The sequence below is a fragment of the Manis javanica genome, chromosome 4 (genome assembly GCF_040802235.1).
Source record: "Manis javanica isolate MJ-LG chromosome 4, MJ_LKY, whole genome shotgun sequence".
NCBI lineage: Eukaryota > Metazoa > Chordata > Mammalia > Pholidota > Manidae > Manis > Manis javanica.
This window is the reverse complement of record NC_133159.1, coordinates 166,110,116-166,181,693: the sequence shown is the minus strand read 5'-3', so window position 1 is coordinate 166,181,693 and position 71,578 is coordinate 166,110,116. Positions and strand designations below refer to the sequence as shown.

Sequence of the window (71,578 nt, the reverse complement as noted above, 5' to 3'; positions counted from 1 at the left end):
ATGTATTTTGGGAAGGGTCTCTACTGAAATCCCGAGGCTTCATACAATCCCAAACAAAGCCATACATACGATTTCAATTACCACCAAACATTTCAGATCCCCTCCCCCAACATAAACTAACACACGCAAACACTTTAAAGTAGGGGTTCTAACTTACTTTCTCCCTAGTTCCAAAGACTGCCAACAAAGGGTGATTAAGGTACCATTTTCCTGTCACCATGTAGCTCAGAAAGCAAGGTTTGGAGCAGACCTCATCTCCACTCCACCCCCAACCAGTAGGTCAGGGGGAGAGGGAAGGAGGAGTTGTGGTTTGGTTAACTAATAAAATGTTACAACCCTGTTAAATACAATTAAAGGGCTAGATCTCTAGAAGATAATTAAATGCACTTTATTATGATAATTAGCTTTTAATTTGCACTATTTTCAAGAGTCAAAATATGGTGAAAATTGAGTTATGTGGCATACTTGTTCCACCCCACCCCTTGGTTTTCAAATCAATCCTTTGGAATGAAGATTCTAAAATATTCCAAAGAGCTGAGAGAAATGATGTGTATTGGACGTTGCAATTCTCATACTAGCCTCAAATATACTTTAAGAAAAGTCTTGACTTTTATTTTTGGGGGGTGGGGGGAGGGTAGGGAGAAGATAAGAAGCATCTGTTATAAACATTCTATCAATCTTGTGATATATAATGTCAGGTAAACACTCAACCCACCCACCCCCAGTCACAAAGAGCCTGCCCAGAACCTTCTTCCAAAGCAAAGATACCCACCTTTTTTTTTTTTCTTTGAAAATAAACCAGTCTTTTGTCAAAGGAAAACTAAAAATTCCACCGGCCCATCTGTCCCCCCTCCCAACCCACAAACAAACCCCAAACAACAAAACCCACACATAACACACACACCACCCCGCAAACTGCTAACCTGAATGCCAGAGATGACACTGTAGGTGGGAAGCAGACATCAGGGGAGAAAGGCGAGATGCAAGGGCATCTCCAAACTCCATTTGCGAGTTAATGCTCCCCCTAAAAATGGAGGCGGTCAGGATCTTACTCAAGGTAGTGTGTGTGTCTGTGGGGCGGCAGTGGGGGTGTCTTTGTTTCAAAACACACTTCACAAAGCACTTTCTGCCCTGTCCAAGCTCTTGGGGCAGCGAATTGAAAGGTCAAAGAGGAGAAAGATCTTCCTGCCTGCTGGGGACTAGGCCAGGGAGGTGGAGGCCATTTCGCACCAGATCTGTACCCCCTCCCCATCTTCCCACCACCGCATTCGTTGGTTTGGGTTTTTCCTTACAGGTCTTCATCTCAGTTGGGAGGGCTCCAAAGATCCAGTGAGGGAGATAGGACAAGTGAGGAGAGAAAGGGGGAAAGGGAAATAAAACACAAAGAATCCAAGTCTTATTCACAAACATCCAACGGCTTCCACAGGCCCAGTGTCAATAGAAGGCTCACAAGTTTGGCTTTAGAAGTTAAATGTAACCAACTCCCAATTCCTCACACAGCCCACACCTCTTCCAGGAGGCCCTGCCAAATCACCAAAAACTCCGAACCAAAGTAGGGGATGGTGTTTGAAAGGGCATTGAAGAAAGGAGAACCCCCTCATCTCCTTCGCCCCCACCCCCAACCCCTCTCCTTAGCCCCGGTGCCCCTCGCTGCTTTTTTTTTTCTTTTTTCTTTTAAATAGAGAATATATAATTAAATTTACAAAGACTATTTACAGTTTTAATTACAAACCTGGTGGGGGTGTTGTCAGAGTTCTCTTTAAAAAGCGACCTAAAAAAGAAATGGTTTCATTGTTCTTTATTTAAAAAAATAAAATAAGGAGTCTGTAGGAGCCCCCAAGGGCGGAGGAAAGCAGGGTGAGACCCAGCCTGGGGACACGGCGCAGCGGCGCCCCCTCACACGGTGGTCTCGCCGTGCCGGCTGTTGGTGAGGCGGGTGTAGAACTTCCTCCACGAGTGCAGCGTCTTGCCGGACCAGATCCAGAAGCCCGACGTGATGCCTACGATGAGTGTCATGAGGTATTTGATCATATAGACGGTGAAGTCGGGCGACATGCGCGGCGTGTAGTGCGCCGGGCACGGGATGGCCAGGCTCTTGCAGTGCTGGCTCACCCACGAGCGCTCCCAGTGCTCTCGGAAGGCCTGCTCATAGAAGTAGCAGGCGATGACGATGGTGGCGGGCACCGTGTAGAGCACTGAGAAGACGCCGATGCGCACCATGAGCCGCTCCAGCTTCTCCGTCTTGGTGCCGTCGTGCTTCATGATGGTACGGATGCGGAAGAGTGACACGAAACCAGCCAGGAGGAAGGACGTGCCTATAAACAGGTACACGAAGAGCGGCGCCAAAACGAAGCCGCGCAGCGGGTCCAGGCTGTTGAGGCCCACGAAGCACACGCCGCTCAGCAGGTCGCCGTCAATCTGGCCCATGGCCAGGATAGTGATGGTCTTGACCGCCGGCACGGCCCACGCCGCCAAGTGGAAGTACTGCGAGTTGGCCTCGATGGCCTCGTGGCCCCATTTCATGCCCGCCGCCAGAAACCATGTGAGTGACAGGATGACCCACCAGATGGAACTGGCCATGCTAAAGAAGTACAGCATCATGAACAGGATGGTGCAGCCCTCCTTCTTGGTGCCCTGCACCACTGTGCGGTAGCCGTCCTCGGAAAAGCGCTCGTTGCACACCACGCGTTCCTGGAGCACGAAACCTGCGATGTAGGCCACCGAAACCATAGTGTAGCAGCCAGACAGAAAGATGATGGGCCGCTCGGGGTAGCGGAAGCGCTGCATGTCCACCAGGTACGTGGTGACGGTGAAGAAGGTGGAAGCGCAGCACAGCACCGACCAGGTGAGGATCCAAAGGCGTGCGAAGCGCGTCTCCTCCTGCGAGAAGAACATGGAGCCGTCGGGCCGCGCTGGCTCGCAAGGCGCCGCGCAGTCGCGCTCCCCCAGGAACTTGTAGCTGAGATAGGATGGTACCTTGAGGACACGCGGGCAGTGGAACGGGTGCTCCAGAGTGGCGTAACGCGGGGGCAAGCCGCCGCCGCCCGGGCCGCCCGGAGTGCCCGCACCCGGCTGGAGACCGGGCGGCGGCGCTGTGGTGAGCAGCGCGGGCGCGCCGTCCTCCGAGTGGTTCTGGCCCACGCAGATTTGCTCCGCGCCGTGGCGCGGAAAGTGCTCGCAGCGCAGGCGCTCGGGCCACTGGAAACCGAACTTGTTCATGAGCGCCTCGCAGCCCTGGCGCGCGCGCTCGCAGATGGAACGGCACGGCGGGATGGCCTGCTCCAGCACTGTGCACACGGGCGCGTACATGGAGCACAAGAAGAAGCGCAGTTCGGGCGAGCACTGCACCTTAACCAATGGGTAGAACTGGTGCACCTCCAGGCCCGCGTCTTCCTGGTTCGTGTGGCCCAGAAGGTTGGGCATGATGGTCTGGTTGTAGGCGATGTCGGTGCACAGCGGGATGGAGATAGGCTGGCAGAAGCCGTGGTCCGGGATGGAGATGCCCTTCTCCCCGTGAAACTGCGCGGGCGCGGCGGCGGGCAGCATCAGCAGCGGCAGCAGCAGGCGGGGCAGGGCGCTGCGGGGCCGCATGCTGGCCGCCGCCGCCGCCGCCCGGCTCCCGCGCGCCGCCCCCCCCCGCCCGCAGCCCGGGACAGCACGCCTTCCCCGCCGCCGCCTCCCGCGCCTCTTCGCAAACTTTGCTCGCGGCCGCGGAATTGGGGAGGCCGGGCGGGGGAGGGGGCGGCGCGTCTGCCAGCTCGCTCGCCGCAGTCCGACTGAGCCGCGGGGGACGCTGTGCGCGGCTGGCCCTCTCGTCCTCCTCCTCCCCCCGCCTCTCCCCTCCCTGCTCCACCCAGCGACTCCTTTGTGCCTCCCTCCAGCCTTCACCTCGGCCTCTCCGATCCCAATTAGTCGGTTTCAAGGGGGCCCCCGCCGGCAGCCCCGCCCTCTCCTCAGCCCCCCAAAAAAGGGATCCTTGAAACCGCCCCGTCGAGCCCTAAGCACCATCCCAAAATGTGCTCCCGGCCAATAAGATTTAAACCGGAGGACCAACCCCGAGGGCTGGATTGGTCTACCACAACATAATGAGATCAGAAACCAGATGCCAACAAAACTTTCCCTCCTCCTTTTGCTCTTTAAAGAGACAAGCTATTATTATATTCAGGATTGTTTGCCCAGCACGGGATTTCTCCGGAGTCGCTGCGGCGAGATCTGGAGACACACATTCCCCAGAACTGAGGCAGACGCAAGCCACTCAACCCTGGATCGCTCTTTTTCCGGGGGCCAAGGCGCTCTCCCGGCTAGGGCCTCTTTAAATCCCTGTCTCCGCCTCTGTTCTTCGAACCCACCTATTCCAGTCCAATTTTTCAAATCAAGTGAGAAATCTCAAGTTTAAAAATTATAAAAGAGAGGCTTTTAAAAAAACATGGAATATGAAGACTTATCTCTCAGCCTCTTCTAAAGGAGTCCAGACAAAGGTTTCACTACACCCTGTGTTTCTATTGTGGACCCCTAGGAGTTTGCCTCGCCCCTCCCCCTACACACACCCTTAAATAACTCTCTAAAAAATGGGAGCCGGTCTCTTTAAGGAGCTCTTAAAGGAGCCTCGACTCCGGGCGTAATTGCCCCGTAGCGAGCACAAAGGAGCCCATTATAGTTCTTTGTGTTCGGTGGCACCTCAAAGTGAGAAAACTCAAACTCTTGAGGCCCAGAACCGGAGGGTTGGGACCGGGGGTGGTGGAAGGGGGTGAGGTGAAGGAGAATGGCCCAGAGCTGTGGCTTCTCCTCCCCCTTCTCCCGAGGCAAATCTTAATTATGCAAAGTAAAGTTTAGTTGCCATAACGAGGAGGTCTTAATCGAAAGTTAATGGTTGGGGGGTGGGGGTGGCCGGCAGCTTTGAGTCAAGAGATGACTCTCTTAAGCCGTTTGGGGGAATTTTCCTCCTCTCTCCCCACCTTTGCCTCCGCCCTCTAACAGTTTCCAGATATCGTCTCTGGGGAGAGAAGGGAGTTTTACCCAAACCTTAAGTGATTCCACACCAGAAAGGGGTGGTGTCTGTGGCGAGAGAGGAGGCTGGGGGGTGGGAGGAATTATAACCCCCCACCCCCATCTCTCACCAGATTGGGATGGGTGGCAGTGGCCAGAAGGGTGCCTGCTAGCTTAGAAAGGTTCCCTCCCCACCCTTCTAGAATTTTAAATTTGAGGGGGACCGGGGAGGATAGGGGAAATTTGCATGTAAATTTACTGGGCCTGGTACTGGATGATGGATCAATTATTTCTATTGTCTCTCCCGAGGGAAAGAGGGGAGCACTTTAAAATACGAAAGAAAATTGAGTTTAGAAAACCCCTTTGCTTCTCAGTGCAGGTTCCTGCTCCCTGATAGAATAGGATTGGTTTAAGCAAAACAAAACAACAATGTAAATGTAAAAGAAAAAAAGAAGAAAGGAGTAGCCAGAAGGCAAGAAAATTCTAAACGGATACATAAAACGAATCCGTGTTTGAAGGACTTGGATTATTTTTTTTCTTGATTGAATGATGGGTAGATTTTCAGGTTCTTTACAAGGTGAAAATGTCCATTACCATATCCTGGAGATGTTGCCTTTTCACTACTTTAGGGAGAAAGTTTCCCTTCAAAATCAAGGGGTATGCCTCAGCTCTCCATTCCATTCCCATTGCACCCACAAGTCCACCTTATTCCCATAGCAGTGTCGGGAGGGAAAAGTTGGGCTGTCCTGCTCTGTGCAGCCCGAACTAAGCACGAGGTGCTGCTCCTTCAGACCTATCCCCTGATTCTACCTCCAGGGCATCTCTACACCTGGTACCAAGCCTCTGAGATGTGCAGTGAAGACAAAAACAAGGAAGACAAGCTCCTACACTCCACTCTGGGAGTTCACAGTCTGATAGGAAATGGAGAGAAAATCACCAATAGAAATTCAGCATCTTCAGTTTCTTTCTGTGACAAACCTGTTTCCCTGCCCTAAGGCCAGGTCTGAGGGACAAATTATCCTTTCTCCAGAGGAAAAGGGGAAGCTGGAGCTGGAAAAAAGGGATAAAAGACATTCTTTCATTCGCTCAGTTAACCTTTCATTCCTTCAGCTCACTTCCATTGAATCTTCTCCTGATTTCAAACCACGGTGGTAGGTGCTGTGGGCAATCTAGAGAAAAATTGCAGCATTCCTGCCCTTTAAGAGTTTATGGTATACGAGAAGAAAAATGATTCTATGAAGATTATATACTTACCTAGCATTTTTACATGAAATAAGAAATAATAATATTTCATGATTCTTCTTACCTTTCATGTGAGGGACCTGAATGTGAACAGGACCAGAACCTGCATCTTCAGACTGCGAGTCTCTCTACAGCACTTTTCACTCCATCAACCTACCTTCTGACTAACTTCCTTTAGTTGCCTCTAGACCTGTAACTAAAGGAAATAAACAGATTCTCTCAGTTTAAACGCTTCATGATGTCATTTGATATGTTCTGGGATTTTTTTACATTAGCTTGAGCATTGACCTGGACCTGGTCCTTAACTCAACCGCTAGCCAGGTGCCCTTGGCACAGTCATTTCACTTCTTTGAACTTCAGTTTCCCCATCTGTAAAGTGGAAATAAACTTTTAAAAATATGAAACTGCACATCCAAAATAATTTCCAAATGAGAAAAGTAAATTCCACAATCATAAAGAACTTTCAAAAGAGGAAGTTATATGAATTAAATACTCAGCAAAACCTTCGATACTTAAGGTGATTACTACCACTTACTGAGTGAGCTCTTACCAAGCATTGCACATATATTATATGTATACCTACAAGGTAAGTATTGCACTTTTTGTAGTTTGTAGACAAAGAATCTGACCTTAGGTGAGATTTTACAACTTTCTCAAGGTCAGATAGTAAATGCTAGACCTGAGACTCCTTGGCTCTTAAAACTGTGTTCTGTCTCCTACCCCACAAAACCCCTAATGTCTGTAAGATTTGGGTGCTTTTATGCACTTAACAAGTACATATTGACTACCAAACACAACCCATCTTCTATGGAGTTTACATTTTAGTAGGAGAGACTCCCGTTCATCACACAGTCACCTAAGTGGGTAGAAAACTGTCACAGGATTCACGCTATGAAGGATAAGTCTGTGGTGCTGTGAAATGGGGGAGGAAATCTGCATTGGGGAGAGCAGCCAAGGCGTGTGGTTGGAGTGAGGAATAAAATAGGATAAGGGAAAGAGAGGCCAGCAGGTATCAGAACTGCAGGGACTGGCAGACCATACATAAGGTGTTAAATGTAGATATATGAACCCACAATCTCAGGGCAGGGATAGACACTCCAAACAGAGGGAACAGCACATACAAGGATGTGGTGGGGTAAGACAGATGGAGTGGACAGGGAGTACAAGTAAGTATACAAGTATTTTGGCCCTGTTAGAGCCGCAGGTACATCTGGGAGAGTGACGGCAGAGGAGATTTTAAAAAAGCAGCGACCTTATATGCCACGTATACAATCTGGACTGCTGGAGACGTAGATACACTGGAGTATTCAGGGAAAGGAACGGGTCACACTTATGTCTTAGATAGTGTATGTGTCCACCTGTGAGGAGCATGATTTGGCTGAATCAGAGATACCATTTAGAAATAAATTGTAGATTAGGCAAGAGGTGGTGAGGGCATGAACTGAGCTGGGGCAGTGTAGATGGAGAGAGGAGAAGGGAAGGGAGCAGGTCAAGCAAGGTTTCCTGACCTAGATACCCCGGATGTCACAAATGAGGCAAGGAAATGCAGGGACAGGGTGGATAATGAGCACCGTCAAGCCTGTGGTATGTCTGAGGGAAGGTGTCCAGAAAACAGGTGGATGTTCTTACCTAGTGCTCAGGAGGGAACCCTGGGCTAGATTTAGATCAGTTGCCTTTAGCTTATGGTTGATGCTGTGAGAGTGGGTAAGATCAACTAGGGAAGGGGCATTGGGTGGGAAGACAGAAGCTTTGGGGATGCCAATGTTTAAGGATCACGGGCTGAGGAGGAAAGAGACCGAGGAGTGGTGGGGCCAGTAGAGATTCTAGCCAACATGACAATTTCACAGGTTTGTTTTCCCCGGGTTTGGGAGCCTCAAAGCACATTTTTTATTTACCTTGTTTCAGCTGTGAGAATTAAATGAGAAAGAGAATGGTACTCATTTGACTGAAGCTAGGCTAAAAGCATGGTAAATAACAGATAGTACTTTATCCAACAAATTATTGAGCACCTACTATATGCAAAGCATACAAAGTCTGCAGAGATCCAGGTTCCAGCTTCAGGGAGCTTACATTCTAGGGGGCAAGGCAATAATCTGCTGGAAGGCCCTGCTGCTGTTCCTCCCTAAAGAGCATTTCTAGGTGGTCCTGAGCTTCTGCTGTAGGCTGGGAGCCTAGGTATCCCCAGGACACAGTGCCAATACCACTTCTCCCCCAGATCCGGGGATGCTCCTGTCAGACATCCCGCAGCTTACAAATAGGGCATCAGGAGTAATTGTTGCATGCCTGCTATAAAGACACTGCCCACTCCATTCTCTAGGATGGTCAGCTGTAGCAGAAATCTCAGCCTGACAGGAGAACAGTCAATCGCTGGTGGAAAGGAAAGAAACCTGGTCTGGAGCTCTGAATGTCAGGGGCTGTAGGCTTGGCTCTGCCCTAGAATGAGTGGCTGTAGGCAAGTCATTTTCCTTCCTTACCTTCAGCTCCCTCATCTATTTTAAAGGGATCATAAAAACACTGATTTTACCTTTGGGCCAGATGTAGGGGACTGTGAGAATAATGTTTGGATCATGGAAACTGTCCTTGCTTGATGCCACCTGGACAAAGTGAAAGGCTTGTGTGTTATGGATAAATAAAATGACAGCCAGTCAGCAACATCCAATACACCACAGGCACGCCCAGAGAGAGATGCCTTCTCCCAGCTAAGGGAACCTGCGGGGCTCTGTGCAGGGTTTCCCACTCTTACACAAAAATCCTCTTGTCTCTGGCCTTTCATTTTGCCAACGGGAAGAGTCTGGGTAATTGCATGCGTCCTTGTGGGCTTCTTTCTTTCCCATTAGAAATCCTTCCTTCCAGATAAATCATGCTCCCTAGCAGAGTTATGGATCCCCTTTTTGTTTCCTCAATCAGGGTCAGCAGTCTTCCTTACTGAAGAATTGAGGTCCCTCCACCCTACAGGGAAAGGCGTGCATGTATCTGTTCAGCAGGGAGAGGGCTGAGGAAGAGAACATCATTTCAGATTCTTTGAATCCTCAAAGGTTGTATTCTCTAAGCAAAAATATGCTACTCAATGGGGTAGGCCTTACATACTTTTTAGAAACAGATTTGAGCCTTCAGAGAACCTACTTGGCTACCCTTCCTCAACACACAAGGTATTTTTCTGCTCTGTGAGAATCTTCTTTATCCTCCTCCCTCTCTGAGTATGGCCCTCAAGACCTGGACTCCACTGTCAGGTAAGGCGCAAATGCCCTCTCCCTGAACTGTCCTCCATTTAGCTCTCAGGGAACCTGCCCTTAGAAATCAGCCACAGAATAATCAGGAGGCCTAGGACTCCTGGATCCCCACTTCCTGCCCACTTGAAGTTCCCCTTAGGTGCACTTCATCCCACCTCTGCCAATTTCCAAAGCTGCCTCTGGCTCTAGTGACAGAAGGGTAAGGGGTCTTGGCAGGGTACAGCTGCTATCCCATTTATCTCCCCAGCACCCTTCCCCAAGGTCTCTGGCTGGCAAAATGGGCCATAAAAGGATTTAACATTTAAAACAGATGATCTATTAATTAAGAACTTTAATTAGCTCAGGCAAAGGCTGAGCAAAAGCAAGGTGCGGGCAGCTCAGAGCAGACTGGGGAAAACAAAGCTGGAAACCAGTGCTGAGTTGGGTTAGTGAGGTTCCTGGGGATGACTCTGCCTTCTTGGTCCAGGAAATAAGCATTCCTGGGAATGAATGAGTCAAATAGCTTGTCTCCCAAAATCTTCTAGAATCTAATGCCAAGAGAAGAGGAACGGGAGAGCATGAATCATGGATTTGTGGACGTGCAGGGGTCCTCAGAGAGGATGGGTGGGGCAGATGCTCACTGGGGAAGGAGGATCAAGATAGGCTTGCTTCCAGTTGGGCTTCCCTCCTGCTCCAGCAGAGCCTGCACTTCCAGTTCTGGTTGCACCCCATCTCTTAACTTGGTCTTTCTTCTCCTTTCTTTCCACTCTCCCTTGTCCCCTTTGCTTCTCCCAGAATTTGTCTCCTTTTCCTCCAGACTGGGCCACCTCACCCCCTCCTCTTTCTCTTTCCTGTAACTTAAGCTGTTGTTGGGAGTTGGAGGAGCTGGGCTGGTTTGAAAGGAGGCCCCACTGCTTTTCAGGGAGGAATTGAAACCATGGAGCTGGGGGTGTGGGGAGGCAGAGGGGGAGGGGGCGACTTGAGAAATCAAAGAGGCTGCAGCTCCATCTGGGAAACCAACTTTGATTTACTAGCAAGGACCTGGCTCTCCAACCGCCTCCCTGCCCACTCCCCCTCCTTCCCTGTACTTTGCTTTGTGGTGATAACTGGGGTGGGGTGGGAGACTGGCTCCCTCCCCTAGCCTAAAAGCATTTTTCTCATCCTGGGAGAACCAGCCTGGAGGAGCAAGGCCCAGAGAACCCTGGCTAAGTGGGGCTGTAGATGCTTCTAAAGGGGGCCCCAGGTGTTAGGAACTGGGTGTGGGAGGAGATCCCTGGGAATGAGGAAAGCCCCTCAGCCCAGACAGCCTGACTCTGCAAACTCAGCTTTGCTCTGACTTGATGGGACCTCCTCCCTGGAGATGTGGGGCTGCACTAGGGGCCCTGACCATAGCAGCCTAGAGCTTCTACTGCCTATGGCCTTTCTCTCAGAACTGGGGTGTGGGGACTGGAGGTGGGGGGGAGTAAGAGTCAGGAAAAGAAAATGACTGAGAAAGAAAAGGAAAGTCTATTTTAATAGGTTACTTTGTGTTGAAATTCAGTTGGACTATGAACCACACTGGGTTCCAGTGGGGACTCAAGGTTGTTCTGGATGGTAGTGTCACCTGTCTCCTTCCTTTTTCCTGTCCCCTGTTTCTGTTTCACCTTGCCCTTCTCTGTCAAATCCTTAAAGTTCTCAAAGTTTAAGATGCTCTCTAACTCAACCTCTGCAGTTATGAAATAGGGTCCCAAGAGTCCTGAATGCCAGTGTCAGGGTTTAAAAAGAGAACAAAATAAGTCACAATTCCAGGAAATGTTTGTGCATGTTGTTGACTGACCACCTAGTCTTCCTTGGTGGTGGGAGCTGGTCTGGAGGTTTAAAGCCCTAGATTCCTGGGTTCCAGGCAAAGCCCCCTTCCCCTGTGTCCCTACCTCACTGGTATTTTTCAGGATTTAAGCACCCAACCTTCAGGACTGGCTCTCATGAGGGAGAGCAAAAGGCTAATTTGGCATGTGCCTCCACAAATCAAACCTGTTTCGAGCTCATAGCACTGCCCCATCAGAGCCCCTGCCCCAGGACAACATTCCTGAGAGCCAAGGGTACACATGCATGAGATTCATGGAAAAAGGGGCACTGGGGCAGGATTCACCTATTAGAAATACAGATTCCTGAACCCCCACAATGATCAGAATTTAAAATCCACAAGTGATTCTTGTGCACACTCAAGAGCTCTCTGCTTTTCAGACCACTCATTAAGTTTCTGAGCCCTGTCTTACTCTGTCCCCTACTTCAACCGCATTCAACAACGTTGCAAAACCTTAACCTGATGTATCTTTCTAGCATTAACTTCTACTGCACTTGCCCCATTGTGGCAGACAAGATGTACTGGTCCTCACCATCCATCCCCACCTCCTTCTAAATACCTTCCTGTACTGCAGAGCTTGGAAAGCCAAAAACCTCAGCTCTCATTTTCCCTTGCAGCTAGCATTCTGTAAGCAAAATGCATTCATTCAAGACTTAGAAGGTAGAAGGGAGATAAGGTTATATTCTTGCTGTTCTGGCTATTTCTACTGGCAGGCAAGGCCCTGGAATTGAGCTTTTCCTGCAGCAGCACCCAGGATTCAGTCTCTGATGGCAACAACAGCCTGGCACTGCTTCCTATGGGGCTATGGGACTATGGCAGGTATGGTGCTGCATCTGTGATCTTAGTTCCAGGGTCAACCTCCTGATTCTCCTTACCCGATTGTGGCAGAGGTGGCAGCTCCCACTGCAGGATCATTTCTGTGGTTTCATTATAAAGTCTATTCCTCTAGTCCATCTAACAATTTTGCAAGCACCTATTTCCCTCTTGTCTTAGTCTGTTCTGACTACCATAACAATACCATAGACCAAGTGGGCTTAAACAACAGAAATTTATTATCTCAGTTCAGGAGGCTGGAAGCCCAAGATTAGGGCACCAGCATGGTTCGGTTCTGGTGAGGAGTCTCCTCCTGGTTTGCAGATGGCTGCCTTCCTGCTCTGTGCTCTCATGACCTTTCCTTGGAAAGTGCTTGTAAAGAGAGAAATCTTTATAGTTTAAAGCCACAAGTCCTATTGGATTAGGACTCTACCCTTATGACCTCATTCAACCTTAATTATCTCCTAAAAGGTCTATCTCCAAATATATTCTCACTGGGGGTTACAGCTTCAACGTATGAATTTGGGGGTTGGGGGCAGCACAATTCAGTCCATAGCACTTTATTAAATATCCTTCTGTATAAAGCACCTAGAATGGTTTCTGTTTCTTGCACTGAATCCTGACTTTACTCATGAACTAGTCAGAGCAGAATACATGGTACTTTTACACTCTATGTCCTTGTCCCAGCGAGCCTTTCCTAAAATGTGCTTCCATCATTATAAATCCTTTAAGGCCCATTTTCTGTGGTGCTTCCATGAGACTATTTCCACAACTCCTTTCTCTAGGTTTGTGCTTATCTTGTGGCATTTAGTATTCGGTATGTATTACTCATATATATCTAGCCGCCTCCACTCTCAACAAGAGAGTCTATTGAGGGCAAAGGCTGGGTCTTAGTTTTTGTGCATACCCTAGTGCTTATAATATGTGATTATATAATAGGTGCTCAGTAAACATTTGGTAAGTGAATCATTGCCCTCTATAAATAGGACAGAGCCTAAAGAACTCCCTAGGTTGGGTAGTCTGGAGATTCAAGCATCCTGGACACCCAGCCCAATCCCCTTACCCTGACTGCTTTGCCCACTTCTGGAACTCACACTTAGGGAGGGAAGAAGCTAAGCTATGAGAAGGAGAAATGTGCAAGCCAGGTTTCTAGGGTCCAAGTTTCCAGCCTCCAGTTATGACAAGGTTATCCAGTTCCTTGAAGCTACATTTCATTGCCAGTGTATTCTGGCCCCCAATTTTAGAAGAAATGAAGGGAAAATAAATTTGACATTATGGTGAAAACCTATGAAGTGGACCCATAAGACCTTAGTGCTTAGGTCCTGGCCATGGTACTTACTAGCTCTCTGATCTTCAGTGGATCATTTTGCTTCTCTGAGTACCAGTTTCTCTATCTGTAGAATGGGAATAATAAATCTATTTTGTTTTCTTTGATGTGACAATTGAATGAAAAAATGAATTTGCAGGTACAATTGCTTTGGGAAGGGAAGCTCAGGATGGTACACGCTGCTGTGTAACCTGGAAGCAGAATGTCAACCAGAGGTCACCTAGAGGCCTGAGCACAGGCACAGGAGGCAGATCTCCTAATGTGGTGGTGTGCTGGAGGAGAGCACTGGACCCCACAGGCCGAGGAGGTTTGAATCTCAGCTTTCTATTTCCTTATTACATTCCCCTGGACGGGTTGCTCAAGCTCCCTGAAGCTCAGACTCTTCACCTATGATTTGGGGATATTAATATTATCTTTCAAAGGGTTGGGAGGATCACATGAAGTGGCAAGTGAGTAGTAACTTCCTGTAATGGACACCCAACACAAGTCTTTGTTTTCCTCCTCTACCTGGATCAGGTAGAGGCAACTGGAGAGGAGATATCCCAGGGAAGTTGGGGCACGTGTCAGACTTCTGAGAACTGAGGGTTTTTAGGATGCTTTCCCCCATGGCTAGGTCATTCTTATGAACTCTTGAAGAATTCTGTTGACCTGAGATCTGCCAATATAGAGGGACGCATATACTAATGCTGGGTTAAAGTAAAAATCTACAAGGAGAATTCAGTTTTGGGGGCAGAATGACAAGGCCTCTTTGATGTTGGGGCTGACCCCGTCACTCTCCAAGCATCCCTCTTCCGCTACCCTCCCCATCTCTTCCGAACACCTCTAAGCATTCCAAAATGGAGGAACCAGACTCATTAGGAAGCAAAGAAAGAGATCAGGACCTCGCTGAGCCCTGGGAATTATCTCCTTTTGTTGGGAGGGGCCTTAATGTTAGAAGCAGCTTGTCGGGGTACCGTAAAGATGGGCTTGGGAGAGGTGCTCCCTACTTTGTGGAAGGGGGTCAATGGGAGGAGAAGAAAACACACTCCCCTCCTCTCTCCAGGAAGCTTTCCTTCCCTGCAGCTGGTGCCCCAGGATCCGCCCCCCTCCCGGTCCTCATCCCAGGCCCTTCCCTCTGAGAGAGCCTGCTGAGCCTGGAATGAGAAGAATCTGAACTACAAACAGACCTCCCAGAGGCACCCCCAACTCTCCTCTAACCACTCCAAGCCAGCAAAAGCCTGGCTTCCTGGAGCGGCAGGCTGACTAAGAGGCAGGGCTGGGGTTTGGGCTATAGAGAAGGGGCCTAGGTGGGGGGACTTCTTTCCTGGAGAAGGAGGGGAGGGGAGGATTGAGGGCAGGGTAAGGAGTAGGCCATACAAGGACCATCTTTTCCAAACCAGACATCAGAACCAGGAGGAGTATACCTGCAGTGGCCAGGGCCTGGGGGCTTAAAGTCAAGCCTGTCTTGGAATAGTGCAAGCTGTAAGATTTCCACCCCAGAAGGGAAAGGCAGTCATCCAAGTCTAATCCAGGAGGAGAGAAAGAATCCAGTCTGTCCCATTCCTCTACCCTCTTCCCCACTAGCTGGCATCTCTCTTGGCTTCTCTGAAACAGTTGGTTGTGGCGGTCCAGCGAGGGTCTTGTAGCCCCTCCAGGAACCAGGCTATCCTGGTCCTCAGACTGGGCTGCATACCTGAGTCTAAGATGGCTGTGAATGATCTTTGAGGAGTTGGGGTCAGAGGCTGAATCAGAGAAAAGAGAGACCAGCGGCACAGAGCCAGAGGGCCCCTCCTGCCTGCCACACTTCCCCAGATCCTGGCCTCCTGCCCACTGTCCCCTTAGCATCCCTACCCCCACCTGGACCCAGCCTGTGGCTTTGATGTGAGTTAGCCAGTGCCCAGGGATGCCTAAGCAGTGTATTAAGAGGGAAACCCTGGGGAGGTGACCAGGGAGGAGAGGCTGCTGGAGCTGGAAGCTGCCTTAGGCACCATGACCTCTTTGCGGGAGCCACTTTCTCCAGCTTGTACAACACAGTTCCTGCCAAGGGTGGTATAGAAAGGCACAGAGCCCACAGCGGGCTGGGGAAGGCCACTGAAAAGGCAGCTTAAGGGTTTCCTGCTGGGTGAGATGGATTAGAGGCCTGTGGGGACGGAGCCAGGCAGTGAGAAAGGCCCTGGCCCAAAGCCAGAGCCCCTTGGCCGAGGGCTTGCAGATTGAGGAGTCTCTGGGTGTCTGGCAATCAGGGGGGTCAGCACTCTCCACCTGGACCTCAGGGCTGTGAGAATAGGGGCCCAGCCAGGGTGACAGTCTAGGATGAGGAGATACCATGGGGGTCCCAAAAATATAGGGGGTAAGGAAAGGGAAGAGACATTCCTGGATGAACTAGCAAACTTCTAGTAGGAAGAGGGAGGCAGGAAACAACTGGCTTACTCAGCTATTTCAGCAGTATCTCCAGGTTGTCCCCCACAGGGAAGGTTTTATCTCAGAGATTCCCAGTATATGAGGGGAGCAGAAACCCTTCCTACCCTCCAGCCACTCCTTTGCTTCTCAGGGTCCCCAATGTGGAACAGAATGGAAGGGGCCCACATGGTCCCAAATATTCCGAAGTGTCGAGATTTAGAGCTCAGGTGGCCACCAAAACAAACTGTGCAATTGAGGAGCCCTGAGTGGCACCTGGACTGTGACAGCCACTGTGGGGTCTACTCTGGCCCTGAGCTTCATTGTCTGATTTGTGAGATGGGATTTCTGAGGCCACACTGTAGAATGGGATGAGCACTGGTGAGGAATCAGGAGCTCTGACTGCCCCTCTCTGAATTTTGGTTTCAGTACCAGTCAAATGTGGAGGAAAAATGTCTGTTCCACTTATTGTATGGTCAAGAGCCAACACATGCATTCTGGAAATTGTGAAGTGCTATACAAAGGTGAAGTACCAAGACATCATCATTTCTGGAGTGTGTGTGTGTTAAAGAAGGGATGCGTCCAGGAGGGGCAGGGAACACATTGAGAACCAGGGACTGCCGTGCCAAGTGCTTTGCATCTCTTTCCAGCTTCACAAGGACTTTAAGAACTTGGCACTGTAGCCCCCATTTTATAGATGAGAAAACTGAGGCTCAATAAGGCTATGTAATTTCTCTTCCAAGTTTATAGACGCTCATAAAATGAAGCATCCAATTAGAAGGTCCGACTCTCAGGTCTTTAGAAGGTTTTGTGGCCCCAGGATCTGGAAGCATTACTCCTTTGTTCCTCTGTTTAGACGATTTCTCCAGAGGTTTGCTCCCTTGTCCTCCCTGGTTGGGCTTAGGCAGGAAGCAAACTTAGATTTTCAAGACTCCTCCCAATTCTCATAGTACAAAAGGTTTGGAGGATTGGAGAAGTGGAAGGGGTAGTCTGAAACAGGGCCCGATGCGTGGCCACTGGGGCCATTCTCTGGAGAGACGGGGCTCCAGCGCCGGGTACTTCAAACTCAGGGCATCCCTGGATCAGAGCTGCCCTGTCTCCCAACTCAGCTGGGCCAGCCCCCTTCTTTGTGCTCAGTTTTTTCCCACAGCCCCGCAAGGGGGGTGCTGGGATCCCAGGTCTACCCCCTCCTGCTGGGCAGCACCCCATCAAGCCGTACTATAAAAAGCCTGAGAGTGGAGGAGGCCTCGGCACCCTTCTGCCTTTCTGAGGAACAAGAAGCTTGCTAATGGTTTGGGCCCCTTCCCCAGCACCCGGCCCCAGCCCAGGCTCCCCCAAACAAAAAGCTGCTTTACATGAGAAGAGCTGGCCGGCGTGGCCTTACCCGGGCACTCAAAGCGGCGGTAGCGCCGGACAGCCCCTTCCCCCACACCGAGGCCTCGTTTAGTTGCAATTAGCAATACTTTGCAACCCACGGGGCTCAGGGGGCCGAGCGCCCTCACCTCCCAAACCCGGCCCCCCGGCCGGGGCTCTCTGCCCGCCTTCTCCTCCCCGCGCCCCTCCCCTCCTCACTGCCCCGCCCCCAGCTCTCGGGCTAGTCTGTCGGCTTCCCTGGAGTTCCCGGAAGAACGAAGCGCCCAGAGGGACCAAGTCAACTTCGGCTTGGAGCGAGGGTGGGGGCGGGTGGTGAAACTGGGGCTGCCTAAGTTGGGGTCCTCCTCCGCAATCACACTGCCCCTTCCCTCCTTTCTTCCCACTTGCCGCCCCCTCTCCAGATAACTCTTAGCTTTTGAATCTGCAGGAGGAGAGAAGGGAAGAGACATCTTTAGAAAGAGACTTGTGGACTGGGAGAGGGTGAGCTGGTGGTGTAGGGCACGGGCTGGTGCGGGAGGGGAGGAGGCTCTGTCTCAAAGTCCGCTAGCTGGCCTGGCCCTTGATGCTAATGCGTGGGCTCCCCCTTCATTCGGGGGGCCTCAGTGTAGGCTGGGGGCGTAGAGTCCGGATTCAACTTCAGCAGCCAGGCAGTGGGAGGGTGAGGCAGCTTGGAAAATGAAAGAGGTGAAAGAATCCCAGGGTCCTTTTAGGTTCTCACAAATCCCCTCCTTGGTATCTGGTCCCCACGGTGGGTGGAGTAGGGGTACGAGGGAGGGAGAGGCGGCAGATGTCCCGCAGCCCTTTATGTCCGTTAGTAGTTTCTCCTCCAGAGCTCTTCCTGCCTTCTGTCCGAGCCTCACCCCAGTAGGACTTTTCTGTGGCCACCAGGAGCAACCCTAGGTACAGTAGGAGCTCCAGAGCCTGCGGGGAGTGGGGTATCTTGCCCCGTCTAGAACTCTAGCTCCTGTCCCTCTTTACACCCACGGGGCCTTCCTGTGCCCATGTTTGGATACTGAGCATCCGTGGAAGAGGAGATCCCGTCCTCTAGAGGAATTCTGCCGGGGCCTTAAAAGGTATGCGGGAAGTTGTACAAGATGTCCAACGCTGTGAGTCAACTGGCAATCAAGGGACAAGGCAAGGTAACGAGACTAAGCTCCCATCAGCAAGTCATCTCAGCCCTACTGTGCAGCTTTTCTGGAGTCAGGGGTGCCTGGCTGATACGGGGTGGGGGTGGGGGCACACATCACCTAAGGGGCTCCAGGATTTATGAAAAGAATGACATAGAGGCAGAGCAGGAGGTTCATGGTGAGCTGAGATGAGCTGCGTTGTTTTGTCTGGTCCTCTCCCCATTTTAAGGATTGATATTACACTACCCATGCAAAATATTGGGGGTGGGGATATAGTTGAGGCCTGGGAAGTAAAAAAAAGACCTGGCTCCTTTTACCAACCTTCAGTGGAGTCTCAAAACATACCCTTGAAGCCTAATGTCACATCACAACCAAGAAGGAAACTGCAGATGGAAGCCCCAGGTGGTCCTAGAGAAGGAATCATTTAGGATTATTTCCTGTGGAATTTGCACATAGCCCCTCTCTTCCTTTAGAAACCCCCAACCCCTGTTTAGGAAGAAAACATCCTGTAAGTAAAGAAGGGATGTGAGTTCCCACCCAGAACTGAGGGTCCCAAAGGGGTAAATAGGCCAAAAAAAAGGAAAGCCAGGTCCTCACCCCAGGGAAGAGAGGCACTGTGGGTCTCCTCCTGCCTCCAAAATCCATCTTCTGGAGTTTCACTGTGAGGCCTGGATTCCTGGTCCTTAAAAGGACTGAGGGAAGCTAGGCTTGGGGACCCCTGGGATCCTGCCTTCCCTCAGCTGCTGAGGTATTTGAGTCTCTGGACCTGCAAAGCCCATGAGGCCTTTATGGCCACCCACCTCCCCTGGGAGGATGGAATTTAATGGAGGTCAAGTATTTGGAGCTCTGGGCAGGAAGCAATTGTGAGCCAAGGCAGGCAATGCTCCTCAAGAGTTATCCTCCCACCACCACCACCCTCCTCCGAGGATTTTGTTCACCGCACCAGGAGCTGCAAGGAGGAGGAGGGTGGACCTGGGAAGGGGAGAAGGTGGGGTGCAGGAGCGGGGAGGTAGGTCCTGCCACTCACTACTGAGCTGGCTCCTTTCCCTCTCTCCAGCCCCTGCTGGAGCCTCATGCTGGCAATTTCTCCCATCATTCCAGGCCTTCCTCAGTTTTCGGTGTCTGGAGCTCCATCCTGCCAAGAACCTTTGGCCCCTCAGTCAAAGCCCCCTCCACTAGGCTTGGCTCCTTCTACTTGTTCCAGAAGAACTAGATGCCTCAGCCTCCCCAGTTGACTTGGGTTCCCTTTGCTTTGTTGTTCTGGCTTTTGCTGTTCCCACTGTTCTCTCCAGGGTGTAATACTGCAGACTTTGGAAGTCTGACCCCAAGCAGCCTCCGTGCTGAAAGCTACCCTGGGCTCCTACACCACTTCTTAGGACACAAACCACATTTTCCCTCATTTTAGAATTACCTGAGATCCTGTCTGTCTTTCCACTGAGTTGAGAGCCCCTAGAACTTGGCCACACAGAAATAGAAGGTGAGCAATCTATGCCATTTTGAATGTTGTGTTAGCCATGTTAAAAAAAGTAAAAAGAAACAGGTAAAGTTAATTTGGTAATATATTTTATGCAACTCAATATATCAAAAATATTATTTCCACATGTAATCAATATAAAAACTGTTAATGCTGTATTTTTAATCTATACATATTTTTTCAAACTAAGTCTTCAAAATTCAGTATGTATTTTACCTTTATAATTTAGATTAGTCAGTTTTGATTAGACAGGTGCTCAATCACATGGCTAGTGGTTACTGTACTGGACAGTGCAGTTCTTGAGGTGAGGGATGGAGCCCAGGCCTGTACTAAAAGTCCCCAAAGCATCTTGTTTAAGAAGCCCAGTTGTCGGAATCAGACTGCCTGGGTTTGAATACTAGCTCAGCCACTAGCTGTGTGACCTTATACATGTACCTTAATCACTCTGTGCCTTAACTGTCTTAACTGTAGAATGGGTCTAACAAGCTTTCTTAGGGTTGTTGTGAAGATTACATGAAGTGCTTAGAATAACATCTTTCACACAGGAGTAGCTCAATAAAGGTTGTCTGTTTTCATCTCTGCATGATGCTAACCTTGGCCCCAAACATTGTGAGCAGAAAGACTAAATGAAAGAAATAGTCCTTTGCCCTATAGTAGATTGTGTCAGAAGTAAGCTGGGTGGGTTGAGTTGTGTTTGTAGAAGTTGGAATAAGACTGAAGAGGAGAAGGCCACAGGTGGCTGGCAGAAGGCTCCTTAGAGAGACAGACTGAGGTTTATAGCTGTGCTGTCTTGGAATTGGGGAACAGTAACCGACAGCATAAGGCCCAGATTATTCATTACTGAGATGAAGTTTCTGAGCCTTCAGAAAACGCTTAATGGAGCAGGGTGAGGTTTGGAAAACCAACCAGCAGTGAGTGATAGGGGATTTGCTGAGTGTGTGGAGAAAGGGACTAGGGACAAATGTTTGAATTGGCGTCCCCACACCCGCCTGGCAGGTACCCTCCTGTAGTCTGGCTTCAAAGGAAAGGGAAATGGCTGGCTGCATTTTGAGGCCACAGTGCCCTCTGCTGGAGTTTGGCTGCTGGGGCAGCAGCTAGAGTGAGTGGTGCTGGAGTTTCAGGAAGGGGTTCTGTGCCAGATGCTGTCCATCCTGACCTCTAGACGCTCCTGAGGTTACATATAAAGTTGGAATCCCTTGACAAGGGTATAGGAAACTTATGCAAAATGAGCAACCTCTGAAGTGTAATTGCCTATTTGTTCATCTTATCTGCTCATTGGTATAGATAAATGTGTACTATATTAATTTCATCTCATAATCCTTTGGAGTTGTAGGGCTACAAGTTAGAGACAAATAATAAAAATAATAATAATGACAGTGACTGTAATGGGGTTTGTGGGGGGGACTTGGTGTAGGGGAGAGCCTAGTAAACATAATGTTCTTCATGTAATTGTAGATCAATGATAATAATACTAATAATAGTAATAATAATAATAATAGTAATAATGACAAAGAAGCTAACACTTATATAGCTCTATTACACATCAGGTGCAATTTTTTAATTACTTGATAGATGAGGAAACTGAAGTGCAAAGAAGTTTAAGTCACCTGCCTAATGTGACACAGCTGTCAAGATGGCAGAGGCAGACTGAACTGAGCAATCTAGTTCTAGAGCGTGTGCACCGAACTGTCGTGCTATCTGCTGCTTCTCTGAAGTAATCAAGACCATTTTCCTCCTTATGTGAGATATGGTGAGTCTAGGTGCTTTGTGAATCTGGATGGACCTTCCTAGTTGTTTCTGATTCTCTGACCACTGCTAAATAATCTTGAAAAAAAATCAGGGTTAATGTTTTTTGATTTGTTATGCAAGAAATACAGGCCAGGCACCATGCTAAGCACACTGTTGGAATTTGTCACTGAAACCCTCTAATGACCCTGTGATATGACTACTGTTATTTTCCCCCTGTTACAGAGGGGGAACTATATAGTTTTCCTTCGCTGTGTAACTAATTGCCACAAACTTCATGACTTAAAACAACACACATTTGTTATCTCATAGTTTCTATAGGCTGGAGATCCAGGCATAGCTTAGTGGGTCCTCTGATCAAGTTCTTATAAGGCTGTAATCAGGTCAGCTGGACTGTGTTCTCATCTGGAGGTTTAACTGGAGAAAAATCTGTTTCCAAATTGGATCAGATTGTTGGCAAAATTTAATTTCCTCCAGGGTATAGAACTGAGGATCCCAGCTCCTTACTGGCTGTAGAATGAAAACAGTTCCTTTCCATTTGGGCTTTCCCAGTGTATCAGTCAGTGGAAACAACACCAGCAGTGTGTGTTTGTGTGTGTGTATGTGTGTGTGTAAAGATTTTATTCCAAGGATTGGCTTACACAGTTGTGGGGGCTGACAAGTCTGAATCCACAGGGAGGATAGGCAGGCTGGAAACATTCAGGCAGGAGCTGATGCTACAGTCTTGAGGCAGAATTTCTTCTTTATTCCTCAGGGAAACTTCAGTTTTGTTCTCAAGGCCTTTCAACTGATTCGGTGTGGCCCTCCCCCATTACCTAGAATAATCTGTTTTACTTAATGTCAACCAGTTATAGATACAACCACATCTACAAATTACCTCCACAGACACACCTAGATAACTGTGTGATTGAATAACTGGGTGGTATAGCCTAGCCAAGTTGACATATAACACTCACCATCACATCTAACGTGGCTACTTGCTTCACCTTGCCAGCAAGGAGCATCTCTCGAGTGGGTTGGCTAGCAAGAAGAGTCATATAATTAAATCATCCATGGGAGTGACATCCTGTCCCCTTTGTCATATTTTGCAAAGTCAGAAGCCAGTCATGGGTTCTCCCCACGACCAAGGGAAGGGGATTCCACAATGGTTTGAAAACCAGGAGTTGGGGACACGTCAGAGTCTGTCCACCACAGAAGTTAAGACTCAGAGAAGTGAGGGAGAGGCCCAGGATCACCCAGTAGGAAAGCTGGTGATGTTCACAGCTGTGATGGAAGCCCCCTGCTCTGTTCTTTGCAGGGTTCCACTTCCACTTGCTAGCACAGGCATGAGCCAAGACCCCATCTTTTCCTCACATGCATATTCAACCATCACATGCATGCCAAATCCGGGCCTCTTGGCTCCAGACTGTCTGGTTCTCATTGTATTCCCACTTAGTTTCAACATGTCTTAAACAAAGTGTGATGAAAAGATGCTGGTCTAGTCTCAGTGTGGCAAGTCCCTGGACCTCTGTCTCTGTCTTCTGGACCCCTCCCTTCTCATACCCCACATCCACTCCTCTCCACTGACTCACAGCCTGACCACCACACTCCATCCTGTCTTTCCATGAGGCCTCTGGAGTACCTCTCTGCTTCCACTCATGTCTCCTTCCAATCCATTCTACACAATTGCTGGAATGATCATGTTATCCACTCCTGAAAACTTTTCAATGACTTTCCACTGCTCTTGGCATCAATGGTGAGCTCTTTTGTTTGACCTACTAGTCCCTGTGTGGCTGGGCTCATTCATACCTCCAACCTCTTCTGGACATGCAGACACTATGCACCACTGTGGTCCCAGTCCCTAGCACCATGCCTGGCACATACCTAATCAGTGACAGAAATGGATGGGTGAAAAGAGTGGGCAGAACCAGGAAACCCTTAAGGTCCTGCTTGTGGTTCCTCTAATCTTTCTGCTTCATCATGTAACACTAGTCCTAAGCAGCCAGGTATTTTTGTGAATAGATTTAACTGGATCCCCATATGGTCTTATAGGTCTACACCGGGTGTTATTGTTATTTGCATGCCTTTGTTTCCATTCTTTTAGTGATTATCTTATAAAACTATACCCTGTATTTATATAGAGGGCATCTTGTTTTGGCCTGTACCCTGAAAACGACAATGTGCATCAAAGTCTAAAGTTAATCAATGCCTCTACTTGCCTTCCTCCTAAACCATAGGACATTTTAGCTTTATTTATCATTTATGTTGTACATTTTCATTCTCTTTTTTTTAACTTCATGGACATTGTTATTATGGTTTATATTATTATTATTGTTATATATTGTTTATATGGTCAGTGCTTATAGTGTTATGTACATGTCTTTACTCTTCTTTTTAAAACTTTTTATTTTTATTTTTTATTGAGACATAATTCCCCACTTTAAGTGTATAGTTCAGTGGTTTTTAGTATATTCCCAAGGTTGTATGACCATCACCACTCTGTACTTCCAGAACAGTTTGATCACCCCCCAAAGAAATTGTGTGCACATTCGCAGCCCCTCCCCACTCCTCCCTCCACCAGCCCCTGACAGCCACTAATCTACCTTCTGTCTCTATGGATTCGCCTATTCTGGACATTTTGTATAAACAGAATCATGCAATGTGTCTGGCTTCTTTTATTTAACAAAATATTATACTAACATTATGTTTTCAAAGTTTATCCATGTCATGGTATGTTTCAGTTCCTCATTCCTTTTTATGACTGAATAACATCCCATTGTTTGGATATATAAAATTTTCTATGTACTCATCTGTTGCTGGACATTTGGGTTGCTTCCCCTTTTTGGCTATTATGGATGTTGCTGCTATGAACATTTGTATACAAGTATACAAGTCTTCATTTCTTCTTGCATCTCAGACTTTCCATCTGGGATCACTTTCCTTCTCCCTGATTGCATCCTTCAGAATTCCCTTCAGTGAGACTCTGCTGATGGCAAACTTAGTTTTTACTTGTTTGAAAATTCACTCTTGAACTCTAGGTCAGAAATTATTTTCTTCCAGCATGTTCAAGATATTCCACTGCCTCCTGCCTTATTGCTGTTGTGAAGTCTGACCTTAAGATTTTTTTTCTATATTTGGTATTTTGAAGTTTCATTGTGATTGTATCTACACGGGGGCTCTTTTTTATTTGTCCTGCTTGGGATTCTTTGGCCTTCTGGAACTTGTAGGTTGGTACCTCATCAGTACTGGAAAATTCTTAGCCATTACCCTTCAACCCTTGCCCTTGCGACATTCTCTCATTTTTACCTTCTAGGACTCTGATTAAACTATGTTAGACCTTTTCAGTGTATCTTCCATGTCTCTCAACTTCTTTTTCTTTTTGTCCTTCTTTTCTGCATTTTGGGCCATTTCTTCTCCATTTTCCAGTGGCTTTCTGGGATACTCCCACCCCTTAGGCTCACATATCTGTGATATTGCTAAGGAGAGTTACAAAAAATCTTTTATACACTTGCAGTTGTTTTCAGTGGGAAGGTTGGTTTGAATAACTTAGCCCATCATTACTGGAAATGGATGTCCTATCATCCTCCTCATTTCTCTGATGGGTATACATTTTCACTTCCCTGCTGACACAGACAAGAGCCATACTTCAAAGGACTGCCTCCAATTCCACCGCTTCTACCAGCCCTTCCCTTCCTTGAGCTTTTCTACTGCAGAACTAGCACTGATTGTCTCCCACTCAGGGGCAGCACCTAGGGACTTCTCTTGTATTGCTTACTTATCAAATAATGTACAGATTGACTTATTATTTCTCACACTAGATGGTCAGCTAATAGGAAGGCAGGAATAGCCCCCACCAGTGGCTCCTCCTGGCAAACTGGGGTGGAGGGTGGGGTGTTCACGGGGATGGGGAAGATATGAATTCAGTATATTTGAAGTAGTTGCTGGTTATGACCAGGCACAGGTTAAGACTCTCCCTACACTGCTCCATTAAGCCCCTGTTGACCCCAAGGAACCTCCAGAGCTGGCGGCTTCAGTCTGAGATCCTCAGGCGGGGAGGCTCGAAGGCGCTTGAATTGCCTCCTCATGACAGTAGATGGCAGCACACACATACTCATTGCAGCTCGCGAAGCTGTTCGCGGACCTCCGGCCGCGCTGGAACCTAACAGGGGCAGGACAGAGTGCCTCTGCCCCAAGTTGGACCCGCTTTAGTCCCCAAGGCCCAAAACAGAATACGATAAACAGCCTCCCCTCCAGCCCTCTCTCTGCTTCCTCTTCCCTTGAGCCCCGTGCTGCAGCGACCTCACCAAATTCCAGCTTCCGGTCCAGGGTCGTTTCTTGCTTGCTTAATCTTTGCCCTTCTGTAACACCTTACGAATTGAATGCCCTTCCAGTCCTCTCTCCTAACCATCCTCAACTCACTTTTTTTTTTCTTTGAATGGTCACAATGATCTTAAACTTTAGATAATAAGTGTCAAGAAAAGAATGACAAAGAAGAGAGGGAGGACTTGCCTTACCAGATCAGATGCAAAAAACAGACTATGACGCTTCCATAATTAAATCGACGTAGCATTGATATGGGAATAAACGAGTCTATCAGAACAGAATACACGATCCAGAAATAAGTCCTACTATATATGAAATTCTAATATATAACATAGGGGGTTGTTCAGTTAATCGGAAAAAACATTAAAATGATTTTGCAATAGCAGGTTTTTCAAATGGAAGAAAACAAAATTAAAGCTTTATCTTACACTATTTACAGAAATAAACCATAGATTGATTAAAATTTTTAATGTAAAAATTCATTTCATAATTAGTAATGAGTTATGGAGATCTAAAGCAGAACATAGTGATTATAGTCAACAATATTGTATTATAAACTAAAGTTGCCAAGAGACTAAATCTTAACTGTTCTTAGCACCAAAAAATGATAAATATGCTGTAATAATCATATTGTAATATTTAAATGTATCAAACCAACAGCTTGTACACCTTAAACTTATATGATGCTATATTTCAATTATATTTCAATAAAATTCATAAAATCTTGTATGAAAATTTAGGAGCCTGCATGTATGATGGAAGAGTGAGAAAATATTAACCAAGATTGAAAACCTAGAGGCAGTAAAAAAAAAAATAAAAACCCTGACTAAATAAAAGTTAAAACAATAGTTTTGCAATATGTACATATATTGAATCATCATGTTACACACCTTAAACTTATACAATGTTATATGTCAATTATATTAATAAAGCTGGAAAATGTTTTTTTTTTTGAGAGGGCATCTCTCATATTTATTGATCAAATGGTTGTTAACAACAATAAAATTCTGTATAGGGGAGTCAGTGCTCAATGTACAATCATTAATCCACCCCAAGCCTAATTTTTCATCAGTCTCCAATCTTCTGAAGCATAAGGAACAAGTTCTTACATGGTGAACAAATTCTTACATAGTGAATAAGTTCTTACATGGTGAACAGTACAAGGGCATTCATCACAGAAACTTTCAGTTTTGATCACTCATTATGAACTATAAACAATCAGGTCAAATATGAATATTCGTTTGATTTTTATACTTGATTTATATGTGGATCCCACATTTCTACCTTTATTATTATTATTATTATTTTTAATAAAATGCTGAAGTGGTAGGTAGATGCAAGATAAAGGTAGAAAACATAGTTTAGTGTTGTAAGAAAGCAAATGTAGATGATCAGGTGTGTGCCTGTAGACTATGTGTTAATCCAAGCTAGACAAGGGCAATAAAACATCCACGGATGCAGAAGATTTCTCTCAAAACAGGGGGGGGTGAGGTTCTAAGCCTCACCTCTGTTGATCCCCAATTTCTCACCTGATGGCCCCCCTGCGACTGTGCCTATCTTAGGTTGTTCCTCCCTTGAGGAATCTTACCCGTCTCTGGCTAACCAGTCATCTTCCCGGGCCGTACAGGGAAATGTAAAGTTGGTAAGTGAGAGAGAGGCCATATTGTTTGAAAAGGTTAGCTTTTTACTTCTTTGCAGATTTATGCCCTGTGGCTTCTATGCCCAGCATTTGTCTTGAGGTTGGAAAATGTTTTTTGGATGGAAAAATATAATAAGTAGTTGTTAGGTAAACAGATTTAGAAAAAAGTTGGCAATATAGATGGCACACCATGGATTTACAGCTTTACTATAAAAAAAGATCTTACAGATTGGCAAGAAACAGGCAAATAATCCCATAGAACAATGGCAAAGTCATGATGGGCAATTAATGGAAGAAGAATTTTAAAAACTAAAATTTTCAAGTGGACAGAGAAGTGTAAAATCAGTAACGATATGCCACTTTATACCCACCAGACTGACTAAAATTAAAGGGAGCAAAGACTGTCCCTGGCAGAGATACAGAGAAAGGTACACTCTCAGACTTGTTGGATATTATTGAGGGAAGGAGGTGGTGGAGCCTGCCTGGAAAGTAACTTGGAAACATTTATTAAAATTAAAAACACTTCTACTTCTTAACTGAACAATCACACTCTTGGGAATTTATCCCATGGAAATAAAACCATCAGTACATAGGAACAAGTATACAAGGATACTCTGTGTAGTACTAGTTATTTGCAAAGACACTGGAAACAGTGAATGCCCAAAAGTGAGTAAATGGTGACACAGCCACACAATCGAATATTATGAGAGCTGTATCAATGGTCTTGGAAGGATTTTCATGAAGTATTGTAGAGTAAGAATAGCAAGATGCAGAAAAGAATGAATAATATGGTCCTGTTTTTGTAAAACTAACAACAAAATATTTTTTTGTGTGTGTATGTATACAATTGCAGGAGTGTTGAAACAAAAGGGATGAATGCAAATTGGGTTAGAGATGTGGGTTACCTGGTTGGGGAGAGGAGAGGGAAAGCCAAGTTAAAAAAAAAAAAAAGACTAGTTTTTAAAAAGCCTGGAAGATACATTATACTTATGTATTTAGGTAAAATTGTTTATGCTGCTATGTGAAAACAATACATTTAAAGAGAATAAAATAGGAAAAAAATCTATTTCAAACCTTTATCATCTTCTATTACATCTTCCTTTTGTCAAGGAGAGTTGACTTCTTCTGAACCACACCTTTGAACCCACACCATGCCCCTTATAGACTCCTTCCTATCTCCACACCTGACCTGTGGACACTAAGAATCATGTCTAAATCATGTGTCTCTTCCAAAGTCTGGGTGCTCCTGCAGGGTGACAGGCAATTCTTATTACTGTCCTAGCACAGGTCATCCACAGGTTAAATATTCAGTAAGTCTCACTAAGTGATTGCTTCATCACTCAGCCTGGAGAATCTGCAGAGGGAAGGTGGATGCCATGGCCCTGGCCTTGTAGCGACTCTTAGAGCAGTTGGTCTCAAATTTTCATGGGCATCAGAATCATGTTTTGGGGGGGTGGGGGTAATATTGTGATTTGGCAGAACTTGGGTGGGGCACCTAATCTGCTGACCCCATATTGGAATCTCCTTTAAACTCAAGATCCACTTAGACGATTGATTTATTTTCCTCTCTATTTAAACTCTCAAAAACATCTCAGACTTAGCATGTCCAAAATGCAACTTCTGATACCCTTCCAAAGGTGTCTGCCACCCACCCAATCTCAGAAAATGTTTTCACATGCCACCTGTTTACTCACACCAGGAATTTGGAAGCCATTCTCGATTCTATGCTTTTTCTCATCCCCAACATCTAACCCACTATCTCCTTGCCAATTATTCTTCAAAATGTATCTTAAATTGCCTTCTCTCCATCTCTACTGCCACCATCTTAGTCCAAGCCATCATCATCTATCATCTGTCATGGAACTTATTGCAGTAGCATCTTATCTGTTCTCCCCACTTCCATTCTTGCCCCTTTACAATCCATATACAGGCAATGATGGAGCTCTGGAAAATGTAAATAAGTTCATATTGCTCCTCTTCTCCAACTTGATCAAAGACTTACCTCATGTGTGGAATAAGCTCTAGCCCATTGCCATGACTTCGAGGCTCTCCTAGGTGAGATGGTCCCTGTCTCCCTTTCAACTTTTCCTCTAAATCCTCTTCACCCACATCTTGCAGTATCTCTAGCCACTACATTATCCCCCTACATAATATGCCGGGCCTGGCAAAAAATAAAAACCTGGGGCCCTTGTTCAAAGTTATTAAGAATTTCAAGCCATGACAGTAGAGAACATTAAACCAAGCATGGAGTCCTTCTGAGTACAGAGCCTTGTGCAGCAGGCCCTGCCTTGGCCTGGAACTATCTGCCCCAGTTTATAAGTCCCAGCTCTCAGCTCAAATGTCACTTCCTCAGAGGTGTCACCTGATTGTCACTGTACTTAGACTCATACAGATTCTCTCTATCACATCACTGAGTGTCATTTTCTCGCCAGTACCTGGCCATATCTGCAATGATGTCATTTGTTTACTCATGTATTGTCTGTCTTTCCCTACCTCCTCCCTTGTCTTTTAAGAGTGATGAAAATTAATTTGATAATCTATGTAAAGCATTTAGCATAGTGCCTGGTGTAGAGTCAGCTCCCAGTCCTTCAGTTCTAGAACATGTTTTTTTTTATTATTATATTGTTGTATTATTGACAGGGATATTTGTAGTGACAGAGCTAAGTCTGATATACAGGTTTCACTTCTTAAACCTTAGAAGAAATGCCAATGTCTTAGTTCTTAAACTCTAGTAGAATTCTTGCCTGACCATCTTTGTGTCCCTACAGTGCCTTGACCTTGATATTCAATGTATGTTTCTTTAATTGAAAATATAGTGACTTAATCACTTCTCTAGGTAGTGGACAAGGAGCGGGCACTTGCTTGTCCTGTTGTGGAGATTAAATGACTTAAAATATGTGAAGGGCTTGAAACAATGCCTTGCATGAAGAAAGTACTCAGTAAATACTAATTAATACTGTTGCATTATTATCTGATTGTGAATTACCTATGGCTTATGTTTGTGGTATCTATTCTCATCACCCTTGTGTGATTACAAACTCACTTAGTAATTGGGCCAATCAGGAGCTCCTAATAAAGAAATAAACCATAGAATATGTCCCAAAGCTAACTGAAGTCATATGAGAACTATTTACCATTTGAATTGTCTATGTTGTCTTAATCCTTGAAGAGTGAAAGATGAGAGAAATGGCTGGTGTGGACATTCTTTTAAATAACTACACTGGATTTTTATTTTTAATTGAAGTGGTATATATGTATAGGCTTCAGCTCTTTTAGCTCTTCCTTACTTTTATCATGCTTATTTCCAATATTTCTTAATTCCAAATAATATGCTCATACTAACATTTCTTGATTTTTCTCAAATATAGACATTATCTATTGAGTTCCTATTATGAAAGAAGATTTAAATCTCTCAAGCTATTCCCCCTTTCCTATATTCTCACTATATATGCTTTTATCAAACTTTTTGTTAGGTCAATGTTCAGTTTGTATATTATTGTGATTGTAAATATTTTCATAAGATTACTATGATTACAGTTTTTTCTTACAATTCCCCCCTAGAGTAACTCCGCTCCTTTTCTTATTTGCTTAGTTTTCTGTATTTTTATCACTAACTGTTCCTCTCCAAACACTTCAGAGAAGTCTAAGTCTCTTTCAAACCCTTTAGCTGTCCCATCAGATTTCTTTTTGTCTTGCTAACAGCTTTCCTGGGCACCTCCTACTCCTGTGTCCCCCGTTCTTATCTGGATTGGGTATTTTTATGCCTGCTGCACTGTTGTCATCCTGAAATGTCTGTGTGGTCACCCTGGGAATTTTCTTTGCTTATTTCTCAGGTTGGATCTCCGTTTTCTGTATCTCTAGTATTACTCTTTGTTGTTTTACTCCTTTATTTTGCTGTAGAACATCCTTTAGTGGCTTCCAGGGTAAAAGTACATGGGTAATTTTTTTTTTTTTTTAGAGCTTGCTGATTAAAAGCATAATTTTTCTCTCTCACAGCTGATTAATGATTTGGCTGGATATAAATTTCTAGGTTGGAAACCATCCTCTCAGAATTTTTAGGTCATTACTCCTCAGTCTCCTTCCCTCTGTGTTTTAGAGAAGTCCAAGATCATTCCAATTCTCTGTCCTTCATATGTAACCTATTTTTCTTTCCTCTTTGGAAATCTTTAGGAGCTGCTCTTTGTCCTGTGTATCCTGGAATTTCACAGTGCTATACCTAGCAGCGTTATTTTTCTCAATTTGGAAATTCAGGCCTTTAGTACCAGAAAATATTTGTATGTTATTTCTTTAATATGCTCTTCCATTTTTTTCCTGTTCTTCCCGGAAAGCCAACTATTCAGATGTTAGATTGATCCTCACACTTTCCTATCTGTTTTTTCCTCTTTTCTATCTCATCCATTAAAAAAATTTTTTTTTCATTTAGTGCCTTCTATATGCCATTCATTATTCTTGGCACTGCGGATACGGAGGGGAACAAAACTGAGAAAAATCCCTGCTCTCAAGGAGCAAACATTACACATTAGAAAGTGGTAAGTACTATGGAGAAAAATAAAATTAGGGAAGGGAGCTAGGGAGTTCAGAATACGGGGCTCTGTGATTTTAAATAGCATTATTAGGGAAGATCTTACTGAGAATAAAGACCAGAGTATGAGTGGTGGATGGTGAGCCATGTGGATGGATATCTGGGAAAGAATGATAGGCAGAAAGAACAGCATATACATTATCTCCCAAGTAGGGCAGACTGAAGTGGGAACAGACTTAGGGATTAAGGTATAGCCAGGTGGTGTGTCCAGAGAGTAGCGAAGCAGGGTGCAGAGAGAAAAGGAGGTCTGAGAGGTGAGGTGGTAGTGATGCCAGGGTTCTTGTTTGCTGAGTCGAAGAATGAACTTAGCAAACACCCAAGGGAGTAGAGCTAGGGCAGAAGCTTTTATTTAGAAATAAAGTGAGAGGAAAGAGCTCCTGGCTCACACCAGGAGGGGACAAGAGAACCCAGGGTGGTGCGTTGTCTAGGGGATTTATAGGCAGTTGAGGACTTTTGGGAACTGAGGGCTTAGGGTGTGAACTTGTACCACCTGCCCTGCCCTCAAGGTGGGCTGAGTTATTGTCTGTTTGCTAGGGCTGTTTACAGTGAAGTCATGGGTTATGCTGAGATACCCTTGTGGAACACTCAAACTTTCCAGGCCAAGTTGCTCCTGGCCTTTTGACCTTTAGTTGATCTCAATGAATATGTCTATATTCCTAGTCTGGTATCTTTACCCTAGAGAATTAGTGTGACCTTGCCTTTGCATAATGCTGAACACAGAGTTTCGATAGGGACTTTACATTGTTACATTGCTTTGACTGTAAATATCTTGCCTTGCTTTTTCCAGAGGCCCTCACCCTACTCTGTCTAAGCCCATGGTCCCTGTCTCAGTAGTAGGTGGACTTTACTATGAATGACAGGGAAAGCCCCTGGAGGGTTGGAGCAGAGAACTGATGAGATCTGACTGACCTTTTAAAAGGATCACCATAGCTTCTTTGAAGACTGTAAGGGGTCAGGGTGGAAGCAGAACACTTAGAAGTTACTGCAATAATTAAGGAGACCAGGGTGTCTTCATACTCTGTTTTCTAGGAGATTTCTGTGACTTTATTTTCTAACTCTTCAATTGAATTTTTTATTTCTGTTTAATTTCTTTTTAATTTTATTTGTTTAATTTCCAAAAGTTATTTCTTAATTTTGAATTTTCTTTTTCGGCATTCTTTGCTCCCTAATGTGGTCCCTTGTTCCCTGAGGTGATCTTCTATCTCCATAGATGTTGATTGTAATTGTCTTACGGTTTCTTTTGCTACTTTTGTTATCTCTAGTTCCTCTGAATTCCTTTCCATTTTTGTTTTTTGGGTGGGGATGTCTGTCTTTGTTACAGGTTTCCTTCTATCCAACTATGTGTGAGAGCTGAGTCGAAACTCTGTGGATGGGGTTTCCTGAATGATGGACTTCTCTGTGGAATATCTGGACAGGAACATGACCTTTATGTTGGGGAGGCCTCACTCTCTACTCCTGCTTTTGGACGTTTAGGACTTTTCCCACTAAACCAGGGAGGGATCAGTTTCCTAGAGAGAGATCCTGTAGTCTTTTGCTGGTAGAACAATTCTCTGACCAGAATGTTGGCTTTTACCAAACCTTGCCATTTTCAGCCTGTTATCTCCTTCTTTAGCTGAGCCAGATATGTCAAAGTCTCTCCAGCATATCCAAGAGAATTCTCCAGTTTGCTACTTGGGTGGGAAAGGGATTTAAGAGTTACTTCTCTCTAAACTGCCTTGTAACTATTCCTGTTTCTGGCTCCATCCACACCCTCACCTTCAGGGAAACCTGGTGATTCCAATTCCTGAGTCTTTCTGATACTCCTCTGCATTAATTCAACATGTTTCCTGGCTTCCTCACTCCAGGACTTTGCTTTCTCCATTCTACTAGTGCATTTCCATTTATCTATGCTCTTTAGCTTCCAAAATTTTGTTGACATCTGTTGTCCCTTCTTCAGGTCTCTTTGTCCATGTAAGTTTATGTCCTTCTGATTCTTTTACTGTCATTTTAGTGGGATTGGGAGAGGGAAAAGAGGTAAATGTGTCATGGGTATCCATGTGATTCAATCTGCCACATGTATCCTCAGGTCTCTTTACAATGTTTACATTGTGTGTTTTGCCTCTCCCTAGTTAGGGAGCTCGTTTCACTGCTTAGAACTGTATTCTCCTTGGACTGCAGAAGGTAACATAGGAATAGGAGATACACACCCTTCCTCCAAAAAATTACATTCCGTTTGACTCTCAGGGTGCAGTAAGGGTCATTTTTTCATTGTGTGATTTCTGTCAACTACTCTTTCAAAAGTAGGGAAGTTCTGCTACTCCTGTGTGTTTTATGTGTTTTGGCTAAGGGAATTGGTGGGCTGGGTGGGGTCCTTCAGGAACGTCATAAGGTGGAAAAACCTGATTCATAACCCATACAAAGTCAGTGATAGGGGCAGTAGATTACCAAACTCAATTTCCTTATTTTATAAAATGGAAACCGAAGCCCAGAGAACTTGAATTGATTTGAAACTTTGGTCTCTTGAGAAATACTTTTCTAAAATGATCGCTTGAGAATGCCAAGTTCTTAGCAGTCATTGGGCCTTTGCGTCTAATGTTTCCCCTGCTCCAAGGTTGCAGGCCGCTTCTGTTCCTCCGGTCAAAGGTCATTTCAGAAGTCCCTCTCATCACTGCACCGTTTTATTTTTTTGTAGCACTCATTAATATTAAAAATTACTCAATTGTTTTATTATTCATCTGATTTACCACAGTGGAATGTAAACCCTTTGAGAGAAAGGCCTTTTCCCGTTTCGTTCACGGTTTAACGTTCAAAGCAAACCGGGATTCGAAACTGAGCAGTCTGGCTTCAAAATCCTCGCTTTTGGCCACTACATAATGCTGCCATTTGGTGAATAAAACAAAGGATGGGTTTCGCATACAGAGGGACGCAAGAGGGCAAAAAAAGATAACGCATTCCGGGAAGAGAGCAGGTGGAACACATCCATACACACACGCACTGCGCCCCGCGTCACCTTTCTCTCCGGAAGCGCTCGCAGCTGTCCAGCACTAGCGCGCACGCGCGGCCGCCGGGGGTCGCACTAGGCTGAGAGAGGAGGGCGGGGCGTGGAGGAATGTCCCGCCTCCAGGGCCGAAAGGCGCCTGCGTCCGCTGGGCTCCGTTCTGGACGCGCATCCTCCTTTCCCGGCCTGTGCGCACCGGGTGGGCGTGGGAGGAGGCGGGGAACAGAGGAGGGGAGCGAGGGGGCGGGTGTCGCGGGAGGGAAGGAGCTAGCCGGAGAGCGTCGTCCTGAGAGGAGTGAGGGAGGCAAAATGGCGGATCGCTTCTCCCGCTTCAACGAGGACCGAGACTTTCAGGTAAACGGGCGTCGCCGAGGACCCGGAGAAGGCGCTGGCCGAGCAGGAACCTCCTCATCCCCCGCTCCCAGCTCTCTTTTCTTCCAGACTGTTCCGGCTTATCAACCGGCTCGCTCTTCTCCCGCCTCGGATTCCTCAGGGGGCCTCCCAGCTTGAGGCGAGGCCGCATCTCCTCTCACCCTGTGTTTTCATACCTTTTAAACTCACGCTGCCGCGTTTGCGGCTTTGGCCTGTTTGGGCTTCAGGTTTCGGAACTCGAGCCTGGCCGCTGCGTGGGGTGGGGGAGGTGCTCCCCTCTGGTCTGCCGGGCCTATGGAGGTGCAGGGCTGGCTCCCGGGGGGATAGCGGGCTGGGTGGGGAGGCCTTGGGGCCAGTGTTGCTGAGACCAGGGCTTCCGAACCCCTGAATTTTGCTCCATGGCCCTGCTTGGAGAGTCCTTCTTTCCTCACTGTAATAAATCCCTTTAGTTGTTGCTTCTTACATTTCCTCGAGAAAGGGTGCTTTGGTTATCAGACGCCTTCTTGATTAGTCAACTGTAAAGATTTCCCCGGGTGTAAATGTTGCTGTTAGCAGGCCGTCAGTTGGCTTGGAAAGCATGTTACAGGACTATGGTTGATGGAAGCTTTGTCTGAAATCCTACTTCGAAAGAAAAAGCGTGATGGTGATGGACTTTTTAAGCTGTGATAAATAGTGCCAAAAGCTTGATTTTTTACTTTCTTAAGTTGCAAATGTATGGAAACATGTCCTTGTGATGACAAGTATTATTTAGGAAAAAATTAAGGCCTGAATTCGAATAACTCGTCTTTCGGATGTTTAAAAAACCTTCCTGTTGAGCATTATAATCCGCAGCAATCTCGGCCACCTAAAAGGGATTTAGTAGAGGTTGGCTATTGCTAGGGTAAAATACAATCTTAGAGTCTCAAAGAAACCACTGCATTACTACCGCGTATCCTGGAAACAGGAATTTGGACCAGAGAATGAACACTAAAACTCAAAAGTTTTTTCCAGGTGCAGATCTTCCTCAAAAGAACACAGGAATACTCTAGATAAGGTTCAGAAGGCAGTTTGAATTCCCTGAGATGATTGGGTTGGTAAATAAACAGGTAAAGCAGTTAAACCAGCACTGTTAATGGTCTACTGCATGGAAGGTTTATCAGAAGTTTTGCAGCAGTAAGGGATCTGGAGGCTGTTGAAAACCTTGTGATCGTGCGTCTGCTGTATAGCTGCAGCATAATACAGGATCTCAAGGTGTATAAGGGTATAATGCAGGTCCAGGGAAATTTGAAGCAGTTCATTTTAGGTATTTGGTCCCCGATAAAGGTGGTTTTTTTAGCGAGCATTTTAAAACATGAGTAGGCTGCAAAATGTGTGGGCTTTATTGGTTAATTTTTAGAGACATGTTTATAACTAAAACCCTTAAGTGCTTTATGGAAGAGAGAATTTCAAGGTGACCTAATAAAATTGAAAATAGGTAATCTGGACAATTAAGTTTTGAGGGAAAATGGCTGTCACCCATGGAATTTTAGCAGGCTTAAACAGGATTTGCAGGGTCTTGAAAGATTTTGAAAACTGGGTAACAGAGTATAAATGCTGTTACTTGAAAAAATTGAGTAAGTCTACCTTTTCAAATAAGATGACTTTTCCAATCAATGCTTTAGTTGGGTTTATGTAAAACTTGCTTCAAGTTGCTGGGTATTCCTTTGAAGATAATGCATATGTGTTGTAATAACCAACTCCTGCTGCATTGGGCCAGCCAGGAAAATGTTGGCTTTTTAAATTCAGTTGTCCTGATACTGTGTGTCAATAGGATATTGGGAATGACAGACTTTCAGACAGTATGTTTAAAGCTTTTGTAAATTATTGTACTAATAGTTCTAAAAAACATTCATTTAAAAATACTCGAGTAGTAGTTTTTTCTGGATGTTTTAATAAAGGGAAAATACAAATTGATTTTTATCAGAGTCCTTTGATTTAAAGTTTTTGGAGAGAAGTAATAGGATGCTTCTGTGTGTAGTGTATCTAAAACATTTTTTAAGGTCAGGTCATTAAAAATTAAATGTGGCCTCTTTTTAAGGTTTTAAGTGACAAATGAGGTGAAGTCACTGAGTACACTTGAAAACAAACCCTAAGTAGGTTTCCAAACACAGTGCATAAATCCTGTTGTTTTAAAACAGATCTTCTTATAGCACTGGAATTTTGGGGGGGCAATCTTCTCTGGTAAGTTCTAGATGACTGTCATTTTCTTTGCCTTTTATTTGGCAAGATAATTTAGAATTATAGAATTTTATTCTTTGCCAATTTACCATTAAGTTCAAATTTTGGAGTTTTAATACTGTCTCTTGAACTGAGTCAGAATTGGGTACACTGTTAGATTGGTGAACATCTAAGCTTTCAGATGTGTTTTGTATAATACAGTGAGGAGTTTAACTGTATTATGCCACTCGAAACACTTCCGAATAGAAAGAGTGATCATTATCAGGAGTGTACATTAAAAATTTTTTAATGACTTCATTATAATAATAAACAGGTACTGTTCTGCAGGCTTTATGTGTATTATCTCATAATCTTCACAATTACCCCTTGAGTAGGTACTGTTACTCCCATTTTCGAAGGAGTCAGCTGAGGCACAGAGTTTTAAATAACTTGGCCAAGTACACACAGTTTCTAACTGGCAGAGCCTGGATTCAGACTCTAGTACTTTGACTCTTGAAGCTGTGCTCCTGACCATTATCTCTGCTTGCAATTATGTTTTTATATAACTGTAGTTCAGTTATCAAATATGGAGGATAAACTTATAGGTCACAAAGAATTAATGAGTTTTTAGAGAGGTGTGACAGTTAACAGTTTTTACTCTGTTCTGTTCAGATTTGTTTTGGGTTCATCTTCCAAGGGCTTCTGGGGAGGTTTCTGACCATCATTAGTTACACTGTGTCAAAGAGCATATATTGTTAACTGTTTCAGCTAAGACATTCTTCTGTGTAGCCTTTGAAAGTGATATTTGATCTTTGGAAAGCTTTGTGAAATAGGCCGAAGTATTTATTTTTTTTAAATGTCTTAAGAGTTTTAACTGCTTCAAGAATCTGACCTGAATTTCTGAATGAGACATGATTTCTGCCTACATTTACCAGATTAAGGCATGTTTGTTGATAGATTGAAATGTTACACACAAAAACTGGAAAATACATAGGATAACTTAAGATAGAGATTATTTAGCACTTTGAATTATATGTTCACTAAAGAAAGTTTTATTTGTACAGTGATGTACAGCTCTAAAGTGTTAAGATACACTGTTTAGCATTATTGGCTGTGCAGCTGTTAATGGTGATGTAGCTGAATGCTAGTGAGGAAATGTTCTTCAGCTTCTGTAACTGCAGAGAACTGGTGACTTAAAGTACTTTGTCTTCCATTCTTTCTTGTTTTGAATGTCTTCATTTGAGTTCTGATAAAAAGGAGCTGTGATGATAGATCAAGGAATGGTGAAGTAATGGGAGAAACAAATATTACTGTAAAGGTCATAATAAAAATATAAAAAGTACCCAAGAACTTTTAAAATCTGTGTAAGTATTCATAATGGTAAATAGCAATAAGCAAATCATGTATTACTTTTATGTAGTATGTTTGTAGGATTTCTCTCTGTGTTTCATGTATGTGACCAGGATGTGATAAATCTTAAGATCTTAAGTGAGGAAGTTTACAGTTTAAAAATATTCAGGTCACAGAAGCATGTTAGTAAATTTTCTGTGTGGTACTGTAATAGAGTTGGCATTCTATTGCAGACATGCCAGAGAAGACACATTAGCAGGTGTTCTAATCTCTGTTAACTGGGTCTCTCTCCCATTATCTGCCTGAGATGCTACTAGCTATGAAAGTCAGTGTCACCTTTGCTTGGATTGCTGAAACAAGGCAAAATCATTGCTCTTCCCTTTCCCATGCATATGATGATAGGTGGAAGGGATTGGAACAAGGTTTCAAAATAATGATGTATAGGTTTCAAAATAATGATGATGAATTGACATGATCATTAGCAAATATAAAATTGTTGGTTACTACATGTTCTGGGGATCAAGAGTGACCAAATAAGGTCAGTATAAGGGAGGGCTACCTAGTGGTGATCTAAAGGGTACAGGGTATGTATCTAAGGCAAAAGGCTCTTAAAAACTTGGAACATGTCAAGGAATAATGTCACAGGAGAAAAATGTATACGTTGTATTGAAGGGAGAATGGGGTTGGCAAGACTGTGATCATGGGACTTCATGTGATGATGCACTGTTTTCAAAGTGGGCGTGGGGACCAAGAAGAAACAGATCCAAATATACTGTAAGGCTGATTATTACAGGGCTGTTCTAGTGCTGCAGCATTAGAGCAAAATAGGTGTCCCTGTTATATTCTTTCCTTTCATTCTGAGTGTGTCACATAATTCTCATTAGAGTACTGCAGAGGGATTATAATTTTCTCAGGTCTTTATGATAAGTTACATAATCTAAACTAAAATTTGTGACTTAAAAATTTATTAAAGCACATATATAATTAGCTGTCCTGATTGTGCTGCTTCATAGCTGAGATACATGTTCATTTATTTGGGTACATGGCAAAATGAAAAAAAGACTGTTGTCTTGATGTGGTCAGTATTACCATTTTCTGAAAAGAACAGGTTCATGAGATCTTGAATTTGAAACCCATGTAGAAGTTTCATTTTTTTCTTGTAAACCAGTAAGTTTCTACTATTTTATTAATGAAAATGGATTCCAGCTTGAGTTCTTCAATTCTGTTAAAATTTATTCCCTGAAACAACTTGGTTCTTTTGCTTGTGTGTGTGATATTAATTCTTTCTTCATATTAGCATTCCCATTTAGTATTAAGTGAAAGCTGACTCATGGTAATTACCAAAGGAATTACAAAAGACCACCATAAATACTGAAAGAAGGCATTGATTAGATATTGCAGTGAATACCAGAAGATGTTGCAGTGATCTTTCAGTTATAAGAAGTGAATTGACCATTTAACTGTGGAATTCTAACCAAATGTACTTAATGCATATTGTATTAGTGCAAAAACTTAAATATGCCCATGGTGAAAGACAGAATATACTGTACTGTCAGGCTTATTTCTTTGGGATTTAACAAATACATTTAGCATTTTACACCTAATTTAGGAATGGATGAAGAAAAAGTTGAAGTTGCTTTGGCACTGTACATAGGTTAAGAGCACATAATGTTTTAGTAAGGACTATAGATAGTAAGAAATTAAAGTTAGGATCAAAACAGGCATTTCCTGTTACTTGCCTTAGTTATTCTTTTTACTGACGTTGTTGAGGTAAGATAAATCTTATGGGTGTCACGCAAGCAACCAGAGGTGTATTACAATTGGTCTCATCTCATGAAGTTCCAATTATTTGTTGTTCTTGCCACTCTTTTGGCAATTACATTGATTTCAAAAAGGAATTTCAACTTATCTCTGTAGTTTATAAAATTGAAATATAAAACAGCTCTCCATGTGTAAAGTTGTAATAGAAAAACAGTCATTGGCTCTGTAGCTTCTTACTATGCTGCTGGACAGTGACTTCAGTGGGGTGTGTAGGGGGGACTTGATAATATGGGTGAACGTAATAGCCTCAGTTTTGCTCGTGTGAAACCTTTATGAGATTGTATATCAATGATACCTTAATAAAAAAAGGAAAAAAATCAGTCATTGGTCATGTTTTGTGACTGGTTTTAAGTAATGATTGTTGGAAAAGTCAGTACTCATATCTTAACTGTTCATGTTAACAGTTTTTTCAGAGTTGAGGGAGTAGAGAGAACTTTTCATCCTTTTTGAGGCAGTATTGATAAAACAAGAAATTAACTTGTTAATGTGGGTGTTGACTATTGAAGAAAATAATGCTGATGCTTGTGGATTGTATGCTGTAGAATCAGTAATTTCTCTTGTTGCTATGAGTAAAATTTGCCAGTTACCCTAAAAGAAAGGGCAGAAGTAGTTGAAAATTTAATTGGTTTCATACTACTTTAAGGTACTATCTGCACAAGAGATGCCAAGGGGTATATATACCTTCAGAATATTTTCTAGAAAACAAACTAATTTTTGGAAGGATTGTTAAATAAAACAATATTGGAATAGTGGTTGTACTAAGACATATATATTGAGTACGTTGGTGGTGGGAGTTGGTTAAGAAGTAGTGTTTTTCAAGGAGCTTTTGTTCTAGAGAATAAAAGTAACAATAATTTGTTCCTCACCAGCATAATTATCAGATGGATCATATAGTTAGTAAATGCAAAATTGTAAGGAAAGGAGAAAACCCTCAAAGTGGGATGATTGGACGTGCCTTTAAGAAGAAATCAGCTTTTAAGCTGGATCTTGAAAGATGGGATTGCATCCTTGCAAAGGAAAGGAATGGGAGATACTCATTTGGAGAAAATAGCTCCAACTGAAGCTCTTGATTTTTTCAGGACAATGATTATACAAGCCATTGGGCATAGGGAAAAAGTGAAATCTAGGGCTACAAAGATAAGTTTTATTTTAATGTTCTAAGTAGGAATGTACTAACTGTTTAAGGTATTTAAATGGGGTAAATATCAATGCAGTTTTTCTTACAGGAAGATTAATTTGGATACAGTTGTATTAAATGTGCTATACATACTGTTAAAACTGTGATACCCAGTCTCCACTAACCAGAGTTAATGTGAGTGGGGACAAGGGAGTGATTGTAATAATGGACTATGTAATTTTAAACTTGGTGAGGACTTTGGGGTGGAGGGGTAGGGGAATGGAGTGAAAAATTAGATCAGTGGATTGTAGGTTCTGATGGGGTTTTAAGAATTTTGGAGGTGCTAGAAGAAATGAACTGGAAAGGTAGAAGGTTGTGGTTGCAGAGCACAGTGTTTGAAATAGAGATTATCGAAGGATTGAGATGGTTGGTATTGACCATGAGAGTTAAAAGGCTAAGGGAGAATGGAGGACAGGATCATTATAGGGAAGGAAGTTAGGAACTGAGACTCCAGGATGTTGTAAAATCATCTAACTGGATGTCAGAATGATAATACTGTATAGTTGTGTACTTATTAAAGTGCCGTTATATACATTCTTATCTAATGCTTCTAGTAACTCAGCGAGGTAAATAGAATAGGTAGTAACTCTATTTTATAGATGAAGTAACTGAGGCCCAGTTACTAAGCTGAGTTTTTGAACTTTTATCTTCTGATTTCTTTTGAAGTGGGCTTTTTTTTGCAGAGGGGAGTGTTGGTATTGTGTACAGTAGGGAAAGCATTGCATTTTCTACCAGCTAAGTAACTGGTAGGAAATTGTTGGTATGCTTCTGGAAACATCTCAGTATTAATAAACTTAATTGGCTGTTTATGACTTCGTGCTGGCCGTTTCACTAAGAACAGGTATACCAGACAATTCATTCTGTTTCCCAAATATATTTTTGAGCGTCCATCTGTTAGAATGCATCATAAACTATAAGAAGAGAATATAAAATCAGTCTGTTTTGTTCATTTGTTTCAGTAAAAGAGTAGATGGGACAGGAGAATGGCACGTCTAGTAGACATTGTCAAACTAGGGTCCTATGAACTTATCCTTGACTATTCCAGCATCAAAAGTTGACTACTATGACATATAGTGATGATACTATCAGCTGCTGTTTAAGTGTTACATGCCAGGCCCTACACCAGGGCATTTTGGAGATATTTAAATAATCCCAGTCACCATCCAAACCAGATAATGGTATCCCTCATTTTACAGATGAGAAAACTGAGACTCAGAGAAATTGAGGCTACACAGTAAACTTAGATTTTTTTATTATTAAGGTATCACTGATATACACTCTTATGAAGATTTCACATGAGAACATTTTGGTTACTATATTCACCCATATTATCAAGTCCTCTCCATACCGCATTGAAGTCACTGTCCATCAATGTAGTAAGATGCCACAGAGTCACTACTTGTCTTCTCTGTGCTACACTGTCTTCCCTGTGACCCCCCAACACACCATGTGTACCAATCATAATACCTCTCAATCCCTTTCTCCCTCCCTCCCCACCCACTCTCCCCCACCCTTCCCCTTTGGTAACCATTAGTCTCTTCTTGGGAAGTCGGTGAGTCTGCTGCTGTTTTGTTCCTCCAGTTTTGCTTCATTGTTATACTCCACAAATGAGGGAAATCATTTGGTACTTGTCTTTCTCCGTGTGACTTATTTCACTGAGCCTAACTAATACTGTCTAGCTCCATCCATGTTGTTTGAAATGGTAGGATTTGTTTTCTTATGGCTGAATAATATTCCATTGTGTATATGTACCACATCTTCTTTATCCATTCATCTACTGATGGACATTTAGGTTTCTTCTATGTCTTGACTATTGTGAATAGTGCTGCAGTAAACATAGGGGTGCATAGGTTTTTTTGAATCTGAGATTTTGTTTCCTTTGGGTAAATTCCTAGGAGTGGGATTCCTGGGTCAAATGGTATTTCTGTTTTTAGTTTTTTTGAGAAACCTCCATATTGCTTTCTACAATCGTTGAACTAGTTCACATTCCCACCAACAGTGTAGGAGGGTTCCCCTTTCTCCACATCCTCGCCAGCATTTGTTGTTCCTTGTCTTTTTGATGTTGGCCATCCTAACTGGTGTGAAGTGGTATCTCATTGTGGTTTTAATTTGCATTTTTCTGATAATTAGCGATGAGGAGAATCTTACATGTGCCTATTGGCCATCTGAATTTCTTCTTTGGAGAAGTGTCGGTTCATATTCTCGGCCCATTTTTTAATCGGGTTATTTGCTTTTTGGTTGTTGAAGCTTGTGAGTTCTTTATATATTTTGGATGTTAACCCCTTGTCAGATATGTTTGTTTATGAATATATTCTCCCATACTGTAGGATGCCTTTTTGTTCTACTGATGGTATACTTTGCTGTACAGAAAGCCTTTTAGTTTGGCGTTGTCCCATTTGTTCATTTTTGCTTTTGTTTCCCTTGCCCAGCAGATGTGTTCAGAAGAAAGTTGCTCATGTTTACATTTAAGAGATTTTTGCCTGTGCTTTCTTCTAAGAGTTTTATGGTTTCATGATTTACCTTCAGGTCTTTGATCCATTTCACAGTAAACTTAGATTTGAACCTTGATCTTTCCTAAGGTGTGCCTTTTCTTGTGGTTCCTGATTGTCTTGTGTAAATTCACTAGGCTTGTAAGACTCTTAAGCATCTGATGCCATTGTAACTCACTCATTGAGCTATTTTAAAGACTGTCTGGTCATTCTTTATTTTTATCCTTTCTCTTTTCTCTTTGTCCTGTTTCTCTGTAGTTGTTCGTATTGTTTTCTGGACATGCTAGGCTATTTTATTACTGTTTTTGCATATGCTCTTACCTGTCTGGATTCCTACTAATTCTTCAAGCCTCAGTTTGATAACATCTCTGATAATCTTCCCTAGGCAGTTAACTGCTTCATTTTCCCATAGCACTTTGGTCATATTTCAGTAATAGCACTCTTACTAGTAATAGCAGTAAATAATACACAGTGCTTATTTCTCTGTTGGGTATTATCTCATAAAAACTCCTATTAGGTAGGTTCTATTATCCTCATTTTACAGGTGAAAAACTTACTCAGTTCACATAGCTAGCAAGTCAGAGAAGTAGCTTTCAGGTATTTCAGACTAGTCTCAGACTTTAACCACCCTGCTGTTTTTACCTCTCTTACTGTATACTTCCTTCTTATAATTTATCTCATCTCATGGATTTAGAACTCCTTGAATGCAGACTATCTTCTGTTTTTTTCATTTTTCTTGCTGAATCAGGGTCTGGCACCTAGAAATTGGTGAGATACTTGAATTAATGGTTGAGTAAAGACAAATATATAGGAAGGAAAGGCTTAGTAGAGTCTGACAAGAATGGCCAGACTTGGGGACTCAGCTTTCTGCTGTGCTGCAGATAATCTAGTTTGAACTACCAGTTTCTGTGATATACTTTAAAGCCAGTTGAGGGATAATTCAAGTATGGAGGTTGTGTTATGGATAGTTATACTCTCACTTTGTATGTGTTTATATATAATTAACAGTCATCTTTTAGTTTTATTTCCGTTTGTGTAACAGATTGTAGATCACACTTGTTTATCTGTGGACTGGTGCAAAATTTTTGTCACATGTTTGGATACAGCTATATTTTTATCAGCCAGTTGTTAAATAATATGCATTACTGTGGTCCCAGAAGAATTCTCAACTACTGACTCCCTACCTTTTTTATTTTATTTTATTTTATTTTTTAAATTAATGAATTAATTAATTTTGTTGTTATTAATCTACAGTTACATGAAGAATATTATGTTTACTAGGGTCCCCCCTTCACCAAACCCCCCCCACAAACCCCATTACAGTACTGTCCATCAGTGTAGTAAGATGCTGTAGAATCATCACTTGTCTTCTGTGTTGCACAGCCCTCCCCATGCCACCCCCCCCAACATTATACATGCTAATCATAATGTCCCCTTTCTTTTTCCCCACCCTTATCCCTCCCTTCCCTCCCTTTCTCCCCAGTCCCTTTCCCTTTGGTAACTGTTAGTCCATTCTTAGGTTCTATGATTCTGCTGCTGTTTTGTTCCTTCTGTCTTTCTTTGTTCCTATAGTCTTTGAGTTTGAGGTGAGTCTCTTGTAAGCAGCATAGAGATGGGTCTTGCTTTTTTATCCATTCTATTATTCTGTGTCTTTTGATTGGTGCATTCAGTCCATTTACATTTAGGGTGATTATTGAAAGATATGTACTTATTGCCATTGCAGGCTTTAGATTTGTGGTTGCCAAAGGTTCAAGGTTAGCCTCTTTAGTATCTTCTAACTTAACTCACTTATTGAGCTAATTTAAACACTGTCTGGTCATTCTTTATTTTTCTTCCTTCGTATTCCTCCTCCTCCGTTCTTTATATGTTGGTTGTTTTATTCTGTGCTCTTTTGTGCTTCCTTTAACTGCTTTTGTGGGTAGTTGATTTTATTTTTTGCCTTTAGTTAGTATTTGGTTGGTCTGCTTTCTTTGCTGTGTTTTTATTTTCTCTGGTGACATCTATTTAGTCTTAGAAGTGCTCCCATCTAGAGCAGTCCCTCTAAAATACCCTGTAGAGGTGGTTTGTGGGAGGCAAATTCCCTCAACTTTTGCTTGTCTGGGAATTGTTTAATCCCTCCTTCATATTTAAATGATAATCATGCTGGATACAGTATCCTTGGTTCAAGGCCCTTCTGTTTCATTGCATTAAATATATCATGCCATTCTCTTCCAGCCTGTAAGGTTTCTGTTGAGAAGCCTGATGATAGCCTCATGTGTTTTCCTTTGTAGGTGACCTTTTTTCTCTCTCTGGCTGCCTTTAATACTCTGTCCTTGTCCTTGATCTTTGCCATTTTAATTATTATGTGTCTTGCTGTTGTCCTCTTTGGGTCCCGTGTCTCAGGAGTTCTGTGTGCCTCCATAGTCTGAGCAACTATTTCTTCCCCCAGTATGGGGAAGTTCTCAGCAATTATTTCTTCAAAGACACTTTCTATCCCTTTTTCTCTCTCTTCTTCCTCTGGTACCCCTATAATGCAGATATTGTTCCTTTTGGATTGGTCACACAGTTCTCTTAATATTGTTTCATTCCTGGAGATCCTTTTATCTCTCTCTGCATCAGCTTCTATGCGTTCCTGTTCTCTGGTTTCTATTCCATCTATGGCCTCTTGCATCTAATCTATTCTGCTTATAAATCCTTCCAGAGTTTGTTTCACTTCTGTAATCTCCCTCTGGACGTTTGTAATCTCCCTGTGGACTTCATCCCTTAGCTCTTGCATATTTCTCTGCAGCTCTGTCAGCATGTTTATGACTTTATTTTGAATTCTTTTTCAGGGAGACTCGTTAGGTCTGCCTCTGCAGATCCTTTCTCAGGTGTTGTTTGAACTATCTTGGACTGGACTAAATCTATTTGCCTTTTCATGGTGATAGCAGTGGCTGTAGGCAGCTTGCGGGTGTATCAGCTGGGAGAAGAAAGTCCTTTCCTGCTTGCTGGTTCCCTTGCCCTTCCCCACTGCCTTTGATGGTTACCTGCACTCCTGGAGCAGCCACCGGGTGAGTCCCCTAAGCTGCTGTGGGCAAGGTCTCTGTCAGAGCAGCACGGAGCCCTGCGAGGAGTGGCAGGCACGCCAGGTGTGCTCCTCCGTGCTAGCAGCGCCCCTGCCAGGCAGCTCTGTGCCAGCAGTGGCCTTTGGGTCTGCCCTGGGCAGCTGTGCCTTGGGCTGGGATTCTGGTCAGCTGCTGGGAGTGCGCCTGCTCCCTCTGGCTCTGCTGCAGGTGCGCGCGGTTCTCTACCGGGCTCCTCTGGCTCCACTGCTGCTGGTGTGTGCAAGCCACGCCTGGGCTGTTCGGTTGCACTGCTGCGGGCTCGCACAAGCCTTTCCTGGTCCCCTCCTGCGCCGTTGGCACATGGATCTGCTCCCAGTCCCTTCTGGCACCGCCATCCCTGGCACGCACTGCCACTCTCCCGCTACTGGGCCGGTGTGTCGGAGTTCACACCAGTTGGAGGAATGACTGGCAGGTTGCTTAGTGCCATGAGGGGCTTCAGAGCTGCACTGCCTCCCCAGGATTTAGGGCACCTAAGTTTCCCCAGGATTCCCAGCTGCTGGCTAAGTGTGCCAGGACAACTTCATCCATCTATGGGGTCCCTGTCTCTTTAAGACTTGCAGAAAGCACTTGCTTTTCTTTTGTCTCAGGGGCACCAGTTGCGGGCAACTGCCCACAGGTTTTGCTTTTCCGTTTCTCTAATATCCAGCACCCCGTGAACCTTGTGTCTGCGTTCGAGGTGCGGATTTCTAGAGCTGGTTGTTTAGCAGTACTGGGCTTTCACTCCCTCCCCATTCCGACTCCTTCCTTCCCACTGGGTTTTGGGGAGGGGGAGCATTTGGGTCCTGCCTGGCCGTGGCTTGTATCTTACCCCCTTCGTGTGATGTTGAGTTCTCGCAGATGTAGATGTGTCCTGGCTGTTTTACTGCATCCACTGGTGTCTCTTTTAGGAATAGTTGTATTTATTGTATTTTCATAAATATATATGTTTTGGGGAGATTTCCTCTGAACTACTCACGCTGTCATCTTCCCGTGATCTGAACATTTATTTTTCTTTGCTAAAAAATGTTAGGATGACAGGAGGAAAGGTACCAGTGTGTGCAAACAGCCATTGGTCTATTGCAAGGGATGCTGAGGGACTTCAAAGATCTTTTTTCATAACTGCTATCAGGTCCAGGGCTACATGCCTTCAAACATTATTTGCTCACAGGATATAAAGCTAATCCTCATAGAAATGCTGCAAAAAAATGTATCTTTTTCAGATGACACATTTTTAGGAGACTGAGGTTCAGAGATGTTAAGTACAATGGCCAAAGGTCACAAAGGTTAGTATGTGACCCAGGTAAATTTTGAATCCAGGCCTATTTGCTTCCATGCTACACCATATGTAACTGAAACCAGGACCAAAATTCCCCTGAAAACTTAACTTGTGACTAGGACATATTGGATCTAGATCTGCGTCTTTTACCAACTAGCTCTGTGACTTTGAAGAAACCACTGTAATCTGTTTCTCAGTTTCTACACCTATAAAATGGGGTTACTACCACTAGCATTTATAAAGCAGGTGTAAAAGTTCTTTGAAAATAAAAACACATGTGCAAAAAATAAACATCATCTTGATACGTTTCTTACCTTTCTCACATAGGTCACCAGTTCTCCAGAATAATACTGCGACACACTGAGGAGGTCAGGGCTATTTGCTTGATTAATACGAAGAAGGGGAAGATCAAGGGCAGAGGCAAGCTGGAAGAAAAATCACATATACACGTTTCTCAAAAAGTCCTAGAAATCTCTTTCTTTCCAGGAATAGTAACGTACAACAATGCCTCTGGGCTTTACTCAGACCAAAGATCACTGAACTTATCAATGCCAATTAATGGTTTCTCACAACAATATAATTAAAAAAAAATGTCATCTGGATGACAGTGCTTCTCAAGTTGTGGTCCCTGGACTAGCACCATCAGCATCACCTGGGAACTTGTTAGAGATGTAGAGATGCCAGTTCTCACGCCCCACCCTAGACTGACTTAATCAGAGACTGACGGAGAGGCCCAGCAATCGGCTCTAACAAGACTTCCAGGTGACTCTGACACCCCTCAAGTTTGACAGCCTCTGTGCTATGGTAGACAGCTGCTCGTCTCTCGGTGCTACGGTAGACAGCTATTCGTCTCTGGAAAAATCAGACGTCTTGGTTGATGAGACTACTGTACTGAGTACAATCTAAGACATCATGGCAAATAAGAAGTGCCATTCATTACTTTATGCATTATTCACAAAGAAAAAACATGTTGACAATTCAACTAGGATATTCCATCAATTATAAAGCGTAACCCCAATTAAACATGAAAGAAAGTGTACCTCAGAACTGATATTCATGGTAATTCCATCAGAAGTCGCTGAGTAAATTATTTGTTCACCTATCACAAACTGCAATTACCTCGTGAGCAAGGGCCATGCTTGTGTTGTTCACCACTACTCCTTGACCTCAGAGGAGATCCTACTTTGGAGCAGAGCCTCAACAAGAATGTTTTAAATGAATAAATAAAAGGACTCAATTCATGTCTAGAGAAAAAGGACTCTGGGACTCACATTTTTAGTATACTGGTAAAATTTTTTTTTTTTTTTTGGGGGGCTCCAGGACCAACGATCACTAGCTGCCCAAGTACCAAAAAATTATGCTTCCGAAATCTCTTGATGTCGATTCCGCACGAAGAGCATACGAGCTGCCCCACGTGTGCCACTCACGACAGAAGCCCTTTTTATATACTGGTAAAATTTTAAAAAATTATTTAGTTTAAAAATAATTTATGTTAGACACTGCAACTTATGAATTCAAACGTTAAATATTTATGGCATCTATTGAAAGTGTGCTCTCATGGAAAAATTGCCAACTTTTCAGTCTATAAAAATACTCAAATTATCTAACTTTCTGAAAGGATAAAATTCTTGGGCTGAATTAATGAAGTAATAACGAAGACCAACTCTCCCCTGGTGTCTGAGACTGTTTTCACTGCTCTCTGCTTACCTTTGGGAATGCAGCTCTGAGTTTAGTAACCATGGATGGGTTTACCCTTACACTCTCTTGCGTGATAGATGTGAAACTGTAAAGAGATAAATGGTAAGGAGATGCTCATCGTGGCCCTCATCAATGGCAAATGCTAGGCTGTCCACGTTACCTGTCAATTAATTGCCAAGCAAAAGAAAGGTCCCCAACAATCTGCATTGTGATGAGGACCTCCTCTTTAATGTTAATGGTTCAAATCATTTGGTGGGGAAACTTGCGAGGATCAGCAAGGAACTGACATACTTGCAGATTTGATTCCAACTGGTGAAATTCTTGAACCTGTGTTACATAAATACATTTAATTAAAACTTCTGAGTGGCCTCTGTGGTGTTTATTTTTCCTTCAAAACACCTAAAATAAAGCACACTACTTACTAAGAATTTTTTGGCAAATTTTTAATTTCAAATTATAATTTCAGAACTGTATAAGCCAGGTCAGAAAAGGCGACACAAAGTTCTAGAATTAGGAAATGTCCCACTGCTTATTTTCCTGTACATATATGACATAATAAGTGACTATTTCCACTTTCCAGTTTAGTATCAATAAAAGTATACTGGAGAAGCCTCTTCATTCTGAAGATTTGCAGGACTGCTAAAAAACGAAGTCAACTCACAAGTGGGGTGTTGGCACTTGCACATTTTTAAGTTTTTGATGTATTTAAATCAAAACATTCCACTGAAATTTTAATGTATATAATGCTATATATATTTTATTCATATATAAATTTTAATATATATGATTCAAAGGGTCTGGGCTATTACCAAAATAAATAATGGAAAAGATAAAAGCATCTGAGATTTACAAAGTTATTTGTAGTTGTACTATAGACTAGAATGTCCAAAAAACAACCCAAATAGTACAAGTGGGGATTGTTTGGAATGGCTTGGGAAGCTGAAATGCTAACAACGGAGTACTATATTGTGCTGCCATTAACAAGTGATGATTGTAAAAACCTCATAAAAATAAGAAAACGTCTGCTAAGAAAGTCCATCAAATGAAAACAATATTTATTATATTTCTAAAAATATATGTACATCAACTGGACAGGGTTCCAGATAAGTATTGAATGATGTTTTAAATAACAGACCTCATGGTTATTGTTCTGATACTTTGGTTTATTTTCTATTTTAAATTTAGCTAAGCATACAATTAAAACTTTAGGAATATGATCATTATACAACTATCTTCACTCTTGTGGATTCCTTTACAGTTTTGCCCTGGGTCTACAGTCTTTACCAACCTAAAAATGAGACATGCAGTGCAATTTTATTTTTGCTTTTACTACTTTACCACAATTTCGCCAATGTTTCTATGTTGTTTTCATAATTAATTTTCCAAGATTACATGTTTCCACCAGTTGAAATGTAACTTTTCACTACCATTCTCTTCATGCTAGTCATTTAATTATTTCCCCAATTTTAGGACACTGTATATAGTAGCACAGTGGGCATATTTTGCTTTTTTTGTACTTTTCTGCTTCTGACGAAATAGTCCCTTAGATATATTTCCAGAAGCAGATTGCTGGGTTGGTCAGAAAGTATGATTTCTGATTCAAGAACTGTCATTTTAAAAGACTTTCCTTACCTCCTCCAAAGCTTCTATCAGTTGCACAGTTTTTCTGCCTGCAGCAGTAGAATCATCGTAATTTAAAGACAGTATTTGTTTTGAGATCTCTCTGAACCAAGCTTGAAGATTTTCTATTAATACAGAGACAAGGAAAGACTACTGAATCCCATAATTCCCATAGCTGTGGCTTTGAATTTAATTAATCCTTTACACACTTAGTTCTTACTGACATATGCAAGCAAGCTCATATTGATTATAAATAGTAATTTTCTAAAAATAAAAAGCTATATTATTAAGCAGTTTCACAGCATAATTAACTATTGGAAATGAATTTGACAGCTTTAACTATTATTAGAGCATTAAAAAAAATAGTTCGATTTATTATCTTAAAAATCAAAATGATCTTTCAGGGGCATTTTTGAAAGGTTTCTACCTATGTGAAAAATTTAAGTGATACAACAATTTTCATGTAGATAAAATTTCCTAAAAGCAGCAGGATTAAAATAAAAGTAAATGAGTTACGTTTAGTTTCAAATCCAGTCTGCATGTCCCCTCTTATGCCAGTAGATGGCAGGCACGTAGATGAAAAAGAACCTTTATCACCTAGCGATTATTGTTGGATGAAGTATATTCTTCTGAGATGGTGAGAGTTAAGAGGTTTTCCCCTTCCCTCAAGTGCACATGAGCTGACACATGAGTTTTGCATACTTTGGTAAGTGTGGGGGAGGGTGCATTATGACTCTATAAGGCATCTAAAAACCACAGAATTAGAAACCCTGATTTAGCCTAACATATATTGAGGACAAGAAAACTATAGAAAACTATAGGGGCGTGACACAGACCACTCAAAGGAGCACAAAGCTAGAGGCAGCCCAAACTAAACTTCCCACCTTCATTTGCAATGTTAAAATCAATACAAAGATGTTACCAACATAATGACTTTCTACTTTGCCAGTTTCCAACAGTCTGTGTATACATTCCGAACACAGATATGCCTCTTTAGCAATTACCATTTTTCTCCACCCTGGTTAGGGGTTTCACTCCTGAAAAGACATCAGCAAGCTCCATCATCCGCTCTGAGCCCTCCTTCTTGTAATGCTCCCATTTGGCTTGCTTTTCTGAGAGCATTTGCTTGAACATCTGTTGAAGAGACAGAAGAGATTTACTTAAGAAGAAATCCAGATTGGGCAGTTTCCTGAGAAAGCCTGTGTGAAACCCAACTTACAAAAATATATGCCTGAACATTACCCCGAGGCCATCTCTTAAGCCTTACTACTTCAAATGAACTGAGGGGCAAGGCTAGAGCATCTCTGAGAGCTTTAAGGCTGTCCATCACCTGGACAGCCTTAACATTTTCAGAATCCCATGCTCCACCCAGCAGGATTCTGGTTCAGGTCTTGTGTAGGCCCAGGAAGCAGCATTTCCAATGTGAAATTAAACTTGATGACCATTGCTCTAAGGTCTTTTCTAGGTAACAATTTCTATGATTCTAATTTAATTAGTCAGGGAAGACTTGAGTATTATCTTGTCTGACAACTGGAGAATGAATTAAGTCACCTAAAAAAATTCTTCCTTGCTTTGATTATCCAATAATTCTGATTATTAATTCACTCATTCATAAAATTTAAACTTACAGAGTCGAACAGAGGAGGAAATGGTATAACTCAGGGTTAGTTGGTTTTTGTTTTTCTGGAAACAAAATTTAAAAACATATCTAAGGTATGTACAAAGGTATGGAGGTTTATTTCACTGAGCTCCTAAGAGGTAAGTATACGTAAGTGCTCATTTTCCTCTTAAATCCTTTGCTCCTCAGCCTCACAATGAATATTGAAAAGATGAGCAACGGGGCAGCAGACTCCATCTGCCAATGAAAGGATCAGAATTGGGGGGATTCTGCAAGGCCAGTGAAGAGGAATTTAGTAACCAGGCAGGATGCTTAATCAATGAAATGATAAGTCATAAGATGGGAACAGTGAGCACTATTTATACAGTCTGCTCTATCTGAGTGCCTGGGATCAATCAATGCCATTGGACAAAGCAGCAAAAACTTCACCCCGAGATCTTCTTTATGGACCAAATGGCTTCAGCTCTTCAAATACTCCCTCAGAGTGAACTCAGATTTCTTATCTTGTAAGATGGGATTTGGGATAGGGGATGGTCCTTAAATTAGGAGCTGCATCTTCATATAAAGATGAGAAAAAACATGGAACCAATTGGTGTGTTTATAGGAGAATCAGAAAGGGATTCTAGAAAAAGGGTTGGGGTCGGGGGGACAAATGAAAATACAAGTTAAAGGACCAAGCTGTAATGTCAGAAATTCAAATGTATCCTCGTTTTGATCGATTTGTATTGCGTAGTTGGTTTTCTTTTCTTTCGACCAGATCTTTCTCTCCTCAAAGATCTCTGACAACAACTTGGATTGATCTGTAGGCTTTTATTTTTCTGCTACCTGAAAAGACAGAAGGGAGCTGCCCATTCTATTCCAATAGATTCCAGGTAAAGATTTATGATTGGAAAGCAGGCTTGTTCAGGCAGATGACCCAGATCTGTCCTGATCTCAACAACTCTTGGGTCACTAGCATTAACTTAGGTCAGGACGCTAACTGGAGCACATTTCTTCCTTGGGGGCAATTCACCTGCCTCTGAAAGGCCAGTTTTACTTTGACCAGCTAATAAGATGCCTGGTTCCAGCTCTTGGATCTTTACTGGTTTTTTATCTTGGCTTAATCTGTCACTCTTCCTGACTATACTGAGAGCTCCTTGGGGGTACGGATATACCTTGTTCACTTTTAGATTCCTAGCACCTAGTTGGGAACAGAGTAGGTATTCAATAATACTTTGCTATTCACAGGGGAAACATTAACATTATTAAAAAGATAAAAAGGGATAGCACTTCTCACATAGTGAATCTGTGGCATCTTGTTGCACTGATGGACAGTGACTGCATTGGGGTATGGGTGGGGACTTGATAATATGGGTAAATGCAGTAACCACATTGTTTTTCTATGTGAAACCTTCAAAAGAGTGTATATCAATCATACCTTAATAAAAAAATAAATAAAAATTTTAAAAAAGGGATAGCACTTCTCTGATCTTATAAAATTACACTTAAACAAGTCACTGAAAACACTCAGCACATCCATTAACATTATGTTAAGAATCAGTATCTACTTTTCCTGGGCTACTAAATAGGGAAAACAGTGTCCTCACATACTTAGAAGATAAAGAAACATGTTGTATACCACTAACCAGGCTGAGTCAAGGTGAGTATTGGTCCTAAATGGGCATTAATATTTGGGGCTAGTTCCTGGGCCCACCTGACCCAAACCCCCAAGGTTGCTGGTGCTGGCATTCCTGGGTATTTACCAGTCTTATATCCAAAGAGGCTTCTTGCGGGATAAGAATAACCTCAGAACTTCCTCCAGTGAATTCAAAATCTTTAAAGTCCTTAAGTTGACCTTGTTTAAATGCAAACTACCCATCCTACTTACAACCTTTCTAATAGGTTCTCTTGGCCTTTCAGGTGAAGACTGGAATCCTGCAAGGGCAGGCAGGGGGCTCACTCTTCCCCAACTCTCATTTCATACCTTTATTTCTTATTCTCTTCCCTCCAGCCAGCTGGTCTTTTAGGTCCTTGAACTGGTCATGCTGCTTCCCACCCAGGACTTGGACATGTTCGTCCTCTCTCCAGAATGTTCATCATGCTCCCAGCCTTTCTCTTTGCTAACCCTCGCAGGCTGCTTCTCCAGGTCCCTTCGGAAGCTCTCGCTTCTCCTAGGGAAGTCGTCAAGGCTAGTACAACACCCCTTATTTCTGGTACTCGCAGAATGAGGTTCCTTTCCTTGAGCGTGTGTATCTCAGTTTATATTTATTTTTCATCAGCGTGATTCTCTGATTAATGCCCATATTCCTCACTAGCCTGTACTCCACAATCTTGTGCACTTTTCCATCACTGTATCCCCAAGGACAGTAGGTATGAAATGCTCATTAAATGTGTAACCTGTCCTTTTTCTGTAAGAACTATCTTAGACAGCTGGAATCTGTGGCATGAATCAGAGACGAAGCTACCGAATCCTTATCTTCTTAAGCATTGAACAAACCTAAGAATTGATTATTCATTCAATATTTTTACCTCCTTAAGTATAAACTCAAATTGTGCAGTATCCAACAGCAACTAAAAGAGGATCTTGGGATTGTACCTAGAGTCTGAGAATCTGGTCCTTGATTTGACGAAGATGTTTATTGTTTGGGTTACAGGCTAGACATAGGAAGAGAAGAGTTTCCAATTTATTAAATGTGTAGAAAATATTGATGAAGTGTGAGTTCTTAAATACTTTCCTTCATTTTCATTTATTTTAAGCATTTATGAAGTAATAAGCAGAATGTGTATTGGTAACGGCACGATAAATTATAGGACATGTATGCTACAGAGTTAAGTACAACTAAACTACTAAATATGACAACTGGATCTGACATGAAATGTCGCCTGTGATATACAGTTGAAAAAAGAGCAGCCCTTGGCTGACATGTGGGAACTTGGATTTTTTGAAGTTCTGCCATTTCGAGAGCCGATAAAAATGGTCTGATAATGGCTTTTCTGTTTGTACAATGTGGCTTATGATCAACCATTGCTTTCCTTTTGGGGAGACTGAAATTTGGGTAGGTTCCAGGCTTACACACCAGCTCCCAATAATTGCCCTGGGTACTGAGCTGCTAACAAGCTTCCCTGGTTGGCAACATCTCACTCATGCTGTCACAACCCACTGCTGGGGTAAGTAAACGTGTCCCATGTGCGGCCTCTTGGAAGGTTCTGCCTGGTTTCCTCCAGACTTTGCACCTCTCCCCTTGGCTGGTTTTGCTTTCTATCCTTTTGCTGTAATAAATTATAGCCATGAGTACTAGTATATGCTGAGTCCTCCTAGCAAATTACTGAAGCTGGAGTGGTCTTGGGGTGCCCAGACACAGCAGAGGAAAGGGATACCCACACGAACATGTGGCACTGCCAACCAGACCTGGGACTCTTCTGTTCCTTGTAAAGGCCAGAGGGTATGGCCGGCACTCAGTTTTCTGGACTGTCCACTACCGAGGCCCAGGGAGACTAGACCAAGCTTCCAAAACAGCAGTGAGTGACCGTATCACTGATGTCCTGATTCCCTGTTCAGCCTGCCAGCTGCCGCCAAGCTAAACTATTTCAAACAAAATAAACAACATGTTAAAAAAGAAAAAGTAGAGAGAATAAAAAACTGCCATTATTTGCTGCAATTGGCTTATGGGCACAATTACTTCTCTAAGAAAGAGTGAGAAAATAGGATAAGGCAAAAATATTTAGAAGTCAAAGTACAAATAGTCAAAATCAAAAATTTAAGACCATAAATACTGTCAAAAAGGTCACAGCTGATAAGGTCCAAGGTCCCTGGCAGCTGTTCTAGTACCACACATGCACTTCCTTGCTTTCCCGGCCCTCCGTCTGGTACCTCAGGGTGTCGGGCATGTCCAGAATGACGATGCTGTATGAGTGTATGTCAGGGGCGTTTCTGGTGCTTCAGTTACGGGGAAGCCTGCAGAAGGCCATTTAATATATTGATTTCTAAGTTTCTCCATCAGAAGGAGACCATGACAACCTGGAGAGGGGCTCAGTTTTCAAGGGAAACTGCAGTGGCGACTTACCATGTGTTTTCCAGGACTTATCAGGGAAGGTATTTATTTACATAGACAATTTTTTTCAGCTTCACATTTGCCTAACTAAAAAGCAAAAGGCAACCTTGTAAGGACTTCCACCTGTCTATATACTACTTGTAATTCAAGAAACATTCTGGTATTAATTGGCTTTCATTTTTGGACAGGGGACAGCTCTACACATTGACAATTAATTCCGTGGTAGAAGCCAGGCTTGGTTCCAATTGTCAGGCCTGATCTCCCCTAGAAGATCTGACCCTCCAGAATTCACACCCAGAGAACGGCGGGAATCCTGGCGACCTTGGGGTCAGACTGCAGCAGGCCGGCCTTGCCTAGATGATGTTGACTCCGAGTGTGCTTCCTCAGCAGCTACAAGGCACTGCGGAAGCATCCAGAGCCTGTGTGAAATGCCTGTAGCAGGTCAACCAGAGGGAGTATGAGAAATATGCCTTTCTTCCTGCACACCATGATCACAACACCAGAAAAGCTAAATAAGCAGTTACTTTTCCCACATATGACTCACAACCAGATAGGTAAACCGTTTGTTTCTGGTAAGTTATGACCTTGCGCAGTCAGGTCAGACAGTGGTCAGGGACAAACACGGAAAACAGATGTGGCTGAAGATAAAAGCAGAGAACTCTGGCAGACTGAGGTTGCCCCTGGAGGGGTGCAATCCAGGAGAACACTGGCTCCCCGAATGCAGGCTCGACTGTCAGGCACAGACATAGGAAGATGAAGATGAGGCTGACTCACTGTAAAACAGCAGTTAGTTTTATGATAGGATAAATCAAGGGCTTGAGTTGTTTATATGCCTGAGAAAGTAAGACTCTTGGTAAAGAAGATTACAAACTGAGTCAACGTAGTAAAATCCTCAAATTAGAACTGGAGTTTATGTAAAAAATAAACTCAACTAAAAACAGGTCCATTAGATGATTAGAACTTTAGCCATGGTATTCATGCTCTGAGTAAACTAATTTGGAGCAAGCTCTAGGCCAACATGCAAAAGGCAGAAAAACAAAACAAAACTTGAAGCATCGCTTATGAGGAAGAGTTTAGAAGACGGAGATTTCTAGCATGAAGAGAGAAGGCTGAGGAGAAATTTCATTTTCAGCTGTGAGGGATGAAGAAATCCAACCCCTGTCCTCCCTGCCCCACCCCCATGAAGCGGACACGTGGCAGCGAGGGGGACTGAAGAACACCTTGCCTGAGAGTCTTGAGATGGGGCTACTGTGTTACAGGGCAGGCTGCAGAATAGTCTGGTGTGAACAGTTTTTTAGAGACACAGCTTTACCTGAGAGAACAAGGAAGTGTTGAAAGCAGTACCCTTCTCAGGGTAGGTTCTCAAGAAAACCGTTGATGAAAAAAGTAAAGCAGAGGCTCTCCAGGGATGCTGAACAACACGATTCTTAGGGGTCTTAGGGGAAGGGGCACACAGCTCTGGATGAACGAATCCCTGAGTTATGTTGATCAAGCACTTACTACATATAAGGAACTGCATCAGCTCTGAACAAACTCCGGTTAGCTTAACCCACTTATTTTTCTATTAAACCAGGGGCTTTAAAGTCATGGTCTCTCAGACCCTGTGGAGGCATCTCATGTAATCTGTGAAACAACTAGACTTGATGGCCCATGGGGCCTCAAAGAGGACCATGACCCAGAAAACACTAAGATCCAACTTTCTGTAATTAAGCACTCTTGTCTAGCTCAATGGGCCCATGTTTTTTGTACTTCCAAAATCACACCTTTTTTCTATTGTTTCTCCAGTCTAGAATTCTTTTTACTTCAAAGTCCTAGCAAGGGGCGGTCAGCTCCTGCCTCCTGCGTGGAGCCTGCCCCAGTCACCTCCGCCCCTCCACTGTCTCTCCTGCTCTGGACTCAGATCCCATCAACCGTCTGTTTCACACATCTGGCTTTTGTTTCCTGGCTTGGCCCTTTGACTAGTTTTCCATGGTGGCTGCAACAAATTACCACAAACTCAGTGGCTTAAAATGACACAAATTTATTCTCTTGCAGTTCCAGAGATGAGAAGTCTGCCACTGGTCTCACTGGGCTAAAGAAAATCAGGGAGTCAGCAGGGCTGGGTTCCTTCGGGGGCATCTAGGGGAAAATCTGTTCTCTTGTCTTCTTCAGCATCTAGAGGTTGCCCGTGCTCCTTGGCTCGTGGACTGTCCCATCTTTACAGCCAGCAGTGGCCTGCTGAGTCTCTTCCATGATGGGTTTCTCTAGTTTTGACTCTTCTGCTTCCTTCTCAGTTTAAGGATTCTTATATGAATATACTAGACCCACTAAGAAAATCCAGGATAATCTCCTTACTTCAAAGTCAGCTGACCAGCAACATTAGTTGCACCTGCAACCTTACTCCCCCTTTGCTACCATGCCCCATGTTGAAGAGATTAGGCCATGGGCATGCTTGAGAGAGGGGGTGGGAATGCATTATTCTGCCTTTTGCAGATCTGCAGCTATACTTTTTCATACATATACGTCCAATCTTCCCAATGTGACCAGTGACAAGTTCCTTGAATGTGGAGGTAAATTTCTTCATGTTCCCTAGCACCTAACAGTATGTGATAAGGGGCTGTTCAGGAGGGCTGTTGACTTGTCCAAGTAGACACACAAACAACTTAGGAAAGCAACTTGATTCTCAACCAAGGGCTAACCAGCTTTGCATCATGCAGTAGATCTTAATTCTGAAGGCCTTTCTATAGGGTGCTATAAATGGCCACCCCTTTCTTCCATTACCTGAGTCAGCTGTATGCAGCATTAGCCACTGGATGGCCACGTTGCAGTCTCTCAGGCAGTTCAGAAGCCTTGGGATATTGTCCAGAACCATCTCCTCCCTCAAATAACCTTCTTTCAGAAATTGTTGCACTTGAGCATGTACTCTTTCACTGACAGTTGCATATCTGCTTGCCTTTGAAAATTAAAAAAAAAACTGGAATTATATGAAAAAAGAGAAAATTATTTATCTTGAAAGTGAATCACATTCAGATTGATCCCTTGACAGATAACATTTCTACATTAGATGAGTAACATACAGGCTACAGTGGATAAGGCTCAAAGGCGAGTGGTTTATTGGACACTTTTGAAAGAGCACTGGACTTAGAATTAAGAGAACTCTAAATCCGAATTCTGGCTGTGCTTACATTAACTATTGGTGTGAATTCAGATTTAACCTTTGCATGTTGGTTTCTTCAAATGTAAACTGGAGAAGAGAATCAAGCGGTTCCTAGGACCCTTTCTATTCTTAACTTGGACAGAAAAGAGACATAAAGGGAGCAGCTCGATTGCCTTTCTCCCTGTTATTGCCGATGAGAGAGCAGAGCAGAGCAGAAACCTCAGGAGATGAGACTTCTGCAGGCATAGGAAAGCTTGACAAAGTACACTGCGGGAGGGCAAAACTGAATTTTCAAACCAGCCTTTTAAAAATTTGGTTGTCTGCTTTACCTGAAGCAAGAGTTAAATGTTAAAACAGCCTTAACCTAGTCAGTTTAGTTTAAAACTATTATAAGGTGTTTCATCAGAAGACTTTGAGAACCTCTTAAAATGTTGCCAATAAGCAATTGCAGTTTTAGAAAGTAATTTAAGTAATGAAAAATTAATGCTATGATGCCAGTAAGCATAGGAAGTGACACTTTCTCTAATATATTTCTAGGAGATATGCCAACGGTGATACTGTCTTTTGTGAATTATTTATGGAATTCAAGTTATTTGAATAAAACATGCTGAAGTTGAGTCAATATTGCTCCATCCCCACTAGAAACTGAAAAACTCAGGCAGTCAGGCTGAGGAAGGCAACTGTTTAGAAATGTCAAGGGTATTTCCCTATTAAAAGGCTTTATTTTTTATTCCTCTGTTTACTCAGGTATTTTCTTCTGCCTTGTGCGCTAATCAAAGGGACAGAATGCAGCCATTTAGAGATCAATGTCTTGAGTCTTGCTGCTTATTTTGCACATCAGAAATGAACTGAAATTACAATGACAGGGCATGGTAGGGCATGTTGTACACCTTCGGTTACCATCCTCAACATTTGTCCTACTAATGAAAAGACTAAAATTCCAGCTCATTGTGAAAGCAGTTCTATCCATAGGAGAAGGTGTTTAACAAGAATAAGTGAAGCCAACTGGAGCCATATGACCTACTGATTCATCTTAGGATGCTGACTCCTCCTTAGAACCCAAGTCTCTCATTTACAAATACTCACGTAAGTTAAAAACCTGTAATCACCTATCTTATTTGGATGTGAAAAATTCACCTTTCATTAATCATTGCACTGAAATGTCTATGTGGACATCACCCAAATTCCTTGGGAAATGTACTTAACTCATTTCCTACCCCAGAAAGCAGGCTTACAGTTTTTACAGAATCCTTCTCGATTAGCCAGACCTACCTGTTCTCTGACATTTGAAAGGTCTAGAGTATTGTTTAAAGCAGTTTTTGCAGCTTTGTAAGGTTCCCAAGCATCTGCTAGATTCACTGTGATCCCCATGTAAATACTAATTACCTGAAAGAGGAGACACTCATTCAGTATTTGTTAAATACCTACTCACTTCAAGGCAAAATTAGAGAAGACATTGCCCCCTCCTTCCAGTTTAAACTCCATCCCTGAAGAACTAAGGGTTTCAAAATACATAATAGATGAGAGTTCTTCCTTAGGAACACTTTGGAGCAAGAATGAATTGTTGCTACTAATTCATGGAAAAATGCTAAATCAAGGTTGGAAAAAAAGCAGAGACGTTGACTAGAGCTCAAATATTTTAATCTCAGCCCTTAAAAAGTTACTGAGGACCCCAAAGAATTTTTCTTTAAATGGGGGTTATAGTGAATAATATTTATCATATTACACATTAAAACTGAGAAATTAAGAAAAAATTATTAATTTAAAATAACACTAAACATGGACCTCTTCTCTCTCCTCATCAAACATCTCTGGGCCTCTGCTGGCCCCTGGCAGGCTGGGAGGCATGGGGCGCAGGACTCAGCCCCCACACCCTGCCGCTCCCCTACCGGCCTCCTGGGGCCTCCCTGCCTCAGGGTCCTCCGGGGAGCCTTCCTTGGCTGCCGCCCCAGGTCAGCCCTAGAGGGATGCTCTGAGCTGTGCACGTGCTGAGAACCATGAGACTCCAGAAAGGGGCGACAGGGTAGAGGCCGGGGGTGCCTCCCTCCAATGGCCGAGTGGACCCCGAGCTGGCTCTGCAGCTGATGCCTGCGCTGGGCTCCGGATGCAGCCCCTCCTGGTTCATTTCCAGCCAGAGCTGTAGTGACAGGCTGCCAGGTGCCGCCCGGCCCTAGGCCAGACGGGCCTCCACGGGCAGGGGCCCCACGTGTCCAGCCAGCCCAGCTTGTGGCCCGTCACACCATGGCCTCTTGGTGAGCCGTCCACCTGCAGCCCCTGCAGCATATCTGCCTCATGTGGCAAAGAGGACAGGAGAAATAACAGTCTGAAGACAAGGGACTGACCAACTCCTGGCGGAGGTCAGGACTGACTTGGCAGGACGGCTGGGTGGGGATGAAGCGAGGGCCAGAAAACAGGCCGATCAGGGATGGCCTGGCATGGCCGCCCCGATCCAGCATCACAGAGAGGGGGGCACAAGGGCAGGACGGCAGGTGACACGGGGGCTCCCCCAGCTGTCCCTCCAGATGGCAGAGCGACAGCAGGACCGGTCTACTCAGAGGCAAGAGGACTTCCTTGCAGGGGCCTGAGGTTCAGATGTTCGGACAGCTCTGGAAGTTAACGGGGACAGAGCGTGTTGGGGGTTCCTCCTGACCTCCGACCTCCCTCGCATACAGGAGCGGAAAGGAGAGCAGACCAGACCCCGAAGACAGTGCCTGCTAGGAGGTCCCACGACTGAAAAGAAAAAAAAACCCACAAAGAAAAAAGAGAAAATGCAGGACCCAAAAGCCCCCTCCCTGCAAAGCCACTTTGCCCCTAAAACAGAACTGCGTGCTCTGAAAAAAGAACCGGGGGCTCCCGAACGAGCAATACCTCAGAAATGTAAAACACGCGTGCCGACATTAACAAGACCAGCCGTGGCTCGTGGCCTGCTCAGGGCAGCTGCGGACCGCACGGCCCCCAGCGGACTCCCAAGTGGGAAACGCCCGCCGAGCACCCCCCAGCCTGCCATCCAGCAAGCGTAAGAAGGTTCCGGGCCTGTGAGCTGTCTCCCTGCCTACTCCCACCTGACAACCACCCCAAAACGTAGTGACCGAGACACCCTTGACCTGGCCTGAGGCTTTGTGCCTTGGCTGGCCCCGGGGGCTGTTTACTGCAGGTCTTGTTGGGCTTTTCACCCCACCTCCAGGCTGCTGGTGGCCAGCCAGGATGACGCGGGCCTCCCTAGAGCAAGTCCGCACCTCCCGGCACAGAAGCGGTTCTCAGAGCAGAAACAGAGGTCAAGGCCGCACACCAGCATTGTTCAGTCCGCTGTTCACGACGTGTCATTAAGAGCCCTCCGACCCGAGTGAATCCCGACGCTACCACAGCGTCCGGGGGAAGAAAGGGACCCTGTCTCTTGATGTGAATAATGGGAAGTCCTGTTGCCGAGGGCCAGCCAGGGTGCTGGGACAGGGGATGCTGTGGCTGCTTCTGCCACACAAGGACTCGCATTTCCTCTGATCTACCTTCCTGAGAATGTTATTTGAGGATATGCTTCCACAGAAGGAGAGAGGGGACTGAGAAAGGGGAGGATATGGGGCAGAGACTCCAGGAGCAGGGGGTGGGGTGGGGGTGGTGCTCTCAGGACAGCCCGCGCGAGGGACCGCTGGAAAGAAGGGAGGAGAAACGAATCAGGGACTTCAGTCTGGCTCCACCATTGGATGTAGGCTCTGCGGGTCGTTAGAAATCCCCTGGCGGGTAAAGAGCCTGCTGGGGTCCAGCCCAGCACTGCCTGTGGTGTAGCCCTGGGCAAGTAACTAAATGTCTTCACACCTCAGTTTCCCCACCTATAAAAGGATAATAATTGGCCCTACAGCACCATTAAATGTTCAATTAATAACTTAAAAAAAGCCCTCAGGAAAAAAAAAACAACATAAATTTTTGTTTTACATGCTAACATACATATTTTTTTAACAACAAAGGAAAAAAACCTCAAGTTTTCCCAAAAATATTTGTGAAAAGACTGGCATTGTTCTGATATTTTTTCAAGTCTCTGTAATGTCTGGCTTAACTGAAGACAGCTGGATTTACATTCTGTTTCTACTGCAGGTTCACTTGTCACGTGGCCTCTGGAATTGCCCTGTATGCTGGGGAAGAAATGAGAGCAAAATGGCAAAGAATGTCTTAATTTATTATGAAGACAGTTTTGACCTCACTGACCCCTTGAAGGTAGAGATTTCAAGGGGTCCCGAGTTCAAGTTGTAAAAATCCCTTGACTGGAGGAAACAGCATTATTTTTGCAGTTCTGTACCTACCCACTTCAGTGTGTCTAAAGCTGGGGAGCCAGTGAAGCTCTGCCAAGACTTACCTGTGAATTCCTGTGGCCTGGTGATTCTTTCTTTTTGGTGGGAGTGGATTAGGCACTGAGATTTGATCACCAAGTCCATTTCTTTCATAGTTACTGGACTAGTCATGTTTTGTTTTTCTTCCTGACTCATATTTGGTAGTTATAATTTTAAAAAGCTTGTCCATTTCGCAGAGTTTTCAAATGTACTGGCATAAAGTTGTTCATAGGTTTTCTTATACTTTTAAAAATTCTTTGTCCTAGGTCTTCTTTTTCCAACTTAATATATTGAAATTTCTCTCTTGCTCTCTCTCTGTAGTCAGTTTTACCAAATAAATATCTATTTTATTACATTTTTCAAAATAGCTTTTGCTGTATTGATCTCATTTCCTTTTTGTCTAGTTCAATAAATTTTCTGCTCGTATATTATCAACTTCCTTTTACTCTGCCTTTTCTAACTTCTTAAGCTTAATATCTAACCCATTTAATTTTAATTTTTTTCAAGTAAGTGAATTTAAGTTTCTGTATTCACCTTCAAGTTATAGTCATTTCCTATAAGCTTCACTGTGTAGCATTCTGATACGGTGCAAGTCTTAGTATTTTTTCATTTACATTGTGATTTCCTCTTTAATGTAAGTTATTTGGGAGTATATGTATTTCCAAACATTAAAAATATCTTTTTAATTTTGGTTTCTAATTCAAATGCACTATGGCAGGAGAATATAGTCCCTAGTCTAACACTGGTTTTTTTAACTTTGTTGAATTTTTGACTTCCTTCGTGATCCAATGCATATTCAACTTTTCAAATACACATGGAACATCCATTATGTATTTTGGGGGGAGCAGGATTATATATAGAAAAGAAGTACATTAAAATTTCCTATCATTAAGGAAAAAAATCAAATTTTCCACATTATTCTGAGTTTTCACACTTTATATATTTTGAGTATGTTACTGAGTGTGGATTATTCTTTTTAATATGACACACACATATGATCCTTCTTTGTCCCTATTAATGTGTTTTCTTTAAAATTCTCTGTGGTGTGATATTATTATTTCTCACTAGCTTTTTATTGGATGCCACTTGCCTGACATATCTTTTTTTTAACTCCTTTATTTCCATGTGCCAGGGTGTTTTTTTTAAAGTAGTACATCTTGTAAACATTATGTAACAGGATTTTGACCTTTCTTAATATTAAAGGCGCTTCCGTTTCTGATTATAACATTGTGGTCAAAACTTCTTTAATTATGCTTAGGCAAATGAAGTTAGACTACCAGAGTTTTCCCCTAGGTTGTTCAACTGCTAGCCCATGAGTGTGACGCACTCTTAGTTAGATAGAAAGCATCACCTCCTCTGTGTAGGCTGTGTCCTCCCCAGGAAAGCTCCTCATCCAGGTCCCTTATCATAGGTAATCTGTGATTCAATGGCTGGGAAGAAGTGAAGGAAAATCTGCTACCTGAATTACAAAATGATCTGATTCACTGTACTTTGTTAAAGTTCTATGCGCAAAGAGAATATTTCATATAAATTAAGTGTGTTAAGTCAGTTCTATTCCTTTAAGAATTACTGCTTTTAAGTGAAACATTTAAAAAGTTACAGCATATTCCTGCAGTATTTACACTTCAGCAGCCCCATCAACATTAACATAGGGATAAAACATTATAAAAGTGAAATTCTTATTCATAAAATGACAAATTAGATAAACTCTGATGGTTTAGATTCATAAAATAGAAAAGAACAAAGAAATGCTTACATAACAGTTATAATCTCAGTAGCTAAGGCAAGATATATTTTAATGCATAGTTTGACCTTCAAAGTATCCATTTAAGAGAAAAACCAGTAGGTTGGTCAGGAAATTTTACTCAGATTTTTTTCTTCTTCATGTTATGATTTATAAAATTCTCAACACACTTAAAGTAATTTTGCCAGTAATTTTGTCTCCTTATTTACAACATTTTGACCTCTGAGTTAAAGGCCAAAAGAATACAAAGTCAGTTCTGCAACAACCTCATTGTAGAGAAAAGACAGATCAATAGTAATACTTGCCCAATTATCTGGAAAGTATTTATCCACTATCTCCCTCACTTTTGCTTGATGGGTGTGAAGGATGGAAGGTTCAAAGTAGAGAATCACATACAGCATGGCCGTGCTGCGATGCTCAGGCAAAGGATACGCCGAGACCTGGATCACCCGGAGGAGGGAGCTGTTACAACATCTAAATGTATACAGGTGCCAAATAAATGACCCAGTCCTGGGGCCTATCAGTCTCTCACAAGCCACCTCCTTTGAGGGTCCTGGGCACCAGATGCAATTCTCAGACTGTGGTATTATAAGGGATGCAGTGTAACCAGGGCCTTCCCTCTCCTCTCCAACCACATAATGTCATCTTTCTTCCAAATTCAAAGTCTTCCTTAAGAAAAAGGAAAAAGTTTGAACCCCATGTCTCTCACTAGCACATGTCTCTGTCTTTCCCATCACAGCCAATCTCTCGGAACTCACAGACTCATCTCTCTGCTGCCATTTGCCCACTTCCTGAAGCTTGGCCTCCACCATCACTCCTGGGATTTCCTGGGGTCACTCACACCCTCACCGTCACTCAATTCGGTGGCCTCCTTGTCACACTCCCACTTCAATCCTCTGGGCAACGGGTCCTCTCCTCGCTCTGCTCTGCTGGCTGCTCGTCTGCCTGTCTTCTAAATGCTGATGTGTCCCCAGGCTCCATAACCTCCTGCGTTAGGAATCTTTGACTCCAATGATTCTGGTTTATACTGGGTTCTGAATAAATGTCCACAAGTATTATGGAGACCTGGGATTTGCAGGTAGCTCCTGACTTTAAGTTGTCTTAAAAAAAAGGGAAAAAAAGGTCTCTTTTTTACACTTAACTTATTCATACAAAAAACAGGCTACCTAAACAATTGCACAGAGCACGTACTCACTGTGATTAATAACAGTCTATCATAAATTATCACAAGTATACAATATAAATTATCACAGGTACAGTTCTTTATTCTCTTCTAGTAAGAAAGTATATAAAATACATAAAATTATGTTCATTTCAGAAAAATAGAAGTCAAATGATAATTTTCTCATCCTTTTAAGTAAGTGAATGATACATATACTGGAGAGGAAAGGGAGATGACTTACAAATGCTGCAGGATCTTTACAGCCCTGCTTGTGCTGCCTCCTTTGCTCGGACTGCCCTAAATGTCCCCTTTGTCACCTGTCGCAATCTTGCCGGCCCTGTTATATACTTCATGGCACCCCGTGCTTCCCCTTAGATAACACTCGTCTTGCTTTACTGTAATCCCTTTAGCTCTCTGTCTTCTATCTTTACTACAAGCTCATTACGGGTATGGCTTGCCTTCATCAGCGATGGATCCCCAGCACCGAGCACACAGACAGGCATCTAATGCACACTCAGTAACCATTTCTTGAATGAATGACTAAAAGAATGCAGCATCTTTCAAATATAGCTCAAATCCCATCTCCTCCCTGAATCTCCAATTCTGCCCAAATTAACATCCCTGTTTCCTCTATTATCCCATAGCACAGTTCAAAAGGTTTTAGATAGTTTTTAGTTGCTTTTACTCTTTAAAGGAAGAAAGAAGGGAAGGAGTAATTGAAGAGGAAAGGGAAAGCAGTCTTTTGGATCATTAAGATCTTAACAGCTTTAATCTCCACCTGACTGTAAACGTCGTCAGATCTTAGTCGGCCAATGACCATACTGATGAAGGCTTCATTGATAGGCACTCTCTGGAAATAACTCTCAGGATAGTTGGGTGGTCTCTTGGCTCCTGGTTGGCTGGAATAACCTGTACTTCGGAGCAGCTTACAAATATCATCCATATTTGAATCAGCAGAAGATCGAGCAGCACTGAGTCAGGTTCACAGTGGGAAATAAAGGGTGAAACAAATGCACATATTAGAAACTTGAAAGCCCAACGAAACAGAATTCACTATACCTTGACTTTACGTAGTTTTAGATATAGCTGTGGTTTAATTTATACCCTTACTATTCAAAGTTATATTTTCAAAAAGCCTGTTATAATATAGCAAACTTATAAGATGGATTCTTATATGTCTATAGTTCTATGTAAAGGTCTATAATCCCTTTCCCAAAATCACTGGGGCTAGATTTGTTTCAGAATATGGCATTATTCAAATACAAGAAAGTAATAGGATGCTTAGATCATATGTGATATGATAGGTAGGGTCTCAGTTGGTGTTCCATAATCCACACATATTTCTGCAATAAAATTTACGAATATTCACAAGTGAGGTAAATAATGCTATCTCTAGCTTCATATCTGCTCTGATCGGGTTTAACTCCAAATGATTTCATATTAGCTCAGATTTTGCTGCCAAAGGAGTTACTTGGTGTGCATGTATTTTTTTCATGCTCTTTGGATTTCACAACTGCAGCTAAAGATTGTGAACCTGCACTGTTTCACAAATTAAAAATAATTTTTAAAAATCATGTCAGTTTCAAGTGGGATAAAGATACTAACTGGATTTTCTTGGCAAGGTGCACCTTCTATAGAGATTTCATCAAAACATGATTTTTAGGGTGGTTTGGAATAGTAACCCCTCAAAGAGACTCAAAGAATCTTACACTTGCAGATGACCTCCTATTTGATGTAAAAATCTCCTTTACCACAACTCTGACTTGGAATTTTTCAGTGTCAGTTCAATAATGGGTCCTCATATTCTAATGAATTGGCTGTTATACCCAAAGGGACAAAGCTAGATTGTCAAAGCTGGGCTTGATAAGCAAACTTTTTTCTTCTTCTTTATGTTATTTATTATTTTTGGTTTTCCAGGTGGTTTCCCAAATATAGGCAAGGCCATTCAAATTTCATTTTTTAAAAAGTGGGCATTAAAATAGCTCATCGTCAAACATGTGAATGAATGATACACACTGGTGGATAATCTCACATACTATTAAGCTGAAAGGCAACAAACTAGTTGAGCAGCCTAAGATTCATTTATGCTGAGGAGACAGCAGTACCAGGTGTCACTGAAAATACAACGTCCCTAAACAATCTCCTTTTCGTTGAGGATCTGCCTCTTTGTGCCATTAATTTTGCCCCAATGTACACATTTCAAAATGTTAATTCTAGTTTGCACATCTTTAGCCCAAGTTCCTAATGGACTCCTGCTAACTGTCTGCTTTTTTCCCAGAATTTGACTATTTCTAACATGGACTTTGTATCCAGATTTTTGACGCATTAATTTAAAAAATTGGAACCTACGCACTTGGTATTGGGATTACAGTTAATTAAGTTGGCTCCTATTTTAACCCTACTTCTTGGTGTCACAGCACTGTACAGACATATGTAACTCATGATCATGATGTGTGCAGCTGTTTGTTTTCTTTCCACATATATACGGGTGAGAACTTTCAACCCAACCTTGAACGATAACTTTTCAAAGTCATCAGCCAGAAAATGACAGTGGAAGACACATTCATTTCCTTCCAAGAGCCAAAGAGCAATATTGGAAAACTTAAAAAAATAAATAAATAAACCAAAAAGAACATTCATTAGACTTCCACAATTCTCAAATTTATCTTGCAGGTAAAGAAATTTCAGATATGTAATTTATTAATGTATTCTCCCATACTGTAGGATGCCTTTTTGTTCTGATGGTGTCCTTTGCTGTACAGAAGCCTTTTAGTTTGATATAGTCCCACTTGTTCATTTTTGCTTTTGTTTCCTGTTCAAGGTATTTTTACATAAAGAATCCAACTTTTTTCCCTTTAAAAAACTGAGTCACTACGATATGAGGAGGAGCTTCCGGCATCAGCACTCTCTGGAGGACTCATGCCAGGGGATGATCATCAAAAAGCCTCCACAGGGATCCGTGCGATGCTGCGGTTGTGGCTGCGTCCACCCCATTTCCTGGACTTGCCATTGGAATGAGGAGGGAGATGTCTAGGCTGGCATGTGCATACAGTGGGACAACGAATTTGACCGGATCTGTACTGTTGGAACTCAATCAGGAGTTGGGAGGGGTGCAAGTTGTAGCGCTCCAAAATCTTACGACTATAGACTATCTACGGTTAAAAGAACATACAGGATGTGAACAGATCCCAGAAATGGGCTGCTTTAATTTGTCTGACTTCTCTCAGACTGTTCAAGTACAGTTGGACAATATCCATCATATCATAGACAAATTTTCACAAATGCCTAGGGTGCCTAAATGGTTTTCTTGGTTTCACTGGAGATGGCTGGTAATTATAGATTTGCTTTGTTTATGTAGCTGTATTCCTATTATGTTAATGTGTGCATGCAATTTAATTAGTAGTTTAAAACCTATACATGCTTAAGGTACTCTACAAGAAGATATGTCAAAGAAATAATCAATCTTCCCATGTTTTCTTCCGTCTGCTACTTCTAAAGCTTTTCTTCTTCC

At 43.2% G+C, this 71,578-nt stretch overlaps 1 protein-coding gene, 3 long non-coding RNA genes and 1 other non-coding gene across 10 annotated transcripts; 2 read left to right on the top strand and 3 right to left on the bottom strand.

Annotated features, from left to right (window-relative positions):
* Positions 1-1,706: 1,706 nt before the first annotated feature.
* Positions 1,707-3,901, bottom strand: FZD2 (frizzled class receptor 2). The gene has a single exon (XM_017670937.3). The coding sequence runs from the start codon at positions 3,589-3,591 to the stop codon at positions 1,897-1,899; it is 1,695 nt and encodes a 564-aa protein (XP_017526426.3). The 5' UTR covers positions 3,592-3,901; the 3' UTR covers positions 1,707-1,896.
* Positions 3,902-17,413: 13,512 nt separating this feature from the next.
* LOC118968153 (uncharacterized) lies at positions 17,414-24,215 on the top strand. 2 transcript variants are annotated; one of them, XR_005055650.2, is made up of 3 exons: positions 17,414-18,243; positions 19,703-19,774; positions 21,344-24,215. It is a non-coding gene; the product is annotated as an uncharacterized lncRNA (long non-coding RNA). The 2 variants fall into 2 exon arrangements; XR_005055649.2 differs by having other exon boundaries at positions 17,414-18,309.
* A 10,909-nt stretch (positions 24,216-35,124) lies between these two features.
* Positions 35,125-71,357, top strand: LOC140849171 (uncharacterized). Of its 5 annotated transcripts, none has more exons than XR_012130804.1 (5): positions 35,125-35,371; positions 49,067-59,060; positions 61,590-64,241; positions 64,929-70,740; positions 70,889-71,357. It is a non-coding gene; the product is annotated as an uncharacterized lncRNA (long non-coding RNA). The 5 variants fall into 5 exon arrangements; XR_012130803.1 differs by having other exon boundaries at positions 35,130-35,371; positions 61,590-61,928; positions 70,889-71,354; XR_012130805.1 differs by having other exon boundaries at positions 35,131-35,371; positions 49,067-58,278; positions 61,590-61,928; positions 70,889-71,353.
* On the bottom strand, positions 50,049-50,182 carry LOC140849346 (U11 spliceosomal RNA). The gene has a single exon (XR_012131084.1). It is a non-coding gene; the product is annotated as a U11 spliceosomal RNA (small nuclear RNA).
* On the bottom strand, positions 56,271-62,217 carry LOC140849172 (uncharacterized). The gene is made up of 3 exons (XR_012130808.1): positions 62,115-62,217; positions 60,467-60,638; positions 56,271-56,309 (listed from the first exon to the last, which is right to left on the bottom strand). It is a non-coding gene; the product is annotated as an uncharacterized lncRNA (long non-coding RNA).
* Positions 71,358-71,578: the final 221 nt, after the last annotated feature.

Bases quoted from the DNA above. Each gene is read 5' to 3' on its own strand.
- FZD2 (XM_017670937.3), bottom strand. From the start codon at position 3,591: ATGCGGCCCCGCAGCGCCCTGCCCCGCCTGCTGCTGCCGCTGCTGATG.